Genomic DNA, 72,089 nt, shown 5'->3' with positions numbered 1-72,089 from the left:
GAGCAAAATCTGGGGACACTTAGTGAATGGCAGGTTAATTCCTACTCAGTTAATAGCAAGCTAACTTCTATAGGCTCAAGCTTAGAAACATGTGAGGCTGTAGGGGGACAGGTACATGATGGGTAGTGATAAAGCAATGAGTGAAACAATAGGGTGTCTGAGAGAAAGCAAAGGGACAAAGGCAGAAGCAGCAGAACATTCATCTCAGAAAATAATAATGAAACTGTCATGCTATTTAAGTAGGATAATTCAATTAGGAAAAAAAAAAACTTTTAGCAACAAAACATGATTTCATTGAAATCTGACCTAAAAATCAGAAAATAAAACACTAGATAAACTATAAAAATTATAGTCCCAGAGAGCTAATAGGAAATACTCTATTAGAAACACAATGTGACTACACATTATTTTACATGGTTCTCAATGAAAAAGGAAGAAGTATTCTCTGTCCCCGTTTATCGAAAAATGAATACATACATTATTTTTATTAGCCAATGTATTACACCTGCGCAATTCGTCAGAAAGTGCTTTATTATTTGAGAGTCCAATACAACTTTAAGAAGCTACATGTATCTGGGGGGAAACTATCAGCAAACCATCACTGAACAATTTTCCACTTTCAAAGATAAACTTATTACTATTCATACTTGATACGATTTCACAGGTTAAAATGCAATCTATTTAGTGACTATTTGACAAAAATGTTGTTCTAATAAGGGCCAGTGAATTACATTCTCACAGAATTTGACCAGTATAAGGTACAAGGTGCCTAAATACCAAGGCTTCAGGTATCTCAATAAACAGAGTCTTACGCATGTATCAGGCTTTTTTATTACACAAAATCAGCCTTGGCTAGCAGGCTCCAAGGTTAGAACGCCGGCCTATGCAGCTAAGGGTCACAGGTTCAATTCCCAGTCAAGGGCACATACCTTGGCTGAGGGTTCACCCCCTGCCCCAGGTTAGAGTGCATGCAGGAGCTCCAACATACACACACTCCCTCTCCCTCCCTCTCTCTCTCTCTCTCTCTCTCTCTCTCTCTCTCTCTCTCTCTCTCTCTCTCTCTCTCTCTCTCTCTCTCTCTCCTCTCTCTCTCACACATCGGTGTTTCTTTCTCTGTCTCTTTCTCCTTCTGTTCGACCCTTGCACTGTCTCTATGAAAAGCAATGGAAAAAAATATTTATATTCCCAGATATGTACTATCCTAATTACCTACATTAGTTCTCAATATTTTTTCAGCTTTGACATATGTAATGGACACTATTCATGTGTTCTCATTCCCATGGTTATGTAGACTTTCATGAAACAAAGAATAGCTAGGACCTAAAGCAAACAGTCCCACGGATATAATGTAGAATTAAGACTTTCATTCACAGACTTCTTTTCCTTACTCTCTCCCTTATTATAAGTTTAACCTTTTGGTAACAAATTTTTTAAAATAATCAGAATTGCAATTCACTGGGATTTAAGTGCTTCCTAATCGCTCACATATTATCAGCACATTAATAATAATTGAATTCCAATGACAAGGCTGTGAATTAGGTACAGTTTACACCCACCTAATGAATAACTACTCAACCCTTTTTCTCCCATGCCAGAAGTAGGTAAGAGAGATAGCCTTGGGTCAACCTTCATTTTTAACAAAAGTTACCTCGTTTATAAACTTTAGTATTCATGTTAATAACAAATGACCTATGCTTGGGTTCACAAACCATTTTACCACAGATATATAAGTGTAGCTTGACATTTTGAGGCTTGCTAGCCCGCTAAATGCAAACTAATGTGTGTTTGCAAAGAAAAAAAATTCAATTTCATATGTTTGTTCCTTCAGCAGGAAATAAAAGGGTTCAGCATAGTAATTCTGGATCATTATAGAACACAAATTTGGAGAGCGGGGTCAGAGCATATTAATAATTTTTATTATTTTCTGTCTCCCAAAGTCACTGCATTCATTCTACCTGTGAACCACAGTTTAATGAAAATACAAAATGTTATTATAAAAGACTCTGCATAAGAAAACACATTCATCACACAGATCCTAGGCAGATTTTAGAAATCTCATTATAATCTTACTATGCAATGTCTATTGTTCTTTGTGCCTGGTGATCCTCAGCAGTGGGGGAGGGGCGGCAGGTAAGACTGAAAGGACTTAGGGCTTCCAGTTGACAGTAAAGCTCAGTGTAAGTCACTGTGGCAGGAGGCAATCAGAAAGTCCCCCACATTCATTATTAGAAATGTAATGTTTGGAGTGAGTTCTGTTCCATCACTCAGCCTCTCTCTGGACGGATGCAGGCTGAGGACCTGACCTTGAGTGGGACATGGACACACAGGAGAGAATTCAGAGTGACTGTGATGGTGAGGGTTGTCTGATATCCTTTTGTAAAAAACAAAACAAAACAAAAAAAACACTGCTTGGGACTTTATGCTAAGTGAGATAAGCCAGGCCCCAAAAGACAAAAATTGTATAATTCCACTTATAGGAGGGACTTAAAGAGTATCAGCTTCATGGAGACAGAAAGTAGAGAGTTTGCCAGGGGCTTGTGGGAAGGGGAAGGAGGAGGTGATGTGCAGGACATCAGTGTTACAAGACGAAAAGAGTTTTGGAGATTGTACAGTAATGTGAGTGGACTTAACATACGTAAACTACCCACTTAAAATGATGAGGATGATAACTTTTATGTGATGTGCATTTCACCATAATTACAAACCTAAAATGTGCTGGAAAAAATAAGATTGTTTAATCAGAAAAAGAGAAAGACGTGTGGGTAGCATAGAGAAGATGGAGGGTGCAGCTGTTAATGAAAAGTCACTACGTGGAAACGAAACTGATTTTTCTGACCCTGAGGAAAAACTAGCACCAACTAGTATGAGCTGCTGGGCTACACATTTTAGCTCCCCATAAATAAGAATAATTTAATAGTCAGAATGCAAGACACTCCGATGCTGCTGTGGTCGAGGATCTTGGTTGCCCTGGAGAACTCATGTCCAGGAGCCAGGCGGAGGCAGGACAGGTGTGGTGCTCTGGGAGGGAGCACTGGGATGGCAGTCAGAAGACCCAAGCCCAGCCCACCTGCCACTTCTCAGGTGAGTTACTATCTCTACCTTAGTCGTATTTCCCTATGAAGGATTTGAACCTCATAGGGAAGGCAGAGGAGGAAGGATGGGTGGGAAGAGATCAAAGAACTCATTTGCTTATACACATAACCAATGGAGGTGGTGAAGGCCTGGGGCAGGCAGTGGGTGTGGGCTAGAAGGGGTCAATGGAGGGCGAGGGGGAAGGGGCATATGTAATACTTTCAGCACGGAAGATTTATTATTTATTTATTTATTTATTTATTTATTTATTTATTTAAGAAGACTTCCAAGTTAAATAGCAACTTAGGTGTGTACTTAACTCCACACAGACTTCTATTCAAATAATCAAGAGGAGAAAAATTGTGTAACTATGTCGGAAACTAGAAACTATTTGGCAGCTATCCTACACGTGGGTTAGAGCAAAAGCAGACACCAAGATGCTACCTGCTGTAGCTCTTACCAGCAAAAGAGCATCTCAAGAATAAAAGGGGTCTCGGGAGCATTACATTATCAAGCTAACTAATCGATTTAATTCAGAGTCAGCCAAGCTGATTTAGAGGCGTCAGACCGGAATTCCTGGCTAAGCCCAGGGAGGGATGGAAAACACCACCCGGAATCACTCTGATGTTGAAGAGCATGCCAGATCACCTTGTCCAAGACCATGGTTGACTGAGCACATGCCTTGTCTCTCTCTATTAAACCCCATTCAAATGACAGGGCAGGGTGAAGGCCACAAAGACTAGATGGAGCCCTCAGCAGATGGGCTATTTCAACATACTAGTATTTCTAGAAGAGACAAATAGATGGAAGAGTGTTGGCAAATGAAAGTGTGGAAGTTATAGTCTAGAGCACATGTGTCAAACACAAGGCCCGCGGGCCAAATCCGTCCCGCCAGGCCTTGCAATGTGGCCCACACCGCGCTGTCATCACTGCACTCCGCTGCGTTTCCATCACAATGACAGTTTATGACTGTTCAGTAAACCATTCGGCCCGCGATTTAGGCTGGATTTTAGATTTTGGCCCCTTCTCTGATTGAGTTCGACACCCCTAGTCTAGAGTTTAAACAAAGTAGGAGTCGGTGTAGTAGAGAGCTGGTCAAGTCTCCAGACTTAACACAAAGAGCAGGTCAGACAAAGGACATGAGGGAGAGGGGAGGCAGAAACTAGGATGACTGGGCACAGGTCTGTGTACGCCACAGAAAAGGTGGTTCGCTTCCCACTCTGCCCCCACATCCCCACCCTTCCTTATAGAGTCTAGATAGCCAGCATTTATATCCAAGCAGAGGTCATGTCTAGATTTCTATTCTTATTTTTTTAGATATTAGAATAGCTAGTCAGTGTGGTGTGCCCTTGGGTATGGCCCTTCTGATTCTGACACCTGGCAGTAATAGTTTGCTCCCTCAATACTCACTCTGGGGAAAAACAAACAAACCTGGTGTGACTAGCTCTGCCCATGTCATAGAGCTCCCACCCATCAGTTTATCTGTTTAGAATGTATGTAATTCAATATCAGAAGTCCCCAAAAGTTGAAAAAAATCTACAATGTTAGAGATAAAAACCAAGATAAATACCCTCAGATGAATCAAAAGCTATTTTGTGTCCCCAAAGATATTCAAGGGAATAGTGCATAGAAAACAAGAACAAAATTAGAATGATGATTCTTTTAAGTATTAGCTTTTTAGTAATAAAACTGAAAGGAAATGTTTCATTAAAATTATAAAGTCAGAAACATTCTCAAGGGTTCCAAATTTATGTCTTTTTCTCTCATCGGTTTTAAAAAATCCTACAACTTCTAAGAAATACTCATAGATCTAGATAAACCTATTTCCATGTTAACTTCAAGTAAATCTGATACCACTGCAAATAACATCAAGAAAAAGAAAAAAAAAACTGGCCGAAACTGGTTTGGCTCAGTGGTAGAGAGTCGGTCTGCAGACTGAAAGGTCCCAGGTTCTATTCCGGTCAAGGGCATGTACATTGGTTGTGGACACATCCCCAGTAGGGGGTATGCAAGAGGCAGCTGGTCGATGTTTCTCTCATCGACGTTTCTAGCTCTCTATCTCTATCCCTTCCTCTCTGTAAAAAATCAATAAAATATATATATTTTTAAAAACAAAAAGAAAAGAAAAAAACTAAGAACATCTAAAATTTAATGTGTTTTTGAAATAAAGTTTTCAATAGACAAGTTGGCAATGCAAGAAAATTTCCCAGAAGGTAGACTAAAAGGTATAAAAATTTTCAAGAAAACAAACAATAAAGAAAGAATATACTCAGAAGGTCTAACTTGGACCGGTAGGCATATCGAGAAGATAAAAATGAATACCTGCGGGAGGCCACCACTTCCCCGATACTGACATAGAGCGCACCAGGGAACGCGGAAGGCCTTCCGATGGACCTTGGATGTTGAGATAGTGTGGCTTGAGGCAATTTCATGACCTAATAGCCTCTAAGTAAATATTTACTGAACTTTACTGATAGACCTCAGAGTTGGTCTGTCTGCTACCTGTTTGCCATGCTTTACTGAGGGCAAGATACGTATCTAAAATTGAATAAAAAGTGGATAAGGCCAGGTTTCAGTGTGCCTTTCCAAGAAAGAGGTCTCCACCTGGCCCCCCATGCCTTCTCAATGCATATTTCTTGTCTATTGTTTTCATTTGTGCGTCGGTCCCTCCTTCAGATTCTGAACCCCCGCCGTAAAAGGTTGCAGCAAATACAGAAAATATGTTCTGGCTGCTAGTTTTGAAAATGCTTATCTGTATAACCTCACACTCAGACATTCTGATTCAGAAGGTCAAGGGTCAGACTCTGACAACTATAATTCTATAACTGCCTCAGATCATTTTGACTTTAGTGTTATGTGCTAGAGAAAGTGATTACTATTTGGAATTATTGTCACTTGATAAACTGTAAAGCCTAATGAGAACTCTTCCCAAAAGCATTTCTCCCACCCTCTATTCTTAAATGCTATGAAGTTATACCCATGGAGAAACATAAAAGCCTGTATTTCACCTCAAGGCTGAGCAGATAAGGTCCAATATCTTGCAGTCTTTACACTTACTTTTTCTAACAAAATCTCCTTGCAAAAGAACAGGACTTCTAGAAATACTTATAAGAGAAGATGCAAAGTTACAAGAAAAGGGAAAGAGGAGAAAGCGGTCCCTCTTAGAGCTATAAGACATACCTCTTCCATTACAAGTAACCCACATCTCTGAAGGACCATTGATTGTCTGCTTGACCTACAAGGAGGAATTATGCCCTTTCAAATTTATAAAATGCTTTCAAGACCAAACTTTAGCCCAGCCCATGTTGCTAAGTGGTTGAGTGTTGACCTATGAACCAGGTCAGGGTACATACCTGGGTTGTGGGCTTGATCCCCAGTGAGAGTAGTGCAGTAATGTAAAAATCTCAGGAAGATTTTTCTTCTGTAAATTATTTTGAGTACTTTAAAGAGAATGACACTTACTGATAAGATGCTTTCCTTCAATAAGAAAGAAAATCACTTAACTTCTGGTAATGTCATTTTATTGTCCTACTGAATTGACCTTTGATTTCTAATACTTTACAGAAAATACTTTCTGTAGCTTAGCAAGTTTATAAGTTCAGAGCCAAATTTCAATTTAACATATTTTTACTCCCTGTCAAGCTCAGACTACATGTATTTTTTTAGATTCCTCTCATGTGTTACTTTGTGAATTTAATAGTCTATGCCATTAAAGTCCCCCTTTCTAATTTTTGAAGGTGATACCGAATCTATGCATGACTGAGAATCTAATGTAAAGATTAATCTTGATTGCAATTTATGATTCTCCTACACTACTGAATTTAATTATGAGGAATAGCTCAGGAAAATATTTTTTATATACTATGAGCTTTAAAATAATCAGAGGTCTTAGGAATAAAAGATTTTAATCTAAATATCTTCTTAAAAATATAAATAACCTCTTTCAAGAAACAACTGGCTACCTTAAAGTAATATGAAGGATGATAAATAATTCATATTATCCAAACTATATAATAGTTGTATCTTGGTGTACAATAAAGGTATTACATAATTTAAGAGTTTAAGGTATTTTGTAACGATACATTGATTTTATTTAGCTTTGATGACATGGTATATACAATATTTAAATTTTAAGTTGGTTAATATTTTGACAATATTTCTATTGTAGATCTTTATCTTGGAACTAGAGAGGTGCTGCCCATTTAAAATATCAGACCAATTTGATGTCAAAAAACTCTTCCCATTTCTCTGACAGCCAATCACTTCATCTGCCTCGGTCAAGTACATATATTGGCTATTTTTCCCCTCAGTATAGTAAGCGCTGAGTTTACAAAGGCGAGCTGGTGTCCTAAGCCTCCTAAAGTATAACTGCTTGTATCAGGGGAGGACCTAACCATTCACACATCCCTTCTTACTTGATGCTCAAAGCAACCCCACGGGAAAGTCAAAGATTATTGCTTTTTGATTCAGGCAAGAAAACGAGACCCTCACGGAAAGGCCTTGCCTGGGTTGGCAGTTGGTAAATGGTCCAGTGGAAGCCAAGCAAAGCAGAACTTCAACTCCTTGTCTCGTGGGTTTGTTACGACGTCAGGCTGCCCCAGACCACACAACCTGGTTTAACTTGAGGGATTTATTGAAGTTCTTACAGCCACTGACTTAACAGGGAAAGTGTAAATTTATTTTATGTTGCGCTAGAAATTTCAGAATATTGTAAAGGACAGGGACATAAAGTATGGTTATTGTTCAAAAGAGCTTCTGCAAAACAGTATCCGAAGAACATATATTTCCTCCCTGGTGTCCTCTGACTCCCATCTGCTTAGTTTACTCAGATAAAATAAATATTTTACTGCCGCCTCTTCTGAAAATCCAATATTGCCGCAGAAGAGCAAAATGCAAGCTACTCTGCCTCATGAATCAAAACTATTGCTAAATCCTGATTTCATAGTCGCCATTATCGGCAATAGTATACAAACCAAAGGAAACTTTATTTTTTTTAAAAAATAAATAAATAAATAAATAACGGTTTCTGATCACTGCAGCTCAGTTGGTTGAGCATCATCCCATGCACCTGGAGGTCATCAGTTCGATTCCTGGTCAAGGCGCATTCTGGGGTTGCTAGCCCAACCCCCAGTAGGGAGCATGCAGGAGGTTGCCAATTGATGTTCATCCCTCCCTCTCCCTCTCTAAGTCAATTTAAAAAAAATAAACACAAAAAAATTAAATGGTTTCAATGCTATGTTCTTTTTTCTTTTCTTTTTTTAATATATTTTATTGATTTTTTTACAGAGAGGAAGGGAGAGAGATAGAGAGCTAGAAACGTTGATGAGAGAGAAACATCGACCAGCTGCCTCTTGCATACCCCCTACTGGGGATGTGCCCACAACCAATGTACATGCCCCTGACCAGAATCGAACCTGGGACTTTTCAGTCTGCAGGCCGACTCTCTACCACTGAGCCAAACTGGTTTCGGCTCAATGCTATGTTCTTAATATATAAAACAAAATATCATTTGACAAAATGTTATATTTGAGCCATTTCAGAAACCCTTGGATTTGTTCTGATAGAGATGAAAATGCTTGACACGTTCAGGCGTGGATATGAGTGGGTGCTCTGATCTAAGAGTTGCTTTGCAGTCACAGATCTTATTATCAGGAGATGGTGATTCAATTTAATCAAGCCTTGACTTTTATGTGGCAGAAATATGTAGCAAAGTTCCAAGAAATTGAGAAACCTTGTACTGGCCTAATCATGCCTAGCAGTGATTTGGAATTCGTTAGATAAAGCAGAATCCTTCAAGCCACAGAGAGTACATCTACATAAATAGCGGGCGCTCCAGTCCCATGGCATTAGCTCTTATCATTACAATGGCAAAACCCAGCGGCGGGAACCAGCAAACGCCATCAAGGCCACAGTGAATCCAGCTCCACTCCTCACTGTGGGACACAAACGCACCTGTCTAAAAATTCTGCACTGTTGTTTCCAAAGACAGCTCAGCACTCAAACGGATCTCCAAAATGTTAATGTTCCTTTTGTGCCAGAAGGGACCAATTTTGCTTCTTTTCTGCATTATTTGGTTACTGGTCCATTTTACCTAAAAATGCAAGAATATTCTCTGAGATGGCCTATTTTATGAAAGAGTAAAAAATAAGTTCTATCAGATCAAAGGCAAAAATAATGCACATAGGCCACTCTCCTCTCTCAAACGTGGGCGTATTAAAATTGCATTACCTTCATATTATATTTTAAGGCAGATAGGAGAAAATCGTAGTTATCTTCTCTAGTTGGGCCATTTTCCAGCATTATAAGAAATTCACCATGAGCAGGGAACTTAGACAGTATTCTTTGTGGGTTGTGTTTTGTCCATTTTGCATTGGAACTCTCGAAGATTCTTTTATTTTACCCATTAGCTACATGCTGAAAAGAAGTATGGCCCAGCTTTGTACGGGGAGGTGGCAAAGTTAGACTCAGAGGTTGCCTCTGCCAGCCTGTTATTTAACACAGGTTTGCGGTGGGAATTATAATAATTTTAGAAGCCAATAGCATACAGGATAACATCTCTTAATAAGCTCAATTAAGAAGTAATGCATTCCAAACAAGTGACAGATTAATCACACCATTGTTACAGGCCAGGGGAGATGCAAGAAATAAAGCCCCAATTTAATTGGAGGTCTATGTTTTATGAGTTTGGTTTCTCTGGAGAGGTGGCTTAAGCCACCAGGAGGGGACTTCCAGCTGCCAGTGCAAAAAACGACAAGTCTCTGTTGTTTGAGGGCAGCGGCGGGCACCAGAGAAGGACAGGCGAGACCGCTCTGGGGTCATCGCTCCAGGGACAGAGCCCCTCTCAGCACCACTGCCGACCCTCTCCTCGGCCACAGCAGGAGCGAGGTCTCAGGATCTCTGGAGAACTATGTAGGTCAGCCCGGTGTGCCTTCCCCAGACAGAGTCTCTCCAGCAGTCCTCACACTCTCTGCACTCAGCGTCTCAATGTTCCTCGCCACTTTCTTCTGCACATGCTCTCACCAGGAAGACTTGGAGGGGACCCTGCATGTCAAGGACAACAGGAAGGATGGCTGCTACTTCATCTTTATCTCAAAACAGCTTTACTGCTAGATACAACTGTCTGCTGTAAACAAGTGAATCTGAAATCCTTTTAAACCAAAACACAAGTCCCTTCCCGTGGCCAGAATGCCCGCAGGCACCGTGCTGCTCATCGCGGGGCGCTTGTCTCAGGAGCAGACAATGCCATCGGCCCGTACTCTCCTAAGGGAATGGTTCATGGGTGTGGCTTGTGTTTCCCCTGGGAGAGGGGACAGGGTGAGAAAAACTCACATTAATTACTGTCTGGATGACGATCATTTATGAGGGTGGCCAAGGACAGAGGATAAGCAGGTAATTAGTCCTCGTGGAGTTCAAGCCCAATAGATAGAGGCTTTCTGTCATCACTCTACCTTGGCAATGAAGGTGACTTCTAAGGCCTAAACAGGAATACACACACACACACACACACACACACACACACACCCACCCGTATTTTTCGGACCATAAGACGCTCCGGACCATAAGACGCACCAGTTTTTAGAGAAGGGAAATGAAGAAAAAAAGATTCTGAAACAAATAGTGTCCTAAAATATTTTATGTGCATTAAAACCCAACATCACAGTCATAAACACATGTAATCAACCCTGTAAACTGCAGCATTTAGAACCATTTTAGAGCCGGGCAAGCACACAGAGACCACACAGAGCCGGGCAAGTAAAAAAAAACTTTTTTTTTTAAAGTATATGTGTAGGCTATATTTGGACCATAAGACGCAGGGACTTCTTCCCCCCACTTCTGGGGGGGAAAAAAGTGCGTCTTATGGTCCGAAAAATACGGTAAACACAGAGACATATGTGTTCGTGTGTACATGTTTATATATATTTGCATGTCATTCTTTTGCAAGCTCATTTTTCCTGTCTTGATGTATGTAGCAGGAACATCTCATTCTCTCCCAACCGAGTCCCTCCAGCCTCAGCAGCTGCTTTGCTGGTGTGCTGCTGGCCACAGCTGCTGCTCCAACTCCTCCCTGGTTTTGTGGCAGTTTGTCATTTCTGCTACTGCTTCTGGAACACACTACACATATGTAATTAGCATGTACAAGCCCACATGCACACACACATACAGAGTATGCTGGCCGGCCCCTGCTTCCTCACCAGCAGCTCCGTTTTTGTTGTGGTTAGAGTCAACATCAAGCAGGGGGACTGATCTTGTGATTCTCTGGCCAATGAGAGGTTAGCAGATGCGGAGTGTGGCTGAGCGAGCTGGGCATTCGCACTCTTTCCTTCTTTTCATTTAAAATGCAGACATGGTGTCCAGAGTGCAACACCTGTAACAATGCTGCAAGGTGGGGACTAGGACCCACCTGCCCTAGATTTCATGTTACAGAAGGCAAATGTCATTAATTCCCCATCTGCACTGCTGTTCAGATCCATGTGGCTGATCTAATGCTCAGGCTGGCTCTCTGTACAGATTACTCGATTATGATTATGCCAAACACATCATACTTCATCTTCATGACCCCTCCATACATTATTGTCCCTGTTTTACAGACAAGGAAAGAAAGTGGCAGACACAGAGTTACCTGCCCCAAGCATTCAAGTGAACTTTCATACCTTAAAGTCAGCCCATTACTCAGCCCATGTGGCCTCTTTCACACCACTTTTCCGAGGTCAGCCTCTGTAGATTTGTTGCTGCTCTCCGTTGGGGCATTGGTCCCTCACACCAGAACCTTTTCTGGAGTCACGTCTGGGCTCAGAGACACTGGAGGCTGAGGTTCAGGCTCTGGAAACAGATTGCGCTCCCCTCTCAGCAGAACTAAAATGGAGTTTTGGTCCAGCCCTTAAACATCAGAACCCAGCACAGAGGACATGAGGCCTAGGGAGAGGCCAAGAGCCCCATGTAACACCTTTTCCTCTGGGATGACAACGGGAAAGCCTCTAAGCTCAGAACTTGAAACTGAATGTCCCTGAACAGTGAACGGGGGACAAACACACAGAAGCAGAGCAGGAGAATGGTGACACCCAGGGGAATGGAGATTTAGCGGAAGTAAAAAATAAAGGTACACTATCTTGGATCACATGATCTTCTACATCTAGAGGAAATAATGAACAACATAAACTGATGAACAAAAACAGACCCAGAGAAAGAGAAGCAACGATCAGACTCTCAAACCTCAGAGGGAAGGTAGGGGAGGGTGGAGGTAAGGGGGAGAGATCAACCAAAGGACTTGTGTGCATGCATATAAACCTAACCAGTGGCCATGGACAACAGGGGGTGGGGGTATATGTGGGGAGGGGTTTGGGATGGGAATGGGGGGGATGAAGACAATTACGTGATACCATAATCAATAAATAAAAATTTTAAAAAATAAATAAAAATAAAAAATAAAGGTACACCAACGACAATGCAAGCAGGCTTCTGTTCAAGACTCAGGATAAAGATCAGGCAGAGGCCGTTCCTTAAGGAAAAATATTGACATCTGCCGACAGAACGGGCGAGAAGAAAACACCCACGTATAAGTGGAGAAGATAGGGAAATCTAATCAGGAGGGAAAGCTCTGAGCTCCAGTTCTGCTGCCTTCCAGCTATTGGGCGACCTAACCTTTCTAAACAAGCAGTATGCTGCTTTCAGTGATCCTGCCCACCTCCGAATGGAAGTGATTTATGAAGGAATAAAGTTTTGGAAAAGGTTCAGAACAAGGGAAGGAAATGGCTCGGGCTCACATGTCTAATTCGCAATTTCCTGACACGCAGCTCATGCTGACAGTTTTAGTAGGAAGGAGCCCATCAGGGACATGTTCAGTTCTTAAATTCCTCTTTCTTATTCTATGAATTCATTTCCTTCCAAAATTATTGTGTAATATCTTACATACTCCCCGGCGGTAACCACCTGGATATATTTCTAGGATTATTTACCGCCTGAAGCAAGCTCTGTGGCTCACTGCCCCCTGCTCCCTCAGCGCACAGAGAAAGCGGAATGACTCTTTTCTCCTAGAAGAAAAGCCACAAACTCTACAAACTCATCTCCTAGTGAAGAGGTTTGGCTTACCTGCCAATTCTTAAGAAATTACAGTGTAACCAGAAAGACTTAAAGCGATTCTCACACACACTTCACACGTGCACACACTTCAACGTGCTGATTCTTTCTCCCCGCTCCCGCAGCTGCAGGAAATAGACCTGCTTTCTACTGGATGTCCAACCCCCAAAACTCCCGACGGGTCACCACCCATTGTCCTTATCTTCTCTTGTCATCAAATGATGGCTCCGTCCTCTTATTCTTTTCATATATTTTTATTGATTTCTGAGGGAGATAGAAAAATCAATGATGAAAGAGAATCATGGATCAGCTGCCTCTTGCATGCCCCCTGCTAGAGATTGAGCCCGCAACCATGTGCCCTGACCAGGAATCTAACAGGTGACCGACCCCCTGGTTCATAGATCGTTCAACCACTGAGCCACACCAGTCAGGCTGATGGCTCCTTCTTTAATGACGGCTTTTAAAACCCTCATCACCTCCCTACACACACGTGACTTTCATGTGCACTTTAGCAGATCTCCTGTGAGCACTGCCTTTACTTTCGGGTTACACAGTTTCTTCATATCTATAGTGTTACCTAAAAAAAAAAAAAAATTAATTAATTAAAAAAAAATAAAAAGTGCCTGCCCAGAAAACACTAGAAAGGCTTCCTGCTAAAATAATTAACCATGAACGCACTCATATTATATTTAAAAAAACAAAAAACAAAACCCTGGCTTCTCATGACTACATCTGAATTTATAAAAAAAAATACACAAAAAACAGACACTTGAATATTTAAAAGATGCAATAGGTAAATCTGGATATCTTTACTGTTTAAACTCTCCTGTGATCAAACTTGCTAATTTAGCAAATCCAACACTGAGAACAAAAAACTCATTTCCTATTCATGGCTTAAGCAGGCTGCATTTCCTATTTCTGACTTGACTTCCTAATTAAAGGAAAAAAAAAATCAACATTCTAATAAACTATTGATGGAATGTCATTCTTTTCTGCAAAACACTGAAATCACCACTCCAGGGGAATCAGAACATGGTTAGTGAGAATGATGGGAAAGAGTATCTGGTCCTAGGAATGAGTTGTGGATACCTTTTCAGAACAAACCTGGTTGGGTCCAGAGCCAACACCAGCTGGGTCGTGTGCCCAGCGAGTCACGTGTGGCGAGGCAGGGGCTGCCATGCCCAGAACAAGAGCTGTGCCACCCCGGCTCACCTGTGCGGCTCTCGTTCAGCGTCAGCCCCTCCATGGCCGTAGCCGCTCCAGGTGAACAAGGCAGGATAGCCAGTGGCTTCCCAGGAAGGAGCTCAGGAATCAATGTACAAATCGGTAAGTGAATCAGTACCAGGCTGATTCGCTTACCGGCTCTTAGGGGTTTGAAACTAACCAGAAAAAAGGGGGATAAAGGAATCAGCCTTTTGGTGGAAAACAAAGAGTGAGAATAGGATGGAGGAATATGAGTTTTCGGTAAGTGAATCAGTACCTTCCCAGGAAGGAGCTCAGGAATCAGTGTACAAATCGGTAAGTGAAATCAGTACCAGGCTCCTGTTCAGCCGCTTTTGAAAACGTAAAGCTAGATACACATTTTTTAAAGGAAGAGGGTAAAATGCACATGTGTAATTGCTAGTGAATCTTTGCATCGCCCTTTATAAATAAGAGGGCACTTCCTAGAAAAGCCTATTGCCTTTTTCATAAGAAGGCTTAGCAATTCTGTCATATACGTGGAAAAGAAAGGTCAATCGAAATCTCCAGAATTGGTTTACATTTCAGAACGTCTGAATTTCCTTTTAAAATTAATTAAACGTTATATTTGTTAACCAACACTCCACAACCCAGAAAAATAATCTGAATTTACCGCCAGGTGTCTGGACTCCAGCAGATGGCTTTAAGGTATATCAATCACCATATTCTACAGCAAATACCTTAGCTTTAGAAATGTGTGTCTTGGGCAATCAGATAGAAAACATACATAATACATGGTTACCTTTAGTCAAACACGCACACACGCTGCATTGCAATTGGCAACTAAATCAGAAATAAACGGTACCAGAGCAGTGATGGAAGTACAGGCATAAAAATCACCGAGAGAACTTTTAAAACTCATATTCCTCCATCCTATTCTCACTCTTTGTTTCCACCAAAAGGCTGATTCCTTTATCCCCCTTTTTTCTGGTTAGTTTCAAACCCCTAAGAGCCGAAATGTTTTCAACCTTATATGTAGGCTCATCAACTCATGAAAATCATAGCAATCAATTAAGGCTCATTTTATAATTTTTATATTTTAAGCATAACTATACATCTTAATCTAAATGTATATGGTGTGCACTGCATTTTGTAGAAATGGTAATGACAGAAGGTGACAGCACTACATTTTAAAAAAAAAATCTCACTCCCCCCAGAACCAAAATTCATTACTATAAACATACCTGAGGCTCGGTGCACAAAATTTGTGCACTGGGGCAGGGGAGAGGGGTTCCTCTCACAGTCCAGGATCCCGTGGGGGATGACAGGCCAAAACTGGCAGTCAGACACCCCTCTCACAGTGCAGGATCCCTATCAGTCTGGGACCCCTTGCTCCTTACCATCTGCCTGCTCGCTGGTCCTTAGCTCTGGGCTTGCTATTCCTTAGCGCTGCCAGAGGCGGGAGAGGCTCCTGCCACTGCCACCACCACTGCACTTGCCAGCCATGAGCCTGTAGTAGCACACTGACCACCAGGGGGCACTCCTGTGTTGAACCCCTGCTCCCTGCTGGTCAGTGCAAATCATAGCAACCAGTTATTTCACCAGTCATTCCTCCATTCGGTCGGTTTGCGTATTAGAGTTTTATTATATAGGAATATAAGTATGTTAATATAGCTTTATCTAGAATAGAAATAATCCAAATATTCAACAGCAGGGATTTGGTTAAATAAACTATAACATATGTTGTTGATGCAACTATTAAAAATTATAGACAAGAATATTAATTTAATTACACAGGAGAAAATATGGAAAGTATATCCAAGGCTTATGCTATAGTTATAAAAGCTGTGTGTATATGCTTAAATAACAATAATAATAAAAAAGATAAGAATGTTAATAGTTATTTTGGGCTGTGGGTTGACAATATTTCCAAGTAAGTAAAATGGAGGGGACAGACAGTAAGGAGTAGTGGACTGTGGGGAAGTGAAGCACACGGGCCTTTCAATAGCATTCAATGAAAAAACTTAGCACTATGAAGGCCAAATAAAACCACCAGTCCCTTTATGATTCCTGAATTTGGGAATTATTTTCTTCCTTGTGTTTCTGTACTTTGAAAGTTTTCTACGGCAATTATGTAATACTTCTGTAAGCAGTTATTTAGAAACTTGAAGACAGCCACATTGGTACAATTCTGGAAAAGACCTTTATATTTCATTGACGGCAAAGTATTTTAGTAATATTTTAGCCATGAAGCAAATAGGAATGATTTGGTAAGTCTGTAGTTTTAATAATGAACACGAGGCTCACGAACTATGGATTAAAGGTAGAGAAGACCAGCCTCCTTTTTTAAGGAATATGTCGAGTAAGGCTATCCCGAGGTCCCAGCAGAGGGCGGAGCGCCCGAGCCCACACCCAGGCTTGTGACACGAGGCTGTCGGCAGTCTGGCCAGTCCTTTCTAAGGGACTAAGCAGCCTTGGTGTCCAAAGGAAGTGCCTCCAAACAAAATCACAGCTGAATGGACAGGATAGCTACTGACGGGGAAACTTCACCCATCGGCGGGAGAAAAGTCAAAGGTGAATAGTGTAGTGCCTTCCCACTTCTCTCACAGAGCCATTCTTACAGAAACTCCCAGGAATCCATTAAAAAGCAAAAAGCATTAGTGTTGCAAAAGACAAGTATTTATTAGTTGAAAGATTTCCTCACAAGTCTTACTGAGTCTCATTCTCTAGGAGCAGAATGAACCACCTCTAAGAAGATACAGAAACACAAATAACTTTAATAATTTAAGGTAAATAAAAGAATGCTTGAATCTATGATTAGAAATAAAAATTACAAATATATCTATGCAGAAAGTACAAGTTTCAAGAGTCTGACATCAATCCACTACTATCAAAATAAGTATTTAAAGAAAGCAAAATTAAAACTGCTGAACAGTGGGAGGGGAAATACGAGAGAGAGAGAGAAAAGGACAGACCAAGAAAAGGAATGAAGGAAAGTGAGCAGCATCCCCAAAGGGGTTTTTACAAACAGGGATTCAGATCAGAGGAGCAGACACACACCTGTCCAGGAATGCGACCAATGAGCTAATAGAAAATGATGAAATGTCAGTTATAAATCAAAAATGACAACCCAAAGCCCAAAGCATCTTAAATTCTCCCATCCAGACATTATGTAACCCTCAGCTCTGTGTGGTGCTGGTGCTCATCACTCTCCATAAGAATGAGATGCAGGACAGACACCTCACCGGTTGGAGGTTCAGAGCTCACTGATCCCTGAAGGTCAGGGTTAGCAGTACATGACTGTATTCACATAATATATTTCTTGATATCGAAAAGTAACATGTCTCAGAAGAAACTAAAGTAAAATTTATTTGGAATAATCAGTAGACTCTTCAACTTTAAAATAAAGGATCTTAAAATGCCCACTAACTTCAGGCTCTCAGTATTCCAGTCCAGGGTCATCCAACTGTCCCTTTGGCCCAGGAGTGACCAAGCTGACAGGTGTCACAGTATCTTCCTTCCATGTCCTTAGAGTTTTAAGAACACTTCATTTCTAGGAAGACTTTAAATGACCTAATGTACCTTGCAGATCCACTAACGAGAACACTCAGACCGGAGTAACCCCCCAGGTCTCCCCATTCTCAAGTGGCCTCCTGCCCATTCCTCCGCAGCCTTGACTATTTTACTATTATGAGTAAATTCTTTCCACTCCTACCTCTAGACTTATTGTTATGGCCTTTTGTGCTATCTGGATAAAATCTGTTCTAAATAAAGTAATCCACAACTTCTGCCTCCACAGCAACCTGAAAATTTAAAAAGTAATAGTAGTAGTCATCATAGGAAAAGGAGGAAGGAAGGAAGGAAGGAAAGAAAGAAAGGGGGGAGGGGAGAGGAAAGGAGAAAGGAAAGGAGTAAAGGAGGAACAACAGTAACAAAAAACCTTATGAAGGAAGAAATTAAGACCTTTAAAAATTATTTTAGTAATAGGTAGCAAGATCTACCATTTGAATGACAATTTGCTAGTCTGGTGAGACATTGTAAGAGATACTGATACTAAAATATGTTGGAGAAAATGCTTGACTTATGTATTCATGGAGATAAATATAGCAGCAACAATAAGCAAGTGCATACAATAAAAATATGTGCCAAGAGCCAATGCTGACTTTCATCACCAAGGAACAGTTAACACTAAGGTTCAAAACATGATTTCCTGATAGAGAAGCAAGATAAAAATAAGGGATAAAAATGTAGCTCCAGACATCCAAGAAACTTATAAGAAACTAAGTTATAAGAAACAATGCAAAATGAATACAAATGAAGAGAGGAGAAGTTAACACCTACGAGGTACTGCATTTTCATAACAATAGATTATCTGACAATATTTTGTTTTGTTTACTAAAGAATGACAATTCCTGCTGGAGGCAGGCATAGATTATTTCATCAAAAAAAAACATTAAAAGAATGAGACATTCCTGACACCACCTGTTATATCAACTAATAGTTCTAATACCCTTTCATTAATCTTTGATAGCTAACAATTTGAGTACAAAGACATGATGAATCAAAACACGTATCAGGTTTAAAAAGATAATCCTTCAATGCAATCTCAGCATCTAGATGGTAAACACAGAATAATTTCCTAATCTGGCATAAGATTGTTTTTTAATTCAAGGAATTAAATGTGCATCGGTCTGCCTATTTATAAAAATGAGAATGATCAAAGCAGGGACATGGCCGGGCCTCACACTGCCTGCATTCTACCTGAAGCGTGCCTGCGGCGGAGCACTCAGCACTCAGTCAAGAGGGAGCAACTCAAAGGAGAGCACACAATCTATGAACCAGCTGGAGGGCGCCATCCACACTTTGCCCTGGCGGACCCTCTCGGGGCGGTGGCTGGACACGTCCTCGTAGACGATGTACTGCGTGCAGAAGCGCTGGTCAGAGTCGGGCTTGGCGTGGTAGGCGACCGTGTTGATGGTCTGAGTCACGTCGCTGTCGGGCTTGGGCTTTCTCCTGAGGATCTGGCCGCCAGCCGCAGTGACGAGCTTCATGAGGTTGTCCTTGGGGTGGTGTTTGAAGATGCCCCCAAAGTAGAAGTAGCATCCATCAAACAGCTTGGGCAACTGAAACAACAAAAGGAAAAAGCTTGTGCCCTAGCTGGTTTGGCTCAGTGGGTAGAGCATCCACCTATGGACTGAAGGGTCCTGGGTTCAATTCTGGTCAAGGGCACATGCCCAGGTTGTGGGCTCCATCCCCAGTAGGGAGCATACAAGATGCAGGTGATCAATGATTCTCTCTCATCATTAATGTTTCTATCTCTCTTCCTCTCTAAAATCAATTAAAAATATATAAATTTAAAAGAAAAAGCTTGTTAAAAGCAGATCAAAATATTTTAAAACACTGCATATAAATGAGGGAATTAAAAATACAGTCAGGAGCAGTTAAGAAATTACTTAAGGAGGCGCTAAGATGTGGTGTATTTCTAGTGAACTCTCTGAGTCAGAATAAAAGACCTACGTACGCATTGATAGGTTTCCTAGTTATACTTTTTCCCCCCGAAGACTCAGTCACCATCTCAGGTACTTTTGACTCTCATCAGACTTTAGATATGTTTTGTATAAAACAACCACACACGAAAAAAGTAAAGAAAAACTGTTCATCAAATTTCTTTTATCAGAAAATTAATTCCTATTTGGTGGGACCAAAAAGCCCAAGGATTCCTGGGTATCTGAACTATGCTTCAGGGATACCATCTTTTCCATGGATTGTTATCATTCTGCCCATCTATAGTCAGGGCCCTGTATAGTAACAGCCTAAGGCTCCAGGGCAGCTGCTCGGTGCAGCTCCAGGGTTAGAGATGTACTGCATGGAGCACAATACATTCCGAAGCCACGGCCAAGGGTCCAATTAGCTATGAAACGCACTTCTGTGTGCTTTATGAACAACAACAACAAAAAGTCTCAGAATTCCCTATACGAAAATTTTTCTTCTTCATCGTTTCTAATGCACATCAACAGGATAATGAACATCATCCATTAAAACCGCAATTTGTGGCAGTAAAGACATATGGGAACTAAATCCGAGCAGCAGCTGCAAGTCTTCTTTCAAGTTCTTTCCTGTATCTGCGAATTCACCTCAGATTCTGAAAGGTTTATGGCAACGCTTGAGATGCCAAAAACCCATTAATGGTGTGAAATTATTACCTTCTGGGTTTTACTGCTCTTCGTGACCATCTCTTAGAATCAAGTGCTTGAAATCAGAACAATTAAAATTTTAATCAGTCACCTGGACTCGTTGAAAGGGCAGGAGAAGTTTTTCCTGATGTGATAATAATATTCAGAAATAAGAACAATGAAATAGTAGCAAAAGGAAAATACCAGCTGTTCGCGGTTCAGCCTGCTTCTCTGTGGTCCTTGAGGAATCTCGTAGTTCTCTTCCTGCTCGCATTGTTTGCTTTGTAGACATGCCTTCACCCCTGACCAAAAACAAGAACGAGAAATAGATTATCCAGTGAGCATGGCTTCTTTCTCATTGAAAGTAAGCAATTTACCTAAGTGATTCTTCTTCGTGGTTAAGTATTTTTTCAAAATAAAAATAGAAACTTTACTTATGCTAAAACAAGTGTCATAAAATGGGCTTTCCATATAAAGAGAATATAAATCTTTCCTTCCGAGGACTGAGCAATGAAGTCATACTGACACTAGCAAATTTGTTTCCTTTCTGAAAAACCAAAATCAATACACTATTTCATACACAAATAAAACTCTAAGTTATCAAAAGGAAGGTGAATAAAAGTCCCATTTAGTTCAGCCCACAGCAATCTGAACTTGAATGCTATCATCCCGCATGCTCATCTTCCCAATCATGTCTCATCTCCTGTTGGACTCTGAGCAAAAGTGCTCTGGTCCACAGCACCTAGCTGAGCTGGCCACAGGTTAGGGCTCCATCCCGCAGTGCTTGTTACCATCAACAACAGGCTCCTCCCGGTCACGTCTCACCTGACATTGGACTAACTGACAAGGAAAGTGCTCGGGTGGCCATGTGACCGGGCTCCACAGTGCCTGATACAATCAACAACAAGCAGAGCCTACAACATGTTTGGGATCCCACAGGTACACACTGAATCACCCTCTAGAGAGGTCTTGGTGAGCAACACTGCCCTAGAGCTGCTTCCGTTGAGATGTTCCAAGATGCTGCTCCATACGTGAAAGTCAGAAGACTGAACAATTCAATACTCGGTCTCTCCAATAGCAGAGCTTTGTCAAGAGGCTAAATATTTTGCAGAGTTGGGGCTACTCATGCATATTCAAATGCAACATTAAACTGTGGCCAATCTATAATCCCCTATCTTGTGATTCTTAATTTGTTACTTTTGCCTATGCTTTGGTGTCACTTTCCCTCAAAGTTTTTAATAAAAGAATTCTATTTAGCCATGTTTACTACACTGAGTATCTAAATCTTATTCTTCTTACTAATTTATCATAAATGTCATGATTCTATATAAATTTTTTTACATGTAGTAAAACATATTTTACAAAGACAATTTTTAATCACTCAATGAGTAAAAAACTTTTTCTAATGAAGCTAATATTAAAATAGTAACTTTACTGTGTATGAAAAATGAACCTCAAAATGTCCGACTAGGTCAAAGTATTATCCCAGAAACATTGCCAGTGTGTTCACATTACATCATACACTACTTCCATATTTAACACCAAACCCCCAAAACATTAGCAATCTAGCTATATCACTGACTTACATCACACTCATTATTTTACATGTAAACTATTACTTCAGCTTTTTATCAAGCATAGAGCCCCATTTCTAAATCTTTCTTAATATTTGCAGAGCATTCATAACAGAATCTTTAGATCAATGAATATACCAACCTATAAAGCCAAGGACTTAACCACTTAACCCTGAACACTCCTATGTATCTACTGTAACAAATGGATGGCTAATGTCTAATTAAAGAAATAAATTAATGGGCCATGACTATACTTGTTGCTTATTCATTATGGTTTCATTTACTGTCAAAAAAAAGCATATTAAAACAGTATCTATCAATGCTGGTAATGTACTGACATTAGTCACTCAGCAGAATGTAGCCTTAATAGATACTAGAATGAGGTAAGCTGGCATCAAGAAAAGGAGATGGCAGGCACCATCAGGGAAGCGTGGCACCTCCCCAGGAAGATACTAGTGCCTCAGAGTGTAAATATGCTGCAAGTCATAAACCTTTCAGCTTTATGGCAGCTGTTCAGTAAGTTTCTGTGAAGTAAGGCAGAAAAATCCACAGTTAATTACTGAGCTGAATGAATACATTCCTCTGATACTCTCTTATTCTAAGGAACAATGTGCCAACTCTCTAGGCTACCTAATGAAGCTCCAACTAAAATAACATATAGCGTGTTTCCCCACTGAAAACTAAGGAACAGCATTCTGAATGGTGACAAAGTGCTCTGTGAGAACTGCTGTCATAGCATAAGAAACATCAAGAATTTCTTACAAGCTGGGAGTGACATCTAGTCCAAGGGTTGTTAACCATAATGTGTACAAGAGCCCGTCAGATTCCAAACAGCTGGGAAGAGCCTGGTGTTAATCAGCAGGAAGGTGTGGAGACAGCAGTGAGTGGGAAAATACACATCACACTCAAAGACACAAAAATTAAACGGGTGTGGACACAACCACATAAATTGTATCTGCTTTGGCCTGATGCTGCATCTAAACAGCCTCTTCCTTTCATAGGACTTGTATGCATGCATATAAGCATAGCCAATGGATGCAAGATGGGGGGGGGGGGGGGGGGGGGGGGGGGGGCATGTGCCAAGAGGATAGGGGAGGCCCGGGAAGGTCAAAGGGGAAAAAAGCAGACTTATGTACTACTATTTGTAATACTTTAAACAACAAAAGAACATTTTAAAAAAAGAATAACTGTTTTGATTAGAACAATCACCATATGACACTGTATTTGCTAGGTCTGCCTAACAGGTATAAAAGATCTGATGGATTAGAGTGGAGAAGTGCACACACACAGGTTATAATTTCTGTGACTAAGACCTAAGCCCTCACCTATCCAATTACTCTTTGGAAAAACTGTAAAGAAGATACTATTATTGCAACTTATTATTTCCAGAGAACTTGAATTCTGCTGAACAGACACACTGTTTTTAAAATGGTTATAAACAAACAGGTATCTACCTACTAATCTACTACTGTTTCCTTTTGATTATTTCTTTGCTGTTTGCATTCACACATTTATATATTATTGAAAGTAGAGGTATTAATTGTCCTATTCATTTTAAAACTGAAACAATCCTGTTTTCATACTTCAGTGTTAATAATCATATAAAAATATAATTCTTTTCAGAGAATGTTGCTAAAACTTACAGAATTTTCTTATTTCATATTTAGGTTATTCCCCCAACTTCTTGCTATTTATATTAATAAAAGTGTAATATGCTAATTAGACTGGACAGCCAAATGACCTTCTGGAAGTCATTCCAGACAAAGCCTCCCAGCAGGGACTGAGGCAGAGGCAGTTAGAGGCAATCAGGCAGGCAGGTAGGTAGGCAAAGTGGTTAGGGGTGATCAGGCAGGCAGGCAAAGGAGGTTAGGGGAGATTAGGTAGGCAAGTGAGCGGTTAGGGGCAATCAGGCAAGCATGTAGAGGTGGTTAGAGGTAATCAGGCAGGCAGATGAGTACTTAAGAGCAATCAGGCAGGCAGGCAGAGGTGGTTATGGGTGATCAGGCAGGCAGGCAGGCAGGTGAGCCATTAGGAGCCAGCAACCCAGGATTGCGAGAGTACAGGCCAGGCTGAGGGACACTCCCCCCACCCCCCAATGCATGAATTTCATGCTCCAGGCCTCTAGTTAGAAATAATAACACAAATAATTTTATTTTTTTGTTCTTTTATCTTCATTACTTGATTAGGGTAAATTCTCAGAAGGGAAATTATTAGGCCAAAGGATGTTTATTTTTATTTTTACAAAATTTCAGTAAAGAATTTCTGTAAGTATGAAGTTGCCTAATCAATCTTAGTTGATATAAATGCTTTGGTATATTCATTTTTTGATAATTAGCAAAGTTTGAATAAAAAAATTACATTAATTTTTTTAAAATTCCACAGCATTCTCAATATTCATTTGAAGAAATAAATTTCAATAGAAAAGTAAAAGCATATTAACCTGATTACAAGGTTTATAATAAAAAGACAAATAATGATTGTCTTTTAGGTTCCATCTTCCCCAAATTAAAACAAAAAGGAAAAACCACCTTATTTGGCCCTTCCGAGCACCACAGACTCAAGTCCAATGTCAACTGTTTGGCACCTTCCCATGGCAATTCCCTGAGGTGCCGAGGACTTTCAAAACTTCCACAGCAGCAGTTTTATTTAAACTTAAATGAGAATGGGGAAGAGGGAGAGATTATTAAAGAAAAGATGACAGCCATCTGTTCTCCCCTTTACAATGATGAAAAATGAAGAGGCGGAATTTTTTTTTTTTAATTTTTTTTTTAAAGGTTCGACTAGAGGAAATTTTGAAAGCAGTGTACTATAAGGGCAGGTCAAAACATATTTTCGCACTGACAGCTCATTTACATCTTTAGAATGCAGTTCTACCTTATTTATACTCTCAGAGATAAATGAAATGACATTTATATTTTTTCCATTATTTCATTCTAATCACCTCCCTACCAAAACTCACCCTTATACAGAGCTGGTTATAAGTTGCCTATGAGGAGGTTAGTCCTAAAACTAGAACTAAAATAGAATCTCAGCCAAAAATTTAATCTTAAAGAAGAAACTTTTCCTGTCTCTAGCTCCTATTTCTATAAAATATCTGAAAAATACATATAAGACAGAATGGTGCAACAGCAAAATTATGGCTGATTTTCCAAACCTCATGCTAAATCCAATAAGTGAACATTCTAATACACTCTCCACATACACCGTAGAAAAATAAGGGTTATTACCAACAAAGACAAAACATGTTTAAACAGAAAACTTCCAATAAATTGAACAGTTTTTCTTTTTGTTAATTTGTTTAATTTATTAAATAAGTCAATTATCCAGAGAACAATTAGTTTCCCCTTGAATCTCTGTAGTTTATGGAAAATCCCATTAAAATAGATTATATTAACTATGTTTCTACATAGTTAAGCCAGCAAAGATTTTGTCTCCAACAAAATGAATAACCTCAAATGCAATATCTAGTTTTAATGAGTCACAAAACTTTACAATTAACTTTGAAAGCTCTGCTCCATATTTTCTTTGATATACATGGTTTCCAGATAGTTTTGAATAGTCCTGAACTTTTTTTTAATCACACCGAATGCCTAAGACTAAGGATATAGAAACTGCAAGAAATATATATTAGCAAAAAGAGGTATTTTGAGCATTCTTGCCCGTTTTGTACAAACCCAGTGACTATTTAAAGTAATTGTCTCAAGCCCTAAAGCTATTTCTCTTTGGACTCTGTATTAGAAAGTATAGTGTTATGAATGTCTATCAGATCCCATCCATCCTTTACACGGAAAGAATCACTGATATTAGTATATGTTATTCACTACTGTGAGAATCACCAAATAGCATGCTATTAAGTCAGCTAGAGTACATCAGTGATTCTATAAAAATGACACTGACAAGCCATTCGATTGACAAAAACTTCCATTTCCTAAAGAAGGCAGATTTTATGGACATGAATCATGTAGCCTGTAATATGTAATCAAATGCAAGTTCAGCATATTCACAAGAACCATATACGGTACTCAAGTTAAGTGGTAAATGCCATAACTTTCAAAATTTCACATGGCTTTATTACTGACACCTTATTATTATGAAAATGTATTCCTTCCTGTAACCACTGGCAAGATTTCTGACACAGATTCAGTACAAAAGCATCTAGAATCATGGAATCATTTTAAATCAGTTTTTTAACATTGAGGCCCAGTAAGACTTGCCATGAATTTGAAAGGTAAAAAAAGTTAAAAAAAAAAAAAAAATAGGAATGAGACAAAAAAGAAAAAAAAATTTTTTTCGGACCATATTTTTTAAATTGGTCATGATTCAAAGAGACTAACAACAGAATGATGAGGTCAGAGGGGGTGCCATTGCCAGTCACATCCACTTAGCTGGACAGGAACATATCAGTGAAGACCAGCATCACAAGACAAATGGTAGCTGCATTTATAAAGGACATTTACACTGCCCTGACCTGGGAACTCAGTTGGTTAGATATTCGTCTTAATAGGCCAAGATTGCTGGTTCAATCCCTGGTCGGGGCACAGACAAAAAATCAACCAATCTACACTAATAAAAGAATAAGATGCAAATTGACTCTAACTTCGCAACTCCCACCAGCCAATCAGGAAGGGGTATGCAAATTAACCCAACAAAGATGGTGGTGGATTTGCATATGCAGGCGCAGAGCACTTGCATCATTGCCATGGCAATGAGACAGGCCTTCTGCACGGCCAGAGCTGCTCTGGGCCTCGGGGCATCTGGGCATCATAGGAAGGCAGAAAGGCGGCTCCGGCTGGAGCGAAGGCCGTGCCGGCAGCTGGGGGAAGGAAGGCCCCTTCTTGCACGAATCTTCGTGCGTTGGGCCTCTAGTAAATGAATAAATAAGGGGCACAACAAATCCATCTCTCTCTTTCTCTCTTCCTCTCTCTAAAAATCAATAAATAGCTTTTTTTTTATAGTACATGAATACAAAATGCTAAAAGGAAACAGTTTTATAAACCAAATCAACTTCAAACTATACATTAAATTAATAATAAAATTAAGATCTTAATAAATCAAGCATTTCTACCCTAAAAATTTCAAAGCACAAAGCCATAAAACAGAGTTTTTAAAAACTAATTCTGACCCATTATTTGCTTCTTAAAAAGAAAGTTTCATAAAAATATATGAAATGTTTCTTTAAATGTTTTATGTGAAATAATTAGATTCACAGGAAGTCCCATGCAGTTTCCTCCAGGGACCAATGTTAACATCTTACACAACTATAGCACAATATCCAAAGTCATAAGTTGACATTGATGCAATCCATAGCTTAGTCAGATCTCATCAGTTACACATGCACTTATGTGTGTGTGATATGTGTATGCCTATAAATATATAATTTAATTACCTTTGAAAGGTAACCCCCACTAGGATAAAAATACTCAAGACTCCTCCTTAACCCCTTTACCACCACTATTCTTTTCTACAAAAAAAGGTCAATCTATGTCCTACTTTAGCCACTGTAACCAAAGTAGATAATTTTGCTACTCGGGAGTAGAAAATAACCTTGTGTTAGTTTTCTTTTTATTTGTTTGTAAGTCCTAACTGAATCCAAGGCTAAGAAAAGCAAACAAGTCAAGAGTAGGAAAGGTGAAAGCAGCTCTGATAATGGTGTTATCTGACTATCAACAAGAAGCGGGTAATGGGGATACATTTGCAGCAAGGTCTAGATAATAGTTGATATAATTGCCCCAAATTGGGTGTTACACAAGGTACCGTAGTCTAAATTTCCCAGCAGTTTGCTAAAATATATCAGGTTAGCTGAGAAAGGCAAAGGAGTGTTTACATATAAGTTTTTAGAAATCATAGAGGAAAAGCAATAAAGTACTTTTATTCCCTAACAGTATATTTAAAACATGCATTTATTAAGTTAAATTGATCACTCAATAGTAATATGGATTGCTTGGGCTTAAAAAGTCTACTATACAACCCTAGGTTAAGTGGACAGAGCATAGGCCTGTGGACTGCAGGGTCCCAAGTTCTATTCCAGTCAAGGATACATGTCCGGATTATAGGCTCGATCCCCAGTGGGGGGGCGTGCAGGATCAATGATTCTTTCTCATCACTGATGTTTCTATCTCTCTCCCCTTCTCACTTCCGCTCCAAAATCAATAAAGATAAATTTTTTAAAAAGTCTACTCTACAATCCATTTACACATTATTAAAATAATTCGTATTGTAGAAAAAAATACTTTGAAACCAGAGCATATCTATAAGCATTTACCACGAACATCTAAATGATTCCATAAATATGACAAGCTTTTGTAAAATGCAATACTAGCCAGAGGTAAGAAAATTAGTATAAGTTCCTTTAATAATTATTGGCAACAGTACACTATGAAAAATGAAATTAGTCTACTTAATTCACTTTTTAATTCTCTCAAATCTACCACTTACATTCAAATTTTAGGATCCAGCATCCATTGAGAATCCCAAGCATACATTTCAGGGTACTTTGAACTGTATCACCAGAAATAATGACATGAGTCACTAGAATACAAAAAAAGCAAAAGGAGAATCAGATACAGAAACCAAAATAATTACTTTACCAGTCTGCATTTTATAACTAGTCTGCACCTTATAAACTTCTATCTGGATTTTCTTCAAAAACAACAATTTGTAAATGTAGAAGCCTTCTTTGGATATCATTCTGAAGTTGGGCCACTAACATGAAAAATCATTTCATAAAGCAAATATCTTAAAAGTCACACTAGCCTATACCATATTTTCCCCTTTATTTTCAAGTCTAAACTGGGGATTTAAAGCATTACATGCACTACAATTTATTTGTCATTAGCAAACTCAAAAGTTTGCTTTTCTGACATATTGTTCTGTACTAAACTAAGAGCAAACTTTACATTTCCTAACCAAATTAAGCCTATAAGTGGTTTATCACTATAGGAAGATTTTAGATTTATTACAAGATGAAAAGTACATAGTGATAACCCAATGGAGTTCTACAGAGGAATCACCTGTTTAAAATTTTTTTTCTACCAAAAATGAATGAAGAGTCCTCACCTGTACTGTCAAACTCGGCACATTTCTTAGCCTTAAGAATGGCTGCCAGCTCACTGAGCATGCCCTGTTGTTCTGAAGAAAGCCCACTGCCGATGAGCACAAGAGGCCCATCCCTCCGCTGGGCAGCAGGCACCTGGGAATAAGGGAGATGCCATGTTAACAATATTGAAGGACCAGAGCAAGAAAGAAGCTGACCTTCACTGATGTAAGCTTGAATTTCATTACTTAGCTTACTCTATACTAATTCCCAATATTTCCATTCATTCATCACTCAAAACCTTAATGCTCAATCCATTTAAATGACCGTCCTCTCCCCCTCCCCATTTAAATATTATGTGGGATAGCTCTTTTCTCTCGGGGCATCTTGTTTCCTTGATTCTAAATTGCATCTCTTTAGGGTATTACAACTTCTCTGTCACTAACAAGTTTTTTTTGTTTGTTTGTTTGTTTGTTTTTAAAGTAACCCCAAATACCCATTTAAAATAATCAATTCCCTGTCTCCACTCCACTAACTTATTTTAATAGAGTTGAACTCAAACTTGGTCTATTTAGTTTGAAATAAATTATGTGAAAAATAAAATATAAAAACACTAAAACATCTAGAACAGCAGTAATCTAATAGAGACCTATTTTTATCCCTGGAATAGTTACTTTTCAAAACCAAGAAAATAAAAATAGATAAGAGAATACAAAAGTTATACCAGATTCACCTTAGTAGTAAGTCAATGAAGCTCATGGGAAGGAAAGAAGTGCTATAGAAAGACTGAGGCCGAAAGCGGTTTGGCTCAATGGATAGAGCGTCGGCTTGGGGACTGAAGGGCCCCGGGTTCTATTCCGGTCAAGGGCATGTACCTTGGTTGCGGGCATATCCCCAGTAGGGGGTGTGCAAGAGGCAGTTGATCGATGACTCTCTCTCATCGATGTTTCTAGCTCACTATCTCTCTCCCTTCCTCTCTGTACAAAATCAATAAAATATATATTTTTTTAAAAAGAAAGACTGAGAACTGTATTACTGAAGATTAAAAAAGACAAAAATAAAGAGAAGTCATCAATGGATGGCATTAGGGAAGAGAATTGAAAGCTTCAAAAAAAAAAAAGTAAAAAAGTAATAGGACAGATAGTGTATCCAACAGTAGCCAACAGAAATTTAATAAATGGAATTGGAATCAGAATTAGCTGAAAGTTATCTGATTTTTTTTAAAAAAGCAATGACTGAGCAATGAAGAAAACAAAAGGTAAACCAACACAAATGTATTAAAGGATAAATCTAAAGAACAAGAGTGCAATTTTCAAATACAAGTCCTAGGGTTTTATCTGTGTGAGTCTATGTGTGTACTGGATATCTGGCATCTCAAAGCTCCAAAGAAGAGGAGTGAATCACTGACAATATGACCACCAACCCAATTCAGCAACTAGATTAGAGAAAGCTGGCATTTATACATGCACTTCACCTATCATAGAGATCACTCATCCAGTCTGATGTCCTACAATACTACATCTACATTGTTGGCTACATCTATAAATAGACCTCAATAATTCATTTTTTAAAATATATTTTTATTTATTCCAGAGAGAAAGGGAGAGGGAGGCAGAGAGAAACATCAATGATGAGAGAGAATCGTTGATACATTGCCTCCTGCATGCCCTTTCCTGGGGATCGAGCCTGAAACTGGGGCATGTGCCCTGACCCAAAATCAAAGGAAGCCACACGCCTATATGAGACAGTGGTGAAGGGAGGGGGTAATAGACAATTGGCTTGAATAAGCAGAGATCTGAGAACCATGAGTTTCAGAAGACATTCAAAAAACACCCCAAGCCCAGCCAGCATGGCTCAGTAATTGAGCGTTGACCTTGAACCAGTAGGTCAGGGTTCGATTCTCCGTCAGGGCACATGCCCAAGTTGTGGGCTCCATTCCAGTGTGGGACATGCAGAAAGCAGCCAACTCATGATTTTCTCTCTCATCACTAATGTTTCCCTCTCTCTCTCCCTCTCCCTTCCTCTCTGAAATCAATAAAAATATATTAAAAAACAACAACAACACACCCCAAGGGGTTCAATACCCTGATCTGATAGCGATCAGATACTATGTACACTGCCATTAAACTCTCATTTAAAGCAAAACTGAATATGGAATGTCTTCTTAGATAAATCACTTATTCTTAATTAATGAGTTTATAAAAAAATATGGTTTAAGAACTATGAAAAGAAGGAAAAGGACACAGAAGTTGCTCAAAGGGAGCATGGGCAGAGAATTCACAATATGAACCCAGAAAGCAGCATTTTAAGTCTTGAAGCTTCAAGACTGCTTCTCAAATGTAAACATGCTTCCCAACAGCCATTAACCTGCACTTGAGACTAATAAAACTTGTACATGGGAAGTAGAGAAACTCACCCTCACCCACTCATCACCCCTTCTTCTTCCGGAAGCTTCCTGAGGCAGCTCGCAGAGTTTAGAAATCACTGACTTGAAGGATTTCAGACTCAACAATGAAGCACTTGTGCTTGTTTCAGGGGCAAGTGTGTATCATGAACAACCAGCCCTCCAGAAGTCATTCGTGCAGGCAACACAAACAGAGAGAGCCGCAATCTGCCAGACACTGTTCTGAGTACACTAAAGAGCAAGCGCCTGCCCTCACACAGCTCACATTCTAGCTGGGAGGGCTGGGGGTGGGGGTGAGGGAAGCAACAAAATAATAAATCCTGTCCATCCGGCAGGGGCCAGTTCATATACTGGAAAGCGGAGCTCTTCGGTGAGATACAGGTGGGTCCAATCTGCCGAGTACAGGGCCATTTGCACTTCTGGTCCCACGTTTCCTGGCAGAGGTAAGAGCTAGTGCTAAGGACCTAAAACGGGGCATGTTTGGTGGATTCAAAAAACTGCAAGACAGCCCATGTGGCTGGAAAAGGATGCATGAAGGGAGTCTGTACGATTGGAGGAAGGCAGGTCCCACAGCTTAGCTTTTATGATTGCACATAGAGAAAATCCCTTTCAACTTAGAACTTGTCGTTGGTTACAGTATCTACCTTTACTATGAAGTATCTACTATTAAGATAATAAATAATGATATTCACTGGCCATGTCCATGTGATACACACAAAGTATAGGTCTCCTCCACTTACGAAAAAACACATTAGTAATTGGATAGCTGAAGTGAGAGGAGGATAATCACGTTGAGTCTGAGGCATTCATATCCTCAGACTCCAAAAATTTCATAAAGATATCTTTATTTTTGACACATTAAAAATAATATTTCTCTGGCTTTTACATTAAAGGAACATTGGCAAATGACAACTTAGTTATGCTGTGTCCTGCCAGAAGAGTTCAAGTTCAAATGAATAAAATAAGCACCAATTTATAGTTGTTAAGTATGCTGAGACTGAATGAGTACTGACCTAATAATTTGTGTTCTAACGGATCCATTCAAAAAAAATTTTACAGCTGATTAACCTAGGGCAAATCACAACCTTTCTAGGTCTCATTCCTAAATTGAGGAAATTAACCCGATTTCTAGGTTCTCTTCCAGTTCATTACCACTGCCCTTATTGGACAAGAAGTCTTCCCTAATGGTCCTAGATGTCAACTTAGCCTTTTTTCTTATTTCCCCAGCTGAGCAGTTGCCAAATATAGGGAGTCCACCATCCATCTCTCCAAAACGCTCTTCTCCTCCCCATCCCACCTCACTGCCGTCACCTGCAGTCCAGTCCTGACACTGCACACCTGGGCTCCGCCACAACAGCTTCCTCACAGTCTCCAGTCTTGTCCCACTCCCGCCCACCCTCTGCAGTCCCACTCCATTAAAACACACTGACGGTGCCCCACTGACCAGGGAAATAAAAGTCAAAACTCCTCCTCAGGAAATTCAAAGCTTTTCACAATCTGATCGCAACCTAGCTCTTCACTGTCAGTTCCTCTTTTACACACCGTATGTCCTCTCACACCAAACTCTTGTTTCTCAGATGTCCAAGGTCTATGCTTCCTCATCTCGGAGCAGCGGTTCCTTCTATTGGGACTGCCACACTTACTGTGTATAGCTGATTGCAGTGGGCAATGCTGGTGGATTATTTTATTTAGATTATCTTACACAGTTACAATGTTCCCTATCTCCCACTAAAACGTAAGCTCCTTGAGAATAAAAGTTATATCAATTGGATAAATGCTGCCTAAAATATGGAGGCGGGGGGTGGGGGGGGAGTTTCAACAAATATTTATTGATTCATTTATTCCAATTATGTCTTCAAATTCACAAGAGCTAATGCACAGGAAGTGCTCAATAATTGTTTCATGAATGAAAGCAATTTGCTAGCTGGAAAATTTTTTAATTTTGCTTCTTTAATAACCAATTTCAGTAAAAGAAATTTCCCAAAGCTAAACCCACTTACTACTGAGCAATGGTGAGTGGCTGAGGATTCATTCTCTGGCGGCAGCAACAGCGATTTCATAGTCTCCCCTTCTGCATAATCCACAGGCCGCAGACCAAATATGTTACTAGCAAAGTAAGTACAAGTGGGTTAAGTACATAAAATATGTGATTTGATTCTTAACTAAAGGAATGCACCGGCAAAATAGTTTTTTCAACTTCCTTAACACATTTTTTTTTACTAAAGAAATGACTCAGAATTCACACAGCAGCTCAATTCAACAGAAAAAGAGGTGAAACTTCAATTTGACACCAGACAATCACAGAGGGTATTTTTAGTTGAATAAGTTGTTATTTACACATGAATTTTTTCACAACTCTGTATTCTTGTGTTCATGTTAATATTTTAAATCATTAATCACTGTGTGAGATGTTTTCAAATGCAAATAAAAATAATTTACTGTAGCAATTATAGGCTCTATCATCTATATAAATAAACACAGAAACCAGAAATCAAATAAATTCACAGGATAGGTAGTTGGGTCCACAAGAAGGAAAACCAATGCCACATGACAAACAACTTAAAGTAGTGACTTTTAAAGTTAACTTTAAGAGGTATGTATACTACTCTTTGCAATAACCACACCATCACAGAACACACTGGAATGGTTCAGAGAACAAGCAGACTTCTCAACATGTACTCTCTAATTCACAGGTCACAGACTATCCCACTGGAGGAGACATTATTCACACACAACGACTGCTGTTTCAAAGATGATAAAACAGACAGAGAAAGGTCCAATGACTTGTTTTTCTTGTCCATTAACAGTAATACTCATTGTTGCCCATCATTAGCCTTTCATTTATTAGTAAATTCTAAAAATTACACAACTCTTGTCTACTAATCTACTTCCTTACATACAATTTCAAAATTATTTTAATATACTACACACCATGGCAGAAGTTTTCTAAATAACTATTTCTCTTGTAACCTTTTAAATATTTTTTATTGATTTTTAGAGAGAAATAAAGGGACAGGGAGAGAGGCATTGATGTCAGAGAGGAACACTGATCAGTTGTCTTCTGCACACCCTTATTGGGGATGAAGCCCACAACCCAGGCATGTGCCCTGACCAGGAATCAAACCTGCAACATTTTGGTGCATGGGACAACACTAATGAGACATAATCTTTTATGGTTTTTAAGATTATCGTATATCCATACAACAGCCACTAAAGTTCATGTGAAAATGCAATATATTAAAAGGACATAAAATGATAAATATGGTATATTACCAGATTTTACAACTGTATTGAATGTGTAGAAAAAGACCCAGAAGAAAACAGTGAAACATTAGGGGAAGAGGGAGGAGGTGGGGGTCACCTCCGATACTGAATGGAGGGCACTTGGATGAGAGACACACAGGTAAGAGACAGAAGCATCTATTGGGTTTAGGGACAAGTCATTAAAGACCTTAGAGGAAGTTGTTTTGATGGCACAGAACGGGGAAAAGAAGCAAATGAATTAAGAAACAAATGTTTCTCTAATGGCTGCTATCCATGACTATTGGGTTTAGTCACTATCCCTTATTGGGACAGTGCCAGGTAAGCACTGATAGATTTGTATTTGCAGAGTCCCCTTTGTGCCCAGGTTTAGGTATGTGTGACCTCTCTCTGGCAACAGTCTTCTTCCAGATGAGGTTTACTACTATCGACTGCACTTCAGCTTTCTGGTTTACAACAAAGCGACACACTTCTCTGTCCTGGAATGTGGGTCTTCACAGATTCCCATGTAGTTAGAGCTGACAATCTCAGCTTATTTCAAAAGTAGCTGATCTCATCACTACACTGATACTTCTCAATTGCATTCCCTAAATTATTATGCCCACATGTCAACGATCTCTTCACAGACATACTCTGTAAGTATGATAATAAAAAAATGGAAATCAGAGTTCAAAAACCAACATTCCAGGTCTTAAATCACCAAGTGCAAAAATGAATAAAAACGAAAAAAGTCATAATATATGCCATAAAAAAAAAAAATCACTGCACACATAAAGACTTTTTAACAAAGACAAATGCAGAATTTGTACTTCAAAGAAATAAAATGTAAGAGCCCAATCCCATGTACTTGAATGCATAACTATAGCATACTTACTTTATATGAATACAAATCAAGTCTACAGTAACAACATGAAAAAAATGTTAATGAAAGTACTTCCCAAAGTACCTGACCATCAGCTAATGAGCACTTTAGACCAAAAACTAACAAATAAAACAATGGTCTCATAAGATGCTTCTACTGTCTGAAGAACTGCTTCATTAATGACTAGTAAGAGTCTAATTTATGTTTACAGTCCTTTACACAAAGCTTACTATCTCATCTGGTCTTTAACACTGTGGTTAATCTACTTAGATTGTGATTAGTTTCTAGTTAAACACAATTCACTAGCCCCTTAGCCTTTCACTAGCCCCTTAGCCTTCCTGTATTGTTAGTGAACTAGAGAATGGCACATTACAAATGCTAGTTTGAGAGATACCAGGTGTACTGGTTAATGCAGATTTTTTTCAATAGATGGAGTTACACATATGTTGATATATATATGCAATTTGATATGTATGCTATTTTTTGTATTGACAGCACCTTGCTCCTTCAGATCACCACTTGTTCTGATCGATGGCACACGCACTTTCTAAGCAGCACTTCAACACATACAAAGAAGTGGAAAATTTGGTCTCTGAATGGTTTGCCTCAAAACAAGAAAAGTTCTATTAGGACAGTATCCACAAATTACCTGAAAGATGGGGGAAATATGTAGCTAGCGATGGACATCACTCTGAATAAAGCACTTTGATGTTTCTCTTAAAATTATTGTGTTTTCCTTGATTATAAAATCCACATTATTAACCGGTACACCTGTAATCAGTTAAACCTATTAAATCCTCATGTTTCTGTGATGTTGTGGACCACTGTAACTTGGAATCAGACACAAGATTTTAAATGGCAACTTCATAAACCAGAGCAAGAGAAGGCAGAGCATATGCATAATTTCTCCTTTCTATTATAGGGGCACAAAAAAGTCATAAAACCTTTTTTCCTCCATATTGATATATTTGAATGAGCTAATACTTTGCTCACAGATTTTGAGTAAAAAATCAGTTCAAAATGTTCAAAATTAAATGTATTCTTTAAAAAAAAAATAGGTAACACAAGAAGAAAAAGTCACATGTCACACACAGGGACTACCAATATGATTGTTTTTTAATTGAAGACCATGATAAATCTGTTATTCTCCATTGCTACATAGGAAAGATATATATTTTTTAGATCTGCCACAACACCATAGACTCAGGCTAAACATCAATAATTTCATTAGAATGAGTTCCTAAGGAAGCTTTCAGACTGAATTTTATCGAAATGTTAATAAATATAACATATTTTCTGACATACTTTAACCTAAAACCTAACATGTAAACTAGGTATTTTGGAGAGATACGTAAGACTTAAAAAAATATTAACCTTAATCTTAAAGGAGATATATTCATTCAACAGATAAGTATACAACTAACAAAGTATACACCAAAGCACAAGTAATGAGGTAAAATGAGTTCCAAAGAAGGTAAAGAACACACATTAGCCAATAAAATGGCCTTAACCCCAGGACTAGACATTGGAATGTAGTGGATGAATGTGATGGGTGTGTGGAGGGAATAGGCCACATGACTGCTGAAATGAATGAATGAATGGAAGAAAGCCTTCCATCAAGGCTGAGAGTCTAATCACTGCATGCTCGTGCGTAGGAGCCAAATACAATATGGAAATTGATGAAATAATCAGGCAGGAAGCAATGGACATTAGAGACAAAGACAGCATGTAGCTGTGAAAATGGAAAAGCACAAGCGTCTACTAGTTAAGTTCTCTATGGGCCATATGGGCTAATGTAACACCAGGCTGTGCTCAGAATGTGGAAAAACATCAGCATCTTCACTGTTGATTTTACATGTAGCGCATTATATGTAGATTTTACATGTAGCACATATTAACACCTGTCATATGCACCACTTCTAACAGTTCAGTTCTCTGAATGCCCTTTCAAAGGAAGCCTCTCAGAATTCAGTGAATTCCAAATGATTAAAATGATTACACAGATGATATGTTTTATCTACATTAAACCCTAAAAATGTATTTTTCTGGTTATTGAAAGATTACAAAATCACTAACCAAGAAGATACCGCTTTGATTCTGATTTTTTTTCTGTTCCTTCACAACACAGTACATTGGAAAATTTTACCAGTTTTTTCCCTCTAATGTATTCTTGCTCTATTCCTTTAGCTGTTATTTTCCATCAGAATCTTGAAAATATATTTCATATAAAGCTTTTAGTAATTGAAGATTTTAAACTTACTTTAAAGTCTTTGCAGAAACCTAAGTGTTCCTAAGTTATTGCTTTTTGCCATCGAAGCTACTAAGAAATACTGGAGAACCATTGCTACTGATAGAAGTTAAAAGATTCAAGAAAAAATGGCTGTACAATGAATATACATACACATAACATACATATACCAGAACTAGCAATAATCATTTAATCATTATTTACTTTATACACACAGAATGAGAACGTGTATGTAAACATGGGGGTTATGAATATCATTTGGTAATCATCTTGGCAAATATTCATCCAACAAGAAACTCTAAGAACTCTTTCAGTCACTAAAGAACCAATGAGCTTCTGTCCTCACTGAGCTCAGTGGGACAAAGCAGAGGGAAGCAAATAGGAAGGACTTAAAACTGGTAAAACTTCCTAGACATGAAAGGAGAAGGAAAAGAAGGGGATAGAGAAGTAGAATACCAGTATTCCAGGAGAGAGGAAAGAGTGAGCAAAGGCACTGAAGAGAGCTAGTGGGGCAAATTAGAACAAAAAAAGAAAGAGAAGAGCAAGAAGACAGAAAAAGAAAAGGGATAAAGAGAGGAAGACAGAAAAAGAAAAGGGATAAAGAGAGGAAGGCACAAAGAGACAGACAGACAGACAAAGAGAATGCACATGGGGAAGGGATGCTCTGGAAATGTAAGCTGTGATTGATTTTTCACCTTTAATGGTACCAGATTAAGTAAGAACAAAAGGGTGGTATTAGAGTTGGACTTTATCCCAATGACACCAAGAAACACTAAATAGCCAGCTGTCTTAATGGTTGTAAGCAGAAGAGATGGCATCAATAGAGTATGATAGATAGAGCTGAGGTCACAGAATCAGATGGCCTGAATTTAGATTCTAGCTTTGCCACTCAATAGTTGTGTGACTTTAGAAGAATTAACCTATTGTGCCCATTTCCTCATCTGTAAAATGGGAACAATAATACAACCTACCACTTTATAGGGTTGTCGCGAAGACCAAATGAATCCATACACCAAAAGCACATAAAACAGTGCCTAGCAGATAATAAAAGCTAATGATTGCTAGCTATTAACATTATTAGATTTGCCTTTTCGGAAGACAGGACCCTTATCTTCATTTTCCCCAACATTATAATGCACTTCATATGTGCTTTGTAATGATATGATGGAGGATTACCGAGGAAAAGTAGAACAGCCTGTTTTCTTAATAACATGAAGTAATATTGAAATAGATATTCATTTTCTTGTGCAAATCTAAAGACACACAGCATATACTAGTTTACCCTAAAAATACTTTTTCTCTAATATTCTTTTTTATCACTAAGACTGATGAAAAAGAAATACTTATCCAATGGTTAAACCACAATGTTTAAAGGTTCACCCCAGAAGTGGTGTTCAGAACACAGTATAACCCTGTAATGTCCTTTCCCCTCAAGAATGATATATTAGGCACCTGCCTACAACTGTACCTGTGATGAGCTACACCACTATTAAAAGGGGGGAGTGAGAGATGGGCACATTTAAACTTGCACTTGGCACATACAGGTCACTCAATCTTAAACACACGTAAGCAAAAAGGCATTTTTACTGATGCTAAACCTATCACAACTGACAGGAGATAGTCCATGAATAAAATCGTCATGAAAAAACATGAAATTGCAAGCACATAGGTTTTAATTTTTCAAGTCACTTGGCTTGCTGTGAAGCAGAGGAAAAGCAGAGAAATTCAAAAGAGAAACATGTTGTTTTTTTTAAGCTATAAAACATAAATTATCTGTTGTAGGAAATTAATTTTTAAAAAATTAAATTTGGTAGGGCAATTGAAAGAAGCAATGGTGCATATAATATTTTCTAATTAAGAATTCTGCACCCTTCCAAAGAAATCTCTGCTAATGGCAGATCAAGTTCCAAATCCTAAACCGCATTTCTGTAAAAAAGCATGATATTCTCCATGCACTCAGAATGGCTCTGATGTGGCTGAGGAGCTCTTGTCTTAGGCTCCCACCAGGACACAGTGGAAGGAAGGCAGTGGGGAGGAAGGACCGTCAGTGGAGTTCTGAACAGTTACCAACAGAAATATTCTCAGGCAGCAAAGAAGTACAGAAGATATGAACTCTTTTCTCAATGTCTGAGGTTAAAACAGAATGCATCTATCTTCTTGAAAAATGGACTCTTATTTTAGCACACTAGAGGTAAATCTGTCATGAAAATAAAAGTTCAGAGTTAAAGGAATTAAAACTAAATTCATATTTAAGATGCACTTAAAAAAATGCCAAAGTTTGCACAGCAAAAGTTCAAAGCACATAATAAAGCACTCTCAGTAAAATGGAACTTTAAGAAAAATCAGTAAGGTGTTAGAATATTAAAATTCAATCAAAGCAAAAGGTAAGGTCTCAAGTAGATAGATGGCCTTCTACTATAGACATATTTCCTCCATAATCATAATGATTTAAGGCCCCGAAACCTTGCAGTAGGAAAATTCATTGTTGAAGATCGTAGCCTCTAGGGAAAATACAGTTGGTGAACCTATGAAAGTCCTAGATCTTTTCAATTAAATCATGAAGATGGCAAATAAAGTGTCAGTATTTTAAATTCACATTGCATATGGTTAATTCCTAGATACCATGACTTGCCTTATATGGTTTCAAGATTTCCCTCCACCGGTATTCAATAAGAGGCTTTCCAGTTCTCTCGACTTTGCAGTAGAGAAGTTCCATTCTTCCTTTCCTAGGCCTGGCCTTCCATAACCATTCGATGCCTAGCTATATTACTGAGTGGACTCTTCCCACTTCCTGGGCCACAGAAAGGCTCTCAGTAATCTTTATATTTTATAAATGACTACTGAGAAGACAGTTCTTGAACCTTCCACCAATATTTAAAGTCATGTGGTGTTAGCATCATTCATGCAATTTAACAACAAAACATAACAGATACAGAACTTTCTAAGGCAGGCCAGGCCTGGGGACCCTACCTGCTCACACATTTCGTGTGCCTCTAGTAAGAAGATACTATGAAGCAAAGATACTACTGCTTAAGTCCTATGACTGGAAGGAAACGCAATATATGGACAAAGGAATCAAGAGAGGTCAGGCAAAAGGAAATGCTGAGATTAGAAATTAGCCACCAAAAAGAGTATTCCAGACAAAGAGAAAAAGTCTATTTAAAGGCTAGAAGACAAAATAGTCTAGCACATTTTAAGGACATAAAAAGTTTTAAAAGGTCACTGCAAAAAAAGGAATGAAGGAGGAAGTGTAGAAAGACAAGGCTGAAGAGGTAAGTAGTGTCAGACCGTCCAGGGACTTGAAAACCATGTTGTAAAGTTTGACTTTTATTTTAAAAACATTAGGAAGTGCCAGTGAAGCATTTTAAGCAAATAAGTAATTTGGCCAAGCTTTTATTTTTTGAAAGCTCGTGGGCTGTAAAATAAAAAGTAATCTGAAGAAAAAAAAGACCAGAAAATAGTGAAGCCAAATAGGTGAACAACACTATGAAATAGAACAGAAAAGAAAATACTTAAGTGTGATGACTAACAGTCTGGAACAGAAGGAACAACAACATTTAGAAATAGCTACCACACTATTAAACCCTAGACCCGTGGTCAGCAAACTGTGGCTTGCGAGCCACATGTGGCTCTTTGGCCCCTTGAGTGTGGCTCTTCCACAAAATACTATGACCTGGGCAAGTCTATTTTGAAGAAGTGGCGTTAGAAGAACTTTAAGTTTAAAAAATTTGGCTCTCCAAAGAAATTTCAATGGTTGTACTGTTGATATTTGGCTCTGTTGACTAATGAGTTTGCCCACCACTGCCCTGGACTAAATCAACCCCTGCACTTGCTTTATAATTATCTTACTACCCTTTATCCAATGTCATTCCCAACCTCTCCTAACAAATAAACCCTCCTTCCCCACTATCCTAACTGTATCAACCAATGTCCAGCACGGTGGCCATTTGGCACATATGGCTATTTAAATTAATTAAAATAAAATTCGTGTTAAAAGTGAGTTCCACAGTAGCAATAGCTACATTTCAAATGTTCCATAGCAACAGATGGCTAGTGGTTACTGAGTGCCCTGTCCAGCTATAGAGCATTCCTGGCACTGCAAAACGGTCGGTCTACCGACAGCGCTGGGCTTTAGATATGCCTACATCTGCCACTTTACCAGGTGAATGTCTACCTGTGAAGGCACCTGTGAGGACAGATTCGCTCATTGTCTCATGCCTAGACCTTGTGTATTAATAAGCTTCAGAGTGCAGTGAAGACCCGTGGTGTAGGAGCCACAAGACAGGCTCTGTGTTTGGCTCATTAAGCCTCACTCTGCTCTGAAGAAATAGAAAAGTAACAGGCATCATCCATGTTTTATAGGTGAGGACACAGGCACAGAAATTAACCTGCCTGAGGCTATACAGTCAATAATGGAGTCACAAACAGAACCTGGATTCCCTAATGCCCCAGCAGTGCCCCATTCATTAAAGTAGTCATGACTGATTTAAGAAGCCAAGGACAGAAACTATTCCATTTCACCTGACCCAAGCAACTGTTTGCTTTATCAAATAGCTTGTTACATCCACAGGAGGGTCATATCTATTAGGGTCCATATCTCATATTTATATACGGACCTAATGCAAAGTGTGTGTGTGTGTGTGTGTGTGTGTATAAAACAAAAAAATAAGAAAGAATATTCATCCCCTGAATTTGCCCCAAGTATTTTATCACATCTGATGGGAAAGAAAGGATATTAGACACACTTACTGAAACTAAAAGCGCCAAGGCACTCTTGTATCAGTAATCTGTCATTCGGTTACCTATATAAATGATAACCTATCAGCTCTGCGTTTTGTAATTCCTATTTGCCTCTGTAACCTGAGTAAGTCTGATCTTTGGGTGTTCCTTCCAAACCTACAGAAGCAATGGGGACACAGGGAAGCATTTCCATTTCAGCTACCTCATTAACTGCAAAGAGTAAAAGAATATATATGGAGACATGAAACAAGTTATAGATTACAGATATAAAATCCAGACACAGCATTTGCTTGACAGTCCTTACAATGACAACTGTAAATGTAGCAGCCAGCACAGACATCTCTGCCCTGATCCTGCAAAAGAACAGCCCAGAGTTTCAGCTGAATGATGTGAAAAATCTTAGAAATAGTGTGACAGCCCTTGCCTAACATCTGAATTTTAACAGTTGTTATAGTAAATGTAAAGAAATAAAAAAATAAAAAAAAGGAAAGGAATTGAATATTTAAAACAATTTGAAAATACTGGTAAGCATATAATAATTATTCCTGTGCTTCTAATTCTTTTCCTAATAATAAGTATTAATCAATCCAAAGAATATAAAAAAAAAAAATGAATTTGTATAAGAAGTCACAGCTTCCGAAATAAATTGGACAACTATTTCTGAATTAAAAGAGCATATATCCCTCAACTATGTCTCTTAAAGAAAAAGGACATGAATGATGATTCTAAATCCAGAATTTAATGGTCACATCTAACCTAATTATGAAAGAGAGCCATCAACTGGATTAGAAAAGTCTGCTTCCCGATAGACTGTGATTTAGGAATACAAGCCAATGGGAAAAAGTCTGCACGCTGAACTACTCACACAGCGTTCCTGGACGCCCCGTGGGACAGTAGCAGCTGGACTATGTCCATGTGCCCGTTCCTGGCTGCATCGTGGAGTGGCGAGTCGTTCTGATACCCAGGCGTGTTCACCAACGCCTTGTGCTGGAGTAACAATTCCACTACCTCCAGGTGCCCATGACTGCAGGCTTCATGCTGATTTTGAGAAAAGAAAAGGAGTGAGAAGAGTGATGAGGAAGAGCAATGCCATAATAAAACCACACTTTAGAAAAATAAATATGAACCTTAGTCAGCAAAACTGAGTTCTTACCTAAACACTCATACAACAGGCCATACTTTGTTGACAGTAAAACCCACCATTCATAATCTTGGTGATAAGATACATGGTGATCAAGATCTGTGCAATTCATGAAAGCCTGAGGTCAAGTGCTCTTATTTTAAAAGAAAATGTAGCTTTAAACCAATAAGAGCTCCTAAATTATTCTACAATAAGAAATTTAAAACAAGAAAAATAAAATAAAACTTAGAAAGTATTTAACAACTAAATCATGCATAAAATTTGAAATTCTCTAAGGCTGAACAGAATTCATTAAATCAGAAGCTTAGCCATAAGCTATGTGGTCTACACATATACACAGAGTGGCCAGATTATGATGATCTCTGAACGCATAATAATCCGGCCACTCTGTGTGTGTGTGTGTGTGTGTGTGTGTGTGTGTGTTTGTGTGTGTGTTTATTAGAGGTCCGGTGCATGAATTCATGCATGGGTGGGGTCCGGCCAACCTGGCTGGGGGAGGGGACATGTGCAGTTGGCTGGCTTGTCTGCTGGTTGAACTGGTTGAGGGGACAATTTGCATCTTAGCCTTTTATTATATAGAATATACACTGAGTGGCAAGATTATTATGCATTCAGAGATCATAATAATCTTGCCACTCAGTGTATATAACAACCCAATAAAGTGAATGTGTATAAGACAAGCTTCTCTTACTTGCTAAAGCTGCAGATGACTGTATATCCAGTATCGATAACAGAAATGACATGGAGTAGATGCTTAAAAAGAGCTTACTAAATGAATGACATAACTGGTAACAATGGAATGTTCAAAGGTATCTCACATACAAATCTTTCCTTATGTCTCATGAACTGTTAACAATGCCCCTCTGTTGTAATCTAATACATTTCTGGCATCGTGTGCTATTCAGTTCATAACAGATAGTACTAAACTAAACATCTGTAGGCTTAGTTTATTTCTAGGATAAAGGAATCCAAATTCAGCATCAGATCCTCTAAAAATCACTCACCAACTTTTACTACAAAGCCGCAGAGTGGAACAACAAGCACTCTGATCCTAACTAAGCCTTCCAACCTTAATTTTGGCAAAGAGAAGCCATAATAACATTCTAACCCAGTAAGAATTTCCCAATTTTTGTGACTCTCCAGTTCCCAGCGTAAGGCCATCCACCTCATCTGCTGACACAGCTTTGGCCATATTCCAATCACACACTCACCGTCCTAATTTAATTAACCCACATGGCTCTTGTTCCATGTATTTGTGCCATTCTTTTCCCAGACTACTCTTCACACTACATTTTAACAGTAGTGAGCAGAGACTTTAGAAATGATACTGCCTCTATATATTTAAAATTGGGTAGGGTATGTACGTGAGGCTGAGGTAGATCCTCAGTAAGAATCACTGCTGGTGATACCTTCCTAAGCACCCATTTCCTCTGGTCTCTCTGTGCTCTACAGAATGCTTCCAATCGCATGCAAAGCTGCAGCATGGAACCTGATGTTGGCTCTCCACACAGTTGCTGCTAAGTTCAATAATATGGTATAACTGGTTTCTTAAATCTAAAGGTAGTCAGTCAAAAGGTAGCTCATTTAGTGCCTATCACAATTGAAGAGCTAGATGTCAATCATTTTCTCTTGTTGAAAATATGTCTTCTGATTTAACAAGGGTATATATATATATATATATATATATATATATATATATGGCAGAGAGTGATACAAAAACAACTATTTAACTATAAACTATTAATAACTAGGAAAAACAAACAGAATGGGAATAAAAACAAGCAAATAGGAAACTACCAATGGTGTCCAGCCAGCGTGGTCTTTAACATTTGGGTCACTTCCATTTTGTAAGAGGTATGCAACAGAAGGTATGTCGCCCTAGTATAAGACAAAGAAAACAAAAAGAAATCAAAATTCATCGAGGATCAAAATAAGACATCGAGTTTTGTTGTTTTTAAAGGTTCTGCGTCTTTAAAGATAAAATGAAACAAATATTTTCCCTTATGCCTATTAGTCACAAGTTAATAAATAATAAGGTTTTGTATTCTGAACTATTTGAGGTACCAAGTCCTGTAATTCATATGGTACGTACATCCTTAAATACAGAGTACAAAATCTCTGCTATAAGCAACCCATAATGAAATTCATTTCAAAATACCCAATAAAGGACACTAGCCACAGATCATTTGTCTGATCATAATAAAGTTTTCAAAGTCATTTCATTTGTGAAAAACATTCCTTTGAGCACACATAAAAATGGCCTCTTAGTGTTGTTTAAAACAAAATTAAGCCAGGAAGACTGCTCAGTAAAACCAATGTTAAGACTGCCAAAAACTGTCTTCCGCACTGTCACTCCATCCTTAATGCATTAACTTAGCTTATATTCACCTTATTTGCTCAAAGATATTTTTCTAGGCAGAAGCAAGGCTTAATTTTTCCAAAAATAACTAACAGCTTTCTCTGAAAAATAAATTGAAAACTTCCATTTGACAAGTTACTTATGACACTGCTGTGTTTTGTGAAGCTCCTCTTTAGGGAGAAAAAAATCTGTCTCCTCCACTCCCAGCCCCTATACTCTTCTGAAATAACTCTTCAGCCTCTAGAAGTTGATAAGGTCAAAGTAATTAAGACCCCTTAATATAGTAACATTTGCTTTTATTTTATTGTTTTGGGCTCCATTCAAATGTAGTATATCTTAAGATGGTAACTTAGTTTTCTGAAAAGCAAATCCACATGATATATATATATATATATATATATTCCTAAATTAACAAAATGACCTTAATATTCAACGCACCTAAAAAATAAACATGCTATGTATTTCAAATCAAATGCTCCAGTTCAAATAAAAAATATTTTTCCATAGTTCCTGAGGGATATACATACTATATATCTAATGCCAGGTAACATGTATTTAGCAAATGTTGCTCTATATTCAAGTCAGTCCCAAGTGAGTTCAGGAAAATCTGACAAAATACAAATATGAATTTTCTAAAATAATTTGGGGCAGATGAACTGCCTCAACCACACCCATTCCCAACCTTCAACATGGAAGTAAACACAAGAAACAGTCAAAAAACTTTCTCAAAAAGTTCCTCATTCTAACTCTGCATGGTAATCACAAAACCATATTCACCTAAAGAAGCCCGTAAAATAGCGTAAGCACAAGTGTGGAATGGAGGAGTCATGGGAACAGTCACGTAGGAATGGAGTGACAATTTAGAGACTAAAGTCAGAATCTCCTGTAAGGCTGTTTGTTGGACAGTGGTGTTTTTCTCTCATGTCACCTCTTCATATCATCAAAGATGTCTTTGTTACAACTGCACCCCTAGACTTCCCTGAACTGTATAGCTGATTGACAAACTGCTTTTGTTCCTTTATTTTTTTCTATCACCATTTATTGCCCTATACCCTCTTTCATCTCCGCCCACCCCTCATCCCCACAATCACCACACTGTTGGCAAATTGCTTGCTTTTAATACCCAACCTGCTTTCTCTCCCCAAGTACTTTAAAAGTTTGACATATTTTCATCCTTCTCCTTTATGTAAATTTAATGTTATGCACATAAATAAAATTATGATAATTAGATAGGATCTATAGTAACTGGGTAAGCTTGAACCAATATGAAGTTTCCAAGAAATAAATTAATTCCGGCTATTGATGTCTTTAAATTGCTTTATTCTATAATATAATATTTTCTGAGTAATAAGCACTCACTTTTAGGTTCCTCACAGCTTACAAAATAATTGAGACTTTTTTTATTAACCACAGCAAGAAGAAAAAAAAACATCATCTGAGGAAAGTATTTACCAAGGCTTATAAGAAATTTTAAATGGATTTGATATTTTGAAGTATCACCTTAAAGGCTGAAAATAAGGAAGCATGCCACACTGAATTTTCTTATTGTTAACCTTTCATTTGAAGGACTCTTCACACATTCATGCATACTTTAACAATATAAATTAACTTTCCAAAAACAAACACACAAACAGAACTTTTTCCTTGATATGCAGGTTTACACTTCCAAGATACTGTTAATAAACATCTTTATAAAAATAGTACAGGACATTAAGATTAAGTTCAATAATCATGAGTTACCCCAGATGGTTAAGCTTTCCACATATATGAACTGACCAAATACCTAAAGTTTCTTTTAACAACCAGATGTAATTTTAAAAAAATCTAACCATCTGGAATGGAGCTCTCAAAAATATTAAACATTTCCCTGGCCGCTGAGCCAGGGTCGACTAATTGAATAAAATAATTTCACAGATGATTCTGACAATCTAGTCATCGAGACATAAGCTGCGGGTATTACAAAGGCGGTGGGTGACAGACAGAGGGAAATGAATACGGACTCCAAGAGAGGTCCTAGAAATTAAAATCTTAAAACGACATAGGTGCCAGTGTGCTTCGGAGTCCTTTGCTACTTTCTCGAGAAGCTAGTAAGAAGGATCTTGTAGTAATGTGACTACACACAGTATAACATGAATTAAAAAGGCAAAGCATGAAGGAGGCTTCTCACCAGGGATTTTCTCTCTTCCTCCTCACCTTTCTTATGTTAAGCACATCATGCCTTGTAAGTTGCCTTCAAAATAGTATCTATCATGTTTGTATGACAAATATATCATATGACATGTCAACTTCAAGCCATTCTTGTATTTCACGATCCATTCACTGCTATGGCATGAGTTATGAGTAATCATTACCATTTTAAAGATGGGTACTGGAGAACTTAGGGGAGGTTTTTCCCAGCACCTCCAGCAAAGCTGACATAATAGAGTAACAAGTCAAAATCTTCTCTATGTCTAGAAAAATGTCAAATACTAAGGTGGTGTTGTTTTTTTGTTGTTGTTGTTTTTCATTAACTTAGAAGAAAAAACAACATAAGTGTTTACCTTATAATAATAGGAAGAAAGACATAAAGCTAAGGGTATGGTCGAAACTGCTATTTTAGAGAAGTTAGGAAAAGTCTCTCTGAAGAGGTGGCATTTGAGCAGAAGCTGAGGAAGGGATCGCACAGGGCTACGCAGGCATAGAAGACTGGATTTTGTTTTAAGAGGGCCAGGAAGTTATTGGTAGGGGAGCAGAGACATGACAAGTTCTGACCTAGGTCAGATTATTACAGCTGTCATATAGAGAACTGAAAGCAGAAAAGCAGAGCAAGAAATGAGACGCTACTTCATGGTGTGTTTGGAATAATGACCCTTCCCCCCCAAAAAAACTGTGTCCTAATCTCCAGAACTTGTACGTTACCTGACATGACAAAAAGGACTTGGTAATGTGATTATGGGTACAGATGTAGATGGGAGGATTATCCTGCGCTCTCAGGGTGGCCCTGGGTGTAGCCAGGATGAGCCAAAGGAAGGGAGCCTTCCTGGCCAGGTCAGAAAGATGACACAAGGACTCCACCCCCTATTGCACAGCCAGCAGGAGAACAGGATCTCAGTCTGACAACCACAAGAAACATGCAGTTCCTTGAAACAACCCAAATAATCAAGGAAATGGATTTTCTCTTGGAGTAACCTCGCTGACATGCTGACTTTGGCCCGGTGAGAGCCACACCGGACTTCTGACCTAAGAAAATAAATCTGCCTTGCTTGTAGTCACCAAAATTGTAGGAATTTGCAGTGACAGCAACAGGAAACTAACACAAGTGGTCAGGGCAACAAGAAAAGACAAGTAGCTTCCACTAGGGGGTTGGCTATAAGAAGACTATGGTCAACAGAGATGCCAGAGGAAGGTCTGGAGCAGGATATGAAAGAATTTTGTTAATAATGTTCCCAAATTCAGAGGTCGTTCTGTAAAGCCATCACTGCAGCAAGGGAAGCTAGCCGGCCGAGCACATTCCAACTCCCAGGGTGCTCTGCCCTCAGTGCATACATACACCCAGCATGCATCACACGACCACAGCCTCTTTCAACCTGAGGGGCAATGGAACATGGGAAATGCACGTCTACCAAGACACTTTATGGAAAAATAACAACTACAATGATGACAACTAAAACCCATCTTTTGACACATAAAACCTGGCACTCCCCTTATTTGCTCTGGCTGTGTGAAAGGTCATCAAATCTAATGCATTATTCAGCAGCAGAAGCTTTTCCTCTTTTCTGTGCCTGGCTCATTTTATAGTCGTTTTAACCCCGGGGCCCCTCTAATCCTTCTCTCAGGCAGGTGGATACAAAACACAAATTAAGACGGCAGAATCTCAATATCTGGCTTTCTAGTACACACAGATTATTTCATTTTCAGCTGCAAATAAAAAAAATTAGGGTAAAACCACTAAAATGAATATTATTTATCATACACAGATGCACACACACAAACAAACCCACTAAGTTTCTCTCAAGTATGTGTTCTATTAGAATCAAGCTGGGTAGGGGTTAATTTTAATAATGTTTTTAAAGAGACATTATGGTTGAATAGTGACTTAAAAAACAATAGAAATCAATTAGCTTTACACAAGCGTACTGCAACAGAGCCTGCCAACTAATAACAATATCCGGTAAGTTCAAAAGAATCTGAGTGGGTAACTCTAATGCCAGAAAGACTCCCAGGGAACTGACAATCTAACAGGACTGGTGAGAAACAACCTTCAACGGAGAAAACTCACAAGGCAGCTCATGCCACCATGTCTTCCTGCCTGAACATGCTACTGTAGCTTCTTCCCATGGCCGAGGCCAAGGGCTGGCATCCTATGGCCTGTGGGCCAGATACCTGTCTGCTATGCACTGAAGGTTTACTGGCTTACATACTATACTGTCTATGGCTGCGTTTGCACTACCAGGACCGAGTTGAATAGATGTTATAGAAACTATTTGACATGCCAAGCTAAAATTATGTACTCTAACTGCCCTTTAAAAGAGCATTTACCAAACCATGTACTAGATTCTGGGTCCTAGAGATCCTCATTAATAAAGATAAAGAATTCTTCTTCTTAAAAAGAAAAATGATCACCCTAGCCAGTTTAGCTCAGTGGATAGAATGTTGGCCTGCGGACTGAAGGATCCCAGGTAAAATTCTGGCCCAGGTTGCAGGCTCGATCCCCAGTGTGAGGCGTGCAGGAGGCAGCCGATCAATGATTCTCTTTCATCATTGACATTTCTATCTCTCCCTCTCCCTTCAACTCTGAAATAAATAAAAACATATTTAAAAAAAGAAAAAGAAAAATTATCTACCAATATAGGTGGATGCTTACCTAGTGGTCTGAAAATAATTCCCAGGAAGCAAAATGCAGACACTAAAGTAGCCACATTTTTAGGTACTATTCAGAAAAGTGAACAAAAATAATTATTATGTTAGCTACTTACGTCTATGAAGCATTAATAATATTGTATCAAGGTTTATAATAGCTTTATGTGTATATGTATATACATTATATATAACAGGGAAAACAAAAAATAGTCTGGTTTTTAAATTATGCTTTGCAAAAATCAAACTAGAGCTAATCCTGAAAATTCAAGTTGTTCAAGGGATATGTAATCCTGAGCATGTAATCATACTGCAGAATCTCCCCCAACCTGCATCACATTTGGAAGACAAAGCTAGGAAAAAATAAAACACTAACAATTGGAAAAGACTCAATTTTGTGCTTTTCCCTTTCTCCACACAAAAAAGACAGAGTCCCTGGACTCCATGTATACCCCACGTTCTTCCCAGATGTTTTATGTCACCAGCCTCGCGAAGGGGTTCCTTCCAGACCTCCCAAAGTTCTCTATCCATACAAAGGACCCAAGGATCTCCCAGAGAATCAATTGGAATACCCAAAACCTATCTTATTTAGGATTAAGCTCTCCCGTGTCCTATTTTCCATTTCAAAGATGAACCACCTCATGCTCCATAAACCAGCCAGGTTCCAAAACAGACACTGTCACACCCCAGGTGTTGGGGCAATAAATAAAGAGAATTAACTTCAATGAGCGGGCTAGTGAAAGGAATGGCTGGCAGGACACAGCACAGCTCCTCTGTGGAGACCACGGGAGCCACTCTCACAGTAGAATTTCCTGATCTTTGGAGAAACACACAGATCTCATCTCACAACCTTCCAAATCCTCGCTGTGCCCTCCAGGAGCCTGCCACTTCTCACAGTGCCCCTGGCTCTACTGCTTAGAAAGACATGCTGCCAGCAGTAACTTGGCAATTACCTTTACCGACAAAGCATGAGAAGGATGGGTCAACACAATGGTGAAAATGGAACCAACTATTCTGGAATAGACAGAAACAAAAGCCCCTGCCCAAAGAGAACCTAAGAGAGTGAAATACTGAAATTTCCCTAAAGATCATGTTCCTCGGGCCTGGGCCTCACTGAGATGGGCTTCAGTCCCTGTGAAGTCTATTTCTCTGGTTCAACCTTAAGCATCACATCTGTGGGAGTTCAATCATCCTATCATCTCTCCTCATTTTTCACAAACTCCAAAGAAACTGTGCTATCGCTGGTCTCGTCCTGAAATTGTTATCTCAGAGTCAGTTCGTACCTTAATGGAAGCAACATGGAGCAAAGTCTCGCCCTTATGATTCCTTTTCCCAGCGGAAGGGTTCCCGGGGGGCAGTCTCGTTGCTGGGGGGCTGGACAGCATCCGCCCATAATTGGTACTGTTCAGGGTAGAAGGCGGGGTACCCGGTGAGGAGCTCAGGGATTCATCCAATATCGTTCTGATTTTCCTCCTTCCTCTGGCTCCAGCTTGACGTTTGCTGGAAGGCTGCAGAGAGTCAGGCCCGGGGGTGTTTTCAGAGAGCCCTGTCTGCTGATCAGCATTCTCACTGGCGCTGGGAACGCCGCTCCTGCGTCTCTTAGAGCTGGGACTGGACGGTCTCCTGTGACGCCCGCGTTTCCCGCTCCTGGGTGGAAGAGCATCTTCTCGGAGATCCTGCTCAGGAGCCAGGCCTTCAGCCCTGCTCTCCATTTCCGGAGACTCTATCTGCTCCGCCAGCGGCAGAGAGACCTCGGCTAAGTCTCCAAAACCTTCCTCTTCTGCCACAGAGCCGCTTGCTAATAAGTCTATGCCACCACTTCTCGGAGGACTGGCATCCACGGAGAAAGACACCTGCTTTTCCTTAAGTTTCTCTTTGGAGTCCAGGGGACCATCTTTTTGGTCTGCCTGTGAATTCCACAACTGGTTGATCTTCGTTAAAGTTTTCCTTTTCTGTTTTTTCCCAGGTCTGGTAGAAGCCTTTTTAGCCGTGGCAGAGGGGTCTGCTGGAGGGCTCACGGAGACATACTCATACGCCGAGGCCTGCGGAGCATTCTCATCATTCGTCACTTGAGGCTGGGTTTGTACCGAAACTTTACTCACAACGTATCTGACCTTCTTACTGCGAGGACTGAACCACATTTTTATGGAATTCTTCTTACTTCCTGCATGATTAAATAAACTTGTCCTGGATGGTTCTTCTTTTAAACCTGAGAGAAAAAAGGAAAAGAAATCTGTCACATGAACTTAATCTCTCCCAGCTGGAGCTCCCACCGAATTTGGTTTACGGTTTTCCTAAAGTGTATCACCTTTAACTTATGTACCCCTTAATCTTGTCCTAGCCAGACTATGAACTCCGTAGATATCTGGACATTCAAACAAATGTTCACAGAATCCCACGTTAGTCCTGATAGTGTTCTAGGAAGAAAACAAGGAACTTATATTCCACTGGGGATGACCTGAAAATATGAATAAATAAGTAGTGTATTATTTGTTTATTAAATAAGTAAATAAAAAATTTAATAATTTGTTTATTAAATAAGTAGTGTATTGTTTGTTTATTAAATAAGTAAATAATCTAAAGAGAAAAAAGCCAATGATATCTTACTACAAAGGACTGGTAACACCCACTGTATAGGAAATAAACATGTCCTATTACTAAGGTGTTACATAAAATTGTCACGTGTGCTTATTCTTGATTTCTTTTCAACTTTCTCATGTCTTTAAAACATAAGCGAGAAAAAGGAAATTATAAAATATTCTAATTCCTTTTAGACATTTTTTCTTCACACAGAACACTTACTAGTTTATCGGTTCAAAATTAACAATACATTATAAAATTAGTCAACTAAAATCTAAAGTTCAAAATTAATTCTTCTATTTTTTACCTCCTGTTTTTGAGTATAAAACTACTATCTTTACAAACAGATCTGCCAAAAACAAGTTTATGAAAAAGAAAGAAAAAAGATGGATTGTGAAAAACAAACAGTGTATAATATCTCAGTAGAAATTACAGAGCCATGATCCCTGCCTAGCAAAGGCATTCTATCAAACTCTCCTCCACTCCAAAGAAGCCATCCCTTCCTCCTGGTGGAAAAATGGCAGGACTACACTGGGAAGACTAACTGATAAGCCCAGCTGAAGCAAGAGTGTGTCTGTGAGTAAGGGCAGACCCTCTGACATCCTTATGATGTCCCAGCTGACAGCACCTGGTCCACCAAGGGTTATTAGGACATCCATTCACACAGACTGAATTTCTAAATCCAACAAGGTCTTTCCTCTGCAGTGATAAATAGATTTCAAATGAAGTCACTTCTGATACAATCTCACGTCAGGAGGAAAAGTCAAAAGGAAATGTTACTGGGATTACTCTTTAAGAAAGACTCTGGATTACAAAGACTAAATAAAGGTGAATCCACTGGTAGCCTGTAATAACTTGTATTTAATTTTTTAAAGTTTATTTTAAACATACATGGCGACATTTTCAACTAAAAAGTCAAATCCTGAAGTCTCAATGCTTATAAAACTTAGTGTAGAACTAGACATTTAATAAAAAATTAAAGCTTGTAAGTAGTAGCAACACACCCAATTGACTAAAATATTCTAAATATAAAAAGACAATAAATTTTGCTCAGGAATACATATTTCTTATAAAGCAATAAATGAAAACAGCATATATTCATGTAATTTATAGGCACACAACTTCACTAGTCATCCAGTAGTACTATCGATACATTACTCAGAATTATTTTAATTGTGTATCTTGTCTTACCTAAGCAAGGACCACAACCACAAGTATGTTGTAAATTCTGGGCAATACACGGCATATCACAGTTAAAACGATAAAAAGCAAAACCCCCACCACTCTACATCAACCACACCAATGACAGCGGCAACAGTTCATATGGGTTAATGCTTCTAAGCATAAAAAATTATTATTGTATATTCATTTCACGAAGAAAAACGCATAGTCCTTCCTCTACACAGTAAACCTCATAATGATGGCATTTAAAAGAATTCTGTTCTCTGAATTTAAACATTTCTGAGTGTTTCTAACTGTCCAGGAACAGAGACACACATGTGGCCAAGGAGCTGCTCAGCCAAGTTTATTCTTAAAATAGAATAATAAACTATAGGAAAGGCAAGCAATTAGCAAGTGTCATTCAGCTATCATTAATCTACATCAAAGGGTTACACTGAACACTGTGTGCCTTTCAGATGATCCTATTGTAGGTTTCGCAACAGAAGTTGAGAAATCTATTGACAATCTAGCCCCGTATTAAAAATCAAAGCAAAGTACTTTGCTACCATCTGCGCCTTCACTGAAGAATGGTTATTTTGTAAGTTAAGAAGTATTCACTTCTACCTAAAAAATTAAAGCACAGCTACTCACATGCTCATCTTCATCTATTATAAAAGAATCACAGCATATAGGAAACACTATGTAATTTGCCACAGAGAGACCAGCCTCTCCCCTGAAACCAGAAAAGAAAGTTGTGATCCTCTGGGAGCATAATCACAATGTTTTTTAATGTCACCAACACCGACATATACTTCACAGAGCCTGGCCAGCACCTGCAAGGTCTGATTTAATATGACGGGGCCAAGAGAAAATAAAAACTTTCAAACTTAACTCCATTAGCAGAAAGCAGATTATGTTGTAAAAAAATACGCTAAAATTATCCATAAATGCTTGTCAGAAAAATGTATGACACACAGTCTCTTTGCTTTGAAATATACTGAACCGAGAAAAATTTATTCAACTATTTAGAAGCTGATTTCAGAGAGTATTACTGTAAATCAGGCTGCTTTATCTCCAGTATATACCATATACTATGTCCCTGACTTGACAGGTTCTTCCTAATTATCCACCTTAATTACAGTGATTATATATTTTACAGTAAGTGCAAATAACAAGGTTCATTAGGAAGACAGATTGTGAACTACAGGTTAAAAAAAAAATAGAGGAAATGTGGAAAGAGTCCAACCATTCCACCTAATTCACCTTCAACACTAGACCAGTTATCCACATGATTTTGGAGCTAGACCTTAGGAATCATTGAATCTAATACCCTTATTTTATGAGGAGGTTATTTCCAATATCCTCATTATTTGATCCAACTATTATTTATCTCTACCTACTCACCTCACTCACCTTCCACCACGTTAAGCACTTGCTAGATAAACTAACATAAAGGTCCTACATAAAACATATTGGATAGATAAACCATAAATAAACTCTCTCAGACTGAACATAAACTGTGCACCTATGGATGAGGACAATGGAGGGGGCGGAGGGTGGGGTGGGAACCTGGTGGAGGGGGGAAGAAATGAGGAACCTTTGTAATAATATGAACAATAAAGATTGATTTAAAAAAATAAATAAATAAATAAACTCTCTCAAATGCCCTTCCAAGCCTAGTTTGCTTTAAGGGACATCGAGAGGAAAGGTTGATGACAATTAATTTACAGTAAGGAAAAAAAGTTTCATCATGAAATGAGAACTGGATTAGAAATGTATATTTCAGAGAGCATGTATATTTCAGACAGAATGTATATTTATCATCTTCTATAAAACTAGCAAAGAATGTGAGCACTATACATTGAAGCACAACCTAAGAATTTGTTCTAAACTTGTGTTTTTTTTGTTGTTGTTGTTTTTATTAAGTTTAGTGTCTGGGATATGAGTGAAGTCTTAACACTGCCAATTTTTCTCCAACCCAATTCAGCAAACATAACGAACACGTATACTTCGAACAAAAGCAACATGCTAAAGAACAAAACAAACAGCAAGAAATTTACAATCTGACTGCCTGGCTTAACCCAAATCCTTCATTTCCTTATCTGCAGAATAAAGGGGTTAAAGATAGCCTTCTAGCTCCTAAAATTCTGCTTATATATTACGCAAAATGTGAAATTTCAATTCATCATAAAGTACGTAATACTAAAGCTAGCACTTCTAAAGTCTGGAAAGGACTGAAGTAATAACTCATTATATAATAAGGAAAACAAACACAAAATGGCCTTCAGAAAACTAATCATCCTAATTTTCCCCCAAGTTCCACCTCTACTCTCAGATGAGAAAGATGGCATTCTGAATGGCCTCAGATCCACATAAAAATTTGTTTCTAAACTCAATAATTGTCCTAAATATATTTTTAAATGATATTAATTTAAACCATTTCACAATCATGGTCCACAAAAGATGAAAACCATACAGACTCAAACATCATTAGCCAAGGTAAACTTTCTGAAGAAGTCCTCCATCTTACTCTTCTTTGCACCCTGGTATCCTAGGCTCCATAATTTACCTCTCCTCAGGGATACTCTGTCACCATTAAAAATGTCACACTGCTGTTATGGGTTAAACTGTGTCCCTCCTAAAATTCATATAAAGAAATCCGACCCACAGCACCTCCAATGTGACCTAATTTGGAAACTGGGACATTACAGATGTAATTAGCGATAAAGCTCATATGACTGGTGTCCTTTTTAAAAGGGGAAATCTGACCCTAGCTTGTGAGAACATGTGAATATGAAGCCCACTATCTGTAAACCAAGGAGAAAGGCCTGGAACACATCCTATCCTCACAGACGCTGAAGGTACCAATCTTACCTTGATTTTGGACTAGCCTGCGGACCTGGGAGATAAGGACTTCCTGTGGTTTCAAACTTCTCCCCCACCCCCCATGTGTGGTGTGCCTCTTCCTTATGGCAGCCCAGCAAGCTAGTATCACTACAGTAGCACTAATACTCACTACACAGCAACTGGAGAAGAATCAAATCAAATCATCACGACAGACACCAATCGCGCAGCAGCATCCCAAACTTCCATCTTGGCCAATATTCCTCACAGACCACACATCTTTAAGAACCTCATGAAAACCACTTTCAGAGGCGTGAACATTTTTCACACTGTATAATTAACTCAAGAGGCTCACTAATCCTCCCCCTCCACCCCCATCACTGCCAACCACGCACAGACTCTTGATTAAGGACTCCTGTCTTAATCAGTGTTGGGGAGGGGGGTACCAGATCACACACCAATCTCTCTAATCAGAAAATAAACACTATTAGCTCTGTCTCTGAATAAGAAGGAAAAGAATACAGATGTACTTAGTAATAAAACTTTTCCTCATTGTGCTCTTAAGAGATTTATAACAGCATTTTTTCAAAAAGATAAAGTACTTTTAAAAATGTGTACAATTACATCTGAAAGTCAGTAAAATGTTATTACTATAGTACATTTTATTATAAAAGAATAGAGAGTAATGATCAGATAACTAGATGAAGAAAACTTTTTGTAGGTAACTATGATTTTAATTCTTAAAAATATGGACAGAGTCAAGAAGACTCAGTATTTATTTTGCCAAATCACTTCACCATTAATAGTTGACAGTGACACAGCATGTCGGAAAATGAAGATGAAAAGGTTTTAAAATAGAAACCCAGCCCTTTCATATGTGCATTATCAATAGTGGCATTCTGCCAGCCAAGAATAGTTTCTCCTATAAAGGAACACACGCTAAAAGGAAGTGATCTGGGCAATAAAAAGGCAATTCCCATATCTAACTATGAAGATTCAAAACACTACTTTCTTTCCACAGCTAATTAGTTCTCAGCAGAAAGCACCATGGGAAGACACACAGTTAATACACAGAGTCTGAGAACAATTTGAAAAACATTAACCCCCACTTACATAGGAAAAAAAGGGAGTATTAGATGTTTTGCTCTTCAAAAATGTGCTCATTTAATTAATTCAGTCTAGAAGAGTGATCCACCAAAGGAGGTTGTATTCTATCTTGTAAGTGTATTTAAGTACATTTAGAATAAAACCACTACACATATTACACAGACATGACCATAACTGAGAAAGCAGGCAGCAGGAGCAGAAAAAGAAGGCTGGCCGGACAGTCGGAAGAAATAGACTGTTCTTCGGTGCTCACTACAGGTGTGACTGCAGACAAGGCCACTGAACCTCTGTGGCCCTTGGTTTCTCATCTATAAAAAGGAGTGAGACTTAATTACCTCTAAGGTATCTGTCCCTCAAAATAATTCCAAACGCTTAAATCTTAAAACCTGAAGCACACCACTCAGAGTTCCTGACGGCTCTTTCACACACTCCATGTAACAGACACGTCACAGGTGACCTAGAGGAGGGAGACATGCCAGCTCACCGGGCAGCTCCTTCTCCTGCAGCAGACTCCGCAGCTTGCTGCACAGCTGGATCATGCTGTCCAGCTGCCTGTTGATCTTCACATCCTGGATCCAGGCGGGGGTGTTACACACCGGACATTCGGTTCCCAGGCAGTCACTCACACAGTTACTGAAAAGGAATTTTAAAAATATATGTAATTATCAATGCACTCAGCAGAATCTGAATTCCAACAAATAATGGCTGTTTATATTTTTAATTTGACAATCTAAGGGAAAAGTGCTCAGTGTCCCTAACTAAAAGTCAGATATTGCATGTTTTAAAATTTTTTGCAGTACACTAGTTAAAAGGCGCTGGGATATATCAAAACCATCTTTTATTTATTTGTTATTTTTTTAAATTTATCTTTATAGTTGTGAGTATTACAGATGTCCCCTTTGCTTTGTTTTTGTCCCCATTGGCCCCTCCATTCCACACCCATAACTCCCAGGTAAAAAAATTCAAGATTCAGGGCACATTGTGAGATGAAACTGACAAAACTTAATGATAAGAAAAAGAGCAATCAGGTCTAACTTATGGTTTTCACCTTGAACAACTTTGCAGTCAGTAGTATCACTTATTCCTACCATGTTTCCCCAAAAATAAGACATCCTCTGAAAATAAGACCTACTTACAGGTTTCCTTCTGAGTGAAATATAAGGCATCCCCCCCTCCCGAAAATAAGGCCCCCCTAGGCTAAACATGAGAGATTTGGTCCACTGATTCTGAAAGAAATGGAATCACAAGAAATTCACCAGGAAATTCAGGAATTGGATTGTTATGATGATGTTCCAGAAGATGATGACATGATTGTCATTGAATAAATGAGTAAATTCTTGATACTGTAGGATTCAGTTTGTCTGGTTTGTGTTGACAACTACTACTGTACTACCGTACCGTATACAGGAAATAAATTTCCTTTATTTTCATTTAACAATAAATGTGTACCGTATTCTTCTTCATGGAAAAATAAGATATCCCCTGAAAATAAGACCTAGCGCATCTTTGGGAGCAAAAATTAATATAAGATACTGTCTTATTTTCGGGGAAACAGGGTAGGAATCACCAAGCAGGAACAGATTGAAGGGGATGATGGTCTACAGATCTGCTCTGAAAATACCAAATCTGAAATCCCTTTCATCCTCCAAATGAGATATCAGGTAGGTGATGGGTACTAATTCCTACCCCATCTCCTGCCAGAAACACCCACATAACAAATTCATGTTTCTAGAACAAAATCGGGACCCCAGGCACAGCTGCTTCCCACACACCCCCAGCCCACCAAAGTCACAAAGCAAATTATCTTCCTATGTGCTTAAACTTCACATCGCAGTTTTCTCAGACCAGATAGCCCCATTGTCATAACTTGAAATTAAAAGATTGATTCAAAGGAGCCTATATAAACCCTGCTCAAAGACATTTAGTCCTTACATTGATTCTTCTGAGTAAGAAACAGGATTAGATGAGAATCTAGTATTGCATAAGCCAGGGCTTTCATATTATAACACGGATATAATTTCACAATAACTACTGCAGCTTGAATCGTGTCCCCCAAAAAGTTTTGCCTCCAGTACGTGTGAATGTGATTGTATTTGAAAGTAGGGTCTTTGCAGACAATCATGTTAAGATGAAATCACTAGGCTGAGCCCTAATACAATGACAGGTATACTTGTGAAAAGGAGAGATTTGGACCCAAGAGACAAACATGACCACCATGTAAACAAGAAAGCTAAGACCAGAGTGATGGATCCACAAGCCAAGGACTGCCAGATGCTGAAGTTTCTTCACCAGGATGCAGGAAAGCAGGGTGGGACAGAGTCTCCCTCACAGCCCTCCAAAGAACCAACCCTGCTGACACCTAGCTCTTGTTCTTCCGGCCTCCAGAAGGGAGAGACAATACATTTCCATGGCTCTAAGCCACCAGTTTTGGTGCTTGTTATGGCAGACGAGGAAATTACCACAATTACTGTAAGAACTAGCCTTTCATTAGTTTGGAAAATCTAGATTCAAAACAAACTGGAAGGAAAAAAAAAAAGAAGACGTAGTTGATATAATAGATATTAATTTTCTCCCAAATTTACCAAAGCTGCTTATTAAACTTTATTAACTTTGATCAAGTAGTCCTCTTACTGCTTTGATTTCTTTCTTATAAATTAAGATATTTATAAAGTTCAAAATGAGATAAAGAAGTTACTTTGCAGTATAAGGTGGGATAAAAAATATTATCATCAATATGAATACATGTCTATTACTTGTAAAAAGCATAGTTGCTACATAGGTATATATTAATTATATATCTGACATATACAATATATATCAAGCCAAACTACTTACCTACAGAATATGTGCTCACATCTTCCTAAACACACAGGCTCCCTCAGAATATTAGTGCTATTTGAAGAAGAAAAAAAAAAATCAAGATTTAGTCACTTATAAATAATTTATACCCAACATTTCATAAATCCAAGGCCCAACACTATTATTTTTCTTTCTTTTCTCAAAGTAGATGTTAAGGATGTGGTCATCCTGATTAAATATTTTTAATCAGAGGCCCGGTGCATGACATATGCACTTTGTGGGGGGGAGGGTGCCCTCAGACTGGCCTGCACCTTCTCACAGTCCGGGACCTCTTGGGGGATGTCCAACTGCTGGCTTTGGCCCGCTCCCCTGCTCTCTGCTCCTTAGCAATGCCTCAGGAGCAGCTCCTGCATTCAGCATCTGCCCCTGGTGGTCAGTGCACCTCACAGTGATTGGTCATTTCCCATTTAGTCAATTTGCATATTAGGGTTTTATTATATATAGGATACCTGCTGAATTCAAATAACTACCAAATTCGGTACAAATTGTAACTTTTTCAATAGCATATACTGGGAAGTCGTAGAAAGAAGTAACTGTTTAGGCATCTCTAAACACTCTTAGACACTCAGGCATACAAATCTATAATGCCAGATAGGCTCCACAGTCCACTGCTTCCTCGCCAGCTCTCAGGCTACACTTTAGTACAGAACAAAAACTCTCGGCAGGGACCTTAATCCTGGCACAAGAAGTTATTTTTCTCCTCCCTTCTAAGCTCTTCTAGCTAATAATCAAACTAACCTGAGGCAGATTAACAGGAGAAAATGTCCCAAGTCTATTACAGATGCACATGCAGGGGTGCCCCTGACATAAGACCCAGAAAAAGACATTGAGCAGCTGCGGGTTATGTACCATTTTGGACAAAGATGAAAGGGATAGGGGCCTAGGACTTCCAAGGGGAAGTCGGCAATTCCTGAGACCTTTGCTTCTTAATAACCAGCTTGAATCAACATCCCAAAGGACAGATTTAAAGGTGGCAAAACGCTGGTCCCCAGCACAGCCTTTTCTATCACTGCTCACCAAAACCTCCGTGCTCTCCTGAGGCCAGTCTCTGAGCCATTGCTCAAATACCCTGGGCCAACTCCAAGCCCACACTGCTCAATCTGTTCTCCCCCACCCAGAATACCCGTCCTCCACCCCCAGAACTATTCCTGTTACCCAAATACTGCCCCGGGCGATAAAAATGTCACCAAACAAAGCAGCTCAAGAGTTCTTGGGTGTTAGTTTCCACTCCTGGTAAACCTGTACCCTGCAGCAGAAATGCAAAGCACACGCACACAAAAACCTTACTTCCACAGCTGAGAAGGCTTTTTAAAAGAAAGGGTTTATGAGGCCATTGCTAGCAAAAAAGCAGAAAGACAGGTCTTAGGGCATGGAGACAGATATGCCCAGCGGCTAGAGTTTCAAAGTATATTTTATACATCAAGTAAGCAAGAAGAATTTACTTTAGCGATAGATGTGAGAAAGTGAAGCAGGGCTAGTGCTGGGATAGCCGGCAGAGTCCTAGCTATTCTCTTTTTGGATAATCTTGGATATAGCCACCTGGAAACTAATTAGATGATTCCAACATATGTGGGAGCCCCTTTCACGTCCTGCGTGGTTCAGGGTTCCGGTTCAGGGTTCGGGTTCTGGAGAAGGCCCCACACAAATGAAAAAGGACTAGAAAAGTATTAATTTGAGAATACTGGGGGCCAGGCGGGAGCCCGCCTCTAGTGGGAGGACTAGGCCTCGCCACCCTTTTATTCAGGTTTGGGATACACCCATTGCCTTTCGGCAGGAAATTCCAGTAACTGGCAGATTATCTTGTCAGTAAGGATTTATGTGATTATTTGGTGGGGAAGTTACCATTGTCTTAATTAGATAGGGAGTGGTTGGCTCTGACCTTTCAGAGCTTCAAGGTTGACCAGCCTTGCAGGTTCCTGGTCCACATCTTTCTATATGATATGCCCTATTTCTATGGGTGAGACGAGGATCGGTTTCCTGCATCCATACACCAAGGAGTGTGAGCAGCCTTTTGTTGGTTTTGCACTGCAGGTAACTGATGAATCCCTTTTTGTCTCTCTCCCTTGTACTCTCGGACCTGTAGTAATTTAACTTAAAACATCTCAGGATTTTCTCCTTCTGGGCACAAAGCTGAATGCGCTACACTCTTTCCTAAGGGACTTAGAACCAAGCTGGGTAGTTTTATAAGCCAACTTACTATATATATATATATATATATATATATATATATATATATATATATGTATATGTATATGTATATGTATATGTATATGTATATGACTTATGAGAATTACAAAATGACCCCACGTTCCAGAGAGATGGTATCTAGTTGAATTCAAAATATTTTGTATTTTATCCGCCTGGTTCTGTTTTTTGTTTGTTCGTTTTTCTTGTTCGTTTTGAAACAGATTGCAGCCCTACAGACAAGAGATCTTGACTTTCATTTTTTCCTGAGCTTCCCCAGCACACTATTACCTACCAACGTGGTGCTCTATGAGCAGCAGCATTTCAGTAAATCGTAGTGAAAGAACCAAATGGAAGACTCTACACAAAAATGCATGCAGAGTGACCAAGCAAAGGCATCTGCAGGGTAACAGGGTTTCTGTGCACTGAAAACTCTCTCTGCAGTAGCACTTCTGTTACTTCACCTGTACTGGGTTTGGAAAGATCAGTGCAGTCAGAGGATCGTAACTTAGGGAAGAACTAACTAATAAGAACCAACTATTAAAAAAAAAAAAAAAAAGGTCCTATTGATATAAAATTTTCTTTGCAAAGAAAAAAATGGGTAGTAAATTCAGTTGTTGAGATTATCAGGCAGACCTATTTCTTAACTGAATGGCTCCCAAACCTTCCATAATACATCAACTGCTATTTAATATTAGACAAGATAGCTACCACAGGACTCTGACATTTTAGAAAATCTGCAAGGTATTTTTAAATGTTGAACAACATATTTAACACCAAAATGCACAGGCCTCCAAGCCAATTAAACAATTTGCTGTATCCACCTTTTACAAGAATAAACAAGTCTGTTAACAAATAAGAAATATGGATAATGGCATGGAAGCATCATATTTTGCCATTATTTTGTATGCCACATTCAAGCAAATAGCATGGGAAAAATAAGAAATCATATCTAATTGTTTAGTGTCGATAACTACTGAATAAATCAATGAGTCAAATATCCCAAAAGTCAAGTGGACAATAGAATTATATCATTAATGACTAATTATAATAGAACCTACCACGGGAGATGAGACAGACAGCCACAGAGCTTGTATTGAATATATACCCAATTCAAATAATTTTGGTTATTCTCCCTTCAATTCCCTTTTCTCCAAAGCAAAACAGTAGCTAAGTAACTGCTGGTCTTTACTCCTACCACCTGATGTTCAAATGTTGAGTTTCAAAGCAATCATTTTATTCTCTCTTCCCTGCTCACTTCCAGAAGAATGTCTTCAATTACCATCTCTACGCAGATCTGTACTCCAGCCTAAAAGCTCTCCTCCGAGCTTCAGATCTGCTGAGCAATAACTTTATTTGTAAGACCATCTGCTATGCTATGGGGCAGTATTAAAGGGTGCTCAGTGTGTCTGGTGGTTTCCCTGGTGTTCACAGTCCTATGTACCACCAGGTGTGAATAGGACTGTTCACGCTGTGGTTCTAGCTCGCAGTCCCGGGGGAAAGACCTGTGCCTTCTGTACCTGCCCTGTCCTTAATCGTGTTTGCTATGAGTAATGAACCCCGGGAACTTAGGGGAGCATTCATGGCGAGTCAAGTGAATTAACCAGGTCCTTCTATGATAGTATTTCCAATTCCAAAGCTTTCATGGATTCATTTAACAAACACTAAGAAACTATGTGTCTAGCACAGTGGCTGCAAATCTGAACCTGTCCTTATGAAATGGGTAGTATAACTGAAGACGGGCACCAATCAAAGAATTAAAATGCAACATAAGTAAATAAAATCCACAATATGTGAGGGCTATATGATACATACTGAACACCAATGATATGTGCCCTTTCTGTAGGTTTGTTAAACTTCAATAAAATGTTTTAAATAGCATGCAGTGGACACTAATAATTATGGAATCTGCAAAGTGGAGGGAGCCTTAAATACCCACTGGTCCACTTTCCTCATTTTCTCAATGAAGACACATGTCCCAGGAACGCTACACAAACTGCTCTCCTTGGAAATAAGTGTAAGCATCTCTCAGAGCTACTGTACGTTTGGTTCCAGATCACTGCAATAAGCCAAGCGTCACGATAAATCAAGTCCTAAGCTTTTGCTTGTGGGGGTCTTGCCTTTAATTTGTTTAAAAAGAAAGAACATCAGTGAAGCACAGTAAAGCCAGGTATGCCTCCCTCTGAACCAACCAAACAGTCTGTTAGGCTCTAATCACTCTGGGATCTGACCCAGCCTTCATTCTCTGCCAGCCTGACTCCCTCCACCTTTATTCCACAGTAATTTTAGCATGTCATTTGCTAATAACCCCCCACCGGGCTCCGTTTATAGAAATCTCCCAAGGCCTCGTTCAGAAGCTTCCTGGGCTTTCCTCCACTGGCTCCACCCCAGCGCTCTTCTCGGCATCCCCATCCCCGTGGCCTTCATCATCATTATCATAGTTTACCCTGAACGTGCACAGTTCCTCCCTTAGAATTAAGCGTGTGCTCCCGAGGGTAGAACATGCCTCACGACATCCCCACCAGCACGGAGCCGCAGGGATGGCTTGTTGCCCCAATGAATAACCTGCGCCAGAGCCAACCAAGAGGAGCGATCACCTCAATGAAGGGTCACTGAACGGCCCTGATCATGGGGAACTCCCAAAGAAAGGCCAGAGCTGCCAGCTGAGTCAGGAGATCTGTCCTGAACTTTACACCCATGTGGCATTAGAACCTACCCCGCACTGTTGTAAGTAGCTCATCAATATTAACCCATTTAATTCCCACAACAGCCGTGTACAGTACAAACTACTGCGAATTCATTTTACAGTGACAACAATGAAGCGCACAAAGATGAATTCATTGGCCCAAAATCCCTGAGTAAGGATTTGAAGCCAGGGTCCAAAATCCATGTCCATAACCACTGAGCACACTGCCTCAAAACCTGACCACCTGTCAGATGACAAGAGATAATTCAGAAAAATAAAATCGCCTATTCTGAAAAACGCAAAATTGCTTTTTGACTTGTTTCCTAAAAGTTGATTTAAAAAGTGCTAGTACTCCAAGTTACAATTCTCTTAGACACCAACTCCCCGCCCCCCAAACCAATAAAATGTTGAGGAACCTAATTGTTTTAACTCACAAAATAGTATCATCTGATACTTGTCTTCACACTGCAGCACCTGTGACCATCCCCTGCTTCCTTTAGGAACACATGATTACTACGCTTTCTGCCAGCCTCTCACATGATATGGTTTTCCTATCTCCTATGTCCAAATCTGCAAACAGCTTCTATCTGGTTGTGAGGCTTGGACCTAACACAAATGTCACAGCCGGCCTCTTGAACAATTTCATCAGTTCACCTTGCAGCCATACTTCTGCTAAAGGTCAAGAAAAGGATGCCCTATAAGGTCAGCCAATCTGTCCCCACCCACACGTAATGCTTACTGCAAAACAGATCCAGCTGCGCGCTGAGTGTGAGGGTAATGGGCAATCAACAGCCCTCTGGGTAGAGCTTTGACCCTCTGTAGAAGGACATGCGTACCGACACACAATTTCTAATAACATGACATCGCTTTGAATGGTGGGCAGCAAAAACAAGAAGCAGGCCATCCTGAGTTGCTCCTTTCGAGCATAAATGATGCCAGGCTGCCACTAGGCAGAGGCAGAGGTGAGAGAAGGTTTTGCCCCGCTCTGGGTGAGGAACCTGGCCATGCCATGTTCACGACAGGCAGCGCCAAACGCAGACACCGGGAGAGGAATGCAGAATCATTTCTTACTACCAAACCCTGTGATAGAAAACTACACAAAAAGGGGATTTTTAAACTCAAGACTGTTTTACCTGTTAAAACCGAGCTTGGCAAACCATTGCCTACGCGCCAAATCAAGCCAGAAGGCTGTTTTTGTATAGCCCTTGAGCTACAAACGTTGCTTTTTAGGTTCAGTTATAAAAGCACAAAAGTAATGAGACTATGGCCAGCAAAGCCTAGCATATTTATCGTTTGACCTTTACAGAAAAAGTTTGCAAAGCCCTAAGGTAAAATGCACAAAGAAACAGTTGAGATTTAGTTACTAACCTAAAAGTGGCTCTCATACATTATATATATATATATATATATATATATATATATATATATATATATATATATATATATAATTACTGGAGTTCAACATCATTTTCCAGACAAGGAGTAGTACTAAGTCCAGACCTCGCTACCTGATGTCTACTGGATGCGGCTCTTATGGTGTGCTCAGTTAGAAACTGGAAAAGTGTTCGCTAAGGGATGAAACAATGAAACTGGCTTTATTAAATTTCAGAACAACATAGAGATTACTCATGTAAATCACCTATTTTGTTTCTTTCTCCCAAACCATTCAGCAAGCAGACTATGCTTTTTTGTACTTTTATAAGACACCTATTATCACGTATTCTATGACAACCACCACTCATGGCTCTTTCTTTACATGTGTAATTTCACTTAGCCTCTTCACTCTCATAGAATTTTACCTTCATAAGGGATGGAGTGTTTTTCCTCCCTTTGTTCATTAATGAATCCCAAATGCCTAGAACAGTGTCTGACACTTAATTTTTGGAATTATTAATGGTGAGCACTAGCATCCCTCAGATGGGGAAACTGAGGCACAGGGAGGTTGAATGACTTACAGAGCCAAAAATCAACAGTACAAGGATTGAAATTTCCTTTCAGCCAAATTTTTTAAACTTAAGCTGGGACCTGAACTCAGGCAGCCTGACTGTGCGGTGGGAGTGAAGTGCCAACCACACTGACACGTCCCTCCGGAACATGTAGCTTTCCCTGAGCTGACCGCTCGGGCTTGTGCACCACGGCTCCCATCACAGCAACCAGCAGAGCCCGTCTACCTGATTCTCAGACGGATGGCCCGTGCTGTGAGAGAGCACACAGGATGCACTCAGAACGTCTGCAGGCACTCATCCTGGCAAGAGTGCCGCTGTCTAAAGTTTTGTGAACAACATTTAAGTGCAAAACTTGTGACAAATCCTTTTCATTTTAAAGGAAGAGCTGCTATGTGACTTACATACTTTATGTGTAACTAAGTTCTGCAAGTTGGAAATCAGAGGCAAAAAAACCAAACCAAACCAGTCCAAAAAGGAAACATGGCCGGGACAACTACAAAGAGAGAAAGCCTGGCAGAGTGAGAGGGACGCAGGAACCCTAAGCTGTGACAGACAGGAGCTCAGTAAGTGCTGGAGAAGACGTGGAAAGTGAGACAAGCCTTCCTGGGTTGGACAGGCCGTCTTGGTTTCTACACTAGGAAGAGCCAACAGGAAAGAGGCAAGGAGCACAAGTCATAAAGACGATGGCTGTAGACGGATGAACACTTTAGACGCAGGGGGCTCACATGGTGTACGGACAGGAAGGGAAATAAGGCATCTAGGTCAGGGTACGGGTGGGGACTGTGGGCTCCATCCCCAGTGTGGGGCGTGCAGGAGGCAGCAGATCAATGATTCTCTCTCATCATGGATGTTTCTATCTCTCCCTTCCTCTCTGAAATCAATAAAAATATATTTAAAATAAAAAAGAAACACACAGCCGAAACCGGTTTGGCTCAGTGGATAGAGCCTGGGCCTGCGGACTGAAAGGTCCCGGGTTCGATTCCGGTCAAGGGCATGGACCTGGGTTGCGGGCACATCCCCAGTGTGATGTGTGCAGGAGGCCGCTGGTCAGTTTCTCTCTCATCGATGTTTCTGGCTCTCTCCCTCTCCCTTCCTCTCTGTGAAAAATCAACAAAATAAACACACACACACACACACACACTCAAAGTAGCATCTCTAAAGAGGAAACGCAATCCCGTCTCCTGACCTAACCAAAGAAGCCTCCCAAACTCTCCCCTTCGCCAAAAAAGTTGAACGGAGAGAAGGTCGGAGCAGCTGGGCAGGAGGGACCTGCTCCCAGCGGGGCAGGATGAGGAACTGGCGGGTCCCCGGGTCCAGGCCCCGCACAGGGCCCGGCCCGAGGGCCCCGCCCCGCCCGATTCAAACGCGGCGGCGGGCCGGGCGCCTTCACTCCACCCGCACTCAGCTCCACCACCGCCACCTGGGCTGGACTGGCTGGGGACAATAAAATAAAATAAAATAAATAAAATAAGAAGCTAGAAAGCCGCCCAGCAGCGGGGATGGGCCGGGAGGGGATGGCTCACCCCGATCTCCAGGCAGGTCTCCCTCCGCCCGCGGCGGGGCCCCCCGCCCGGACCCGGACCCTGACCCCTGACCCCTGACCCCCGCCCCCGCCGTGGCCCCCGCCCGGACCATGACCCCTGACCCCCGCCGTGGCCCCCGGCCCCCGCCCCGCGATCGCCTCACCAGCGCGAGCAGCGCAGCAGCAAGTCCAGCCGGCGGAGCGCGGCGCGGCTGTGGGCCCAGGCGCCGGCCGCCGGCTCCATGGCGGGCGCGGGCGGCGGCCGGTTCCCGGAGCGGACCCTCAGGTCCCGGCCCCCCGGCATCGCCCCGCCGGCGCGGACGGCTCCTCGGACGGCGAGGCGCGGGGGCCCCGGAGCCCGACGCGGACGCCGCGGGCCTGCGAGCGGAGCCGACCCCTCCTGCAGCCCCGGCGGCTCCGGGTCCGGGCGGCGGGCGCCGGGGGCGGGGCCGGCGCTGAAACCCGCCAAAAGCCCGCGCGCCGGGCGGGGGGCGGGGCCGGGGCGCGCCGGGGCCTGTGGGCGGGGTCTCCTAGTGAAAGGGGGCGTGGTCTACAATGCTCCGCCCCTTCTTGGGCCGCGGGGCGGGGCCGGCAGTGAAATTCGCCAAAAGGCCGTTCGCCGGGCGGGGGGCGGGGCCGGGGCGGGGGCGGGGCCTCGGTGTGCGCAGAGGGTTCTCTGGGCGGGGTCTCTAGGCGGAAGGAGCGGGGTCGATAACGCTCCGCCCCTTCTTGGGCCGGGGGGCGGGGCCGGAGGTGAAACCTGCCAAAAGCCCGCGCGCGGGGCGGGGGGCGGGGCCAGGGGCGGGGCCTCGGTGCGCGCCGGACAGCCTGTGGGCGGGGTCTCTGAGTGGAAGGGGCGGGGTTATGTAACGCCCCACCCCTTTGGGGCGGAGGATTTAAGGTAAACAACCACATGAGAATGAAGAAAGTGCTTGCTTTCCTGGCACAGGGATAGCCCCTCCTCTGAACTTAACCCCACGCCCGAGAAGCCCGTAGCTGAGTGTTACCTACACGTGAGGAGTGATGTTTCCGTTCCTGCTGAGCTTGGGAAAGCTTTGATCTTGACACTGAAAGTGCCACTCCCTTTGCTCCCAAGAAATAACTTTTTTCTGGTCTGTTAAAGCGTGTGTCTAGCTGAGACCGGTGTGGCTCAGTGGATAGAGCATCGATCTGTGGACTGAAGGGTCCCAGGTTCGATTCCTGTCGGGGGCATGTTCGTTGGTTGAGGGCACATTCCTGGTGTGGGGTGTGCAGGAGGCAGCTGGTGGATGTTTCTCTCTCATCGATGTTTCTAACTCTCTATCCCTCTCCCTTCCTCTTTGTGGAAAATCAATAAAATATATATATTTTTTAAAAAAAGAGTGTCTCTCTCCTCATGAGGATTTTTCATTGAGCCATAATTTGTAGATAAATCTATTGAGTTCTTATGCTTCTGGACTACCAAAAATCCTTGCATCATTTTCCCTTAACTTACTCTCAAATCTACCCACTTCCCCCCATCTTCACTTTACAACAGGCCCATTTGCCTTATGCTCACTGGGACTGTCCCCATAGCCTTCTAGCTAGTATCCCTGTGTCCCCCCCAAATTCCCTTCAAGCTTCAGGCTACACGGCAGCCATCTAAAACATTTCCCAGTGAGCACTTGGTTCGTACAAGAAGAATGAATCAAACTAAATAAAATTCTATAAGGTATTTTGACTGACCTATGATAGCATCGTAAACTTTTTTTTTTAAACTCAGATATAGCCAAGAAGTTAACCTTTTATTATTAACCCTGTTAAGCCATTGTTTTTGCAGAGCCTCAGAGATCTCAAACTCTAGAAAACTTGAAATGTTAAGTAAACTTGGAGAGAGGGTACGGAGTGTGATGGAGTAAACTGGCGACTTCAGGAGCCAGGCCGTCCCACTTCTAATCCCATTTCCCCCGCTAAATAATGGCGTGACTGAAGGGTTGATGCTTGGTTTTCGTGGAGATGGTATATGTGTTTTTGAATTACCTTCTCCTCTCAGCCCTGATTCCTGAATTTGAAAAACCATGTCTTGCCGAAGCCGGTTTGGCTCAGAGGTAGAGCGTCGGTCTGGGGACTGAAAGATCCCAGGTTCGATTCCGGTCAAGGGCATGTACATTGGTTGCGGGCACATCCCCGGTAGGGGGGGTTCAAGAGGCAGCTGGTCGATGTTTCTCTCTCATCGACGTTTCTAGCTCTCTATCTTTCTCCTTTCCTCTCTGTAAAAAAATCAAT

At 40.1% G+C, this 72,089-nt stretch overlaps 1 protein-coding gene across 6 annotated transcripts; it reads right to left on the bottom strand.

Annotated features, from left to right (window-relative positions):
- Positions 1-16,986: 16,986 nt before the first annotated feature.
- On the bottom strand, positions 16,987-70,286 carry BARD1 (BRCA1 associated RING domain 1). Of its 6 annotated transcripts, none has more exons than XM_036421840.2 (11): positions 70,010-70,286; positions 61,484-61,540; positions 59,140-59,281; positions 52,240-53,172; positions 45,559-45,639; positions 43,486-43,658; positions 33,510-33,615; positions 29,129-29,261; positions 28,508-28,600; positions 20,703-20,800; positions 16,987-19,448 (listed from the first exon to the last, which is right to left on the bottom strand). In XM_036421840.2, the coding sequence occupies exons 1-11, from the start codon at positions 70,147-70,149 to the stop codon at positions 19,119-19,121; spliced, it is 2,286 nt and encodes a 761-aa protein (XP_036277733.1). In that variant the 5' UTR covers positions 70,150-70,286; the 3' UTR covers positions 16,987-19,118. The 6 variants fall into 6 exon arrangements, with proteins under 6 accessions (XP_036277733.1, XP_045431345.1, XP_045431346.1 ...); XM_045575389.1 differs by having other exon boundaries at positions 52,240-53,165; positions 59,133-59,281; positions 70,010-70,278; XM_045575391.1 differs by lacking the exon at positions 16,987-19,448 and adding an exon at positions 19,880-20,574.
- Between the last annotated feature and the right edge of the window lie 1,803 nt (positions 70,287-72,089).

This window comes from Pipistrellus kuhlii, unplaced genomic scaffold (assembly GCF_014108245.1).
Source record: "Pipistrellus kuhlii isolate mPipKuh1 unplaced genomic scaffold, mPipKuh1.p scaffold_m20_p_7, whole genome shotgun sequence".
Classification (NCBI taxonomy): domain Eukaryota; kingdom Metazoa; phylum Chordata; class Mammalia; order Chiroptera; family Vespertilionidae; genus Pipistrellus; species Pipistrellus kuhlii.
The sequence above is the reverse complement of the archived record's forward strand: the minus strand, read 5'-3'. Positions and strand labels throughout refer to the sequence as shown.

What these genes read in the sequence shown, in the direction of transcription:
- BARD1 (XM_036421840.2), bottom strand. Translation starts at nt 70,149, where the DNA reads ATGCCGGGGGGCCGGGACCTGAGGGTCCGCTCCGGGAACCGGCCGCCG. An exon ending in CTGCTGCGCTGCTCGCGCTG is followed by an intron (nt 61,541 to 70,009) that starts GTGAGGCGATCG and finishes TTCTTCAAATAG; the next exon opens with CACTAATATTCTGAGGGAGC. An exon ending in GGGGCGTCCAGGAACGCTGT is followed by an intron (nt 33,616 to 43,485) that starts GTGAGTAGTTCA and finishes TTACTTTGCTAG; the next exon opens with TAACATATTTGGTCTGCGGC.